The sequence below is a fragment of the Oryctolagus cuniculus genome, chromosome 4 (assembly GCF_051225735.1).
Source record: "Oryctolagus cuniculus isolate XC-2025 breed Fujian yellow rabbit chromosome 4, ASM5122573v1, whole genome shotgun sequence".
NCBI lineage: Eukaryota > Metazoa > Chordata > Mammalia > Lagomorpha > Leporidae > Oryctolagus > Oryctolagus cuniculus.
The window spans coordinates 11,651,506-11,722,129 of NC_142870.1; the positions used below are offsets into that span (position 1 = coordinate 11,651,506).

General features: G+C 50.1%; 1 protein-coding gene and 1 long non-coding RNA gene across 4 annotated transcripts in view; one reads left to right on the forward strand and one right to left on the reverse strand.

The window, feature by feature from the left end:
- The window catches only part of LOC138849237 (uncharacterized), a 21,992-nt gene extending 5,304 nt beyond the window's left edge, over positions 1 to 16,688 (forward strand). The window contains exons 2-3 of the long non-coding RNA XR_016233043.1: positions 7,787 to 7,928; positions 15,683 to 16,688. This is a non-coding gene — a long non-coding RNA (uncharacterized LOC138849237). The remainder of the gene's footprint in view (positions 1 to 7,786; positions 7,929 to 15,682) is intronic.
- A 6,437-nt stretch (positions 16,689 to 23,125) lies between these two features.
- Positions 23,126 to 52,716, reverse strand: IFNAR1 (interferon alpha and beta receptor subunit 1). Of its 3 annotated transcripts, none has more exons than XM_089331487.1 (11): positions 52,637 to 52,716; positions 41,881 to 42,004; positions 38,210 to 38,388; positions 35,239 to 35,387; positions 35,011 to 35,152; positions 34,029 to 34,143; positions 30,706 to 30,905; positions 30,481 to 30,623; positions 28,319 to 28,469; positions 27,292 to 27,437; positions 23,126 to 25,860 (listed from the first exon to the last, which is right to left on the reverse strand). In XM_089331487.1, the coding sequence occupies exons 2-11, from the start codon at positions 41,958 to 41,960 to the stop codon at positions 25,621 to 25,623; spliced, it is 1,545 nt and encodes a 514-aa protein (XP_089187613.1). In that variant the 5' UTR covers positions 41,961 to 42,004; positions 52,637 to 52,716; the 3' UTR covers positions 23,126 to 25,620. The 3 variants fall into 3 exon arrangements, with proteins under 3 accessions (XP_089187613.1, XP_051689577.3, XP_051689578.3); XM_051833617.3 differs by lacking the exon at positions 52,637 to 52,716 and adding an exon at positions 51,732 to 52,044; XM_051833618.3 differs by lacking the exon at positions 52,637 to 52,716 and adding an exon at positions 51,755 to 51,980.
- Between the last annotated feature and the right edge of the window lie 17,908 nt (positions 52,717 to 70,624).

Sequence of the window (70,624 nt, forward strand, 5' to 3'; positions counted from 1 at the left end):
GTGACCTCCACCCCGCCCCCGCCCCCGCCCCGGTCAGTTGAAAGCAGTGTATGTGAGGGCCGGCGCTGTGGCTCACTAGGCTAATCCTCTGCTTGTGGCGCCGGCACACCAGGTTCTAGTCCCGGTCGGGGTGCCGGATTCTGTCCCGGTTGCTCCCCTTCCAGGCTAGCTCTCTGCTGTGGCCCGGGAGTGCAGTGGAGGATGGCCCAAGTGCTTGGGCCCTGCACCCCATGGGAGACCAGGAGAAGCACCTGGCTCCTGCCTTCGGATCAGCACGGTGCGCTGGCCGCGGCGGCCATTCGAGGGTGAACCAACAGCAAAGGAAGACCTTTCTCTCTGTCTCTCTCTCTCTCACTGTCCACTCTGCCTGTAAAAAAAAAAAAAAAAAAAAGCAGTGTATGTGAGAGTGCACTGAACACCGTGACCTCCCCAACAGCACAGCCGAGCAGCCCGGGGCGCTGTAGGGGGCTGGTGCTTCTCCCTTGTGACCAGGGCTGTTGGGCGCTTCAGCTACTGCACTGCCCCGTGTCCACAGAGGGCCCTGTCGTATGTGCTAGCCTGGGAAAAATCAAAATCCCAGCACCAGAAGCGTTTCTCCTGGCTGGTGCTTGCTTTTGCACCATTGTAAGTTAAAAAAAATAATCGCGGTGAGCCCTTCCCAAGTCAGACCAAGTGGACCTCTCATTCACCAGTGATCGCTGGGGTGAGGTGGTGACAGCCCGATCTGTCCACGGCCAAGGTCAGTTTTCCCCGTTGGGAGTAGCAAGCAATTGGCGGAAAAGGATGTTGTCACTGTGCAAATCTGTCCCCAGCAATTTTCCCTGAGAGGTTAGGTTTTAGTATCCATTGATGAGCCTCTCCTGAACTTATGTGTCCACTCGGAGTTGCAAAAGGCGGATTGTATGATTCTGTCATTCATTTTGCCTCTATTGCTTGGAATGTCTCTGTGAGCATAGCAGTCCTTCATCACTTTCACAAGTGATCTTATTTTAAAGATTTAGTTGTTTGAAAGGCAGAGTTAGAGAGAGAGAGAGAGAGAGATCTTCCATTTGTGGGTTCACTCCCCACGTAGCTGCAATGGCCAGGGCTGGGCCAGGCTGAAGCCAGGAGCCAGGGGCTTCATCCAGGTCTCCCAGGTGCATTAGCAGGGAGCTGGATTGGGAGCAGAGCCGCTGGGACTCGAACCAACACTCACATGTGATGCCGGTATCGCAGGCCGAAGCTTAACTGGCTACGCCACAGTGCTGGCCCCCACAAGTGACCTCAGTGTCGCCTCATCACAGTTGATATGCACTGATGTGCTCCAACACAAATGAGAAAAAGTGAGGTGCAAATCAAGATTCGCTCAAAACTGCACCACCGCTAGAAATAAATGGCTATTTTTTTTTTGACAGGCAGAGTGGACAGAGAGAGACAGAGAGAAAGGTCTTCCTTTGACAGGCAGAGTGGACAGAGAGAGACAGAGAGAAAGGTCTTCCTTTGCCGTTAGTTCACCCTCCAATGGCTGCCACGGCCGGCGCACCGCGCTGATCCAAAGGCAGGAGCCAGGTGCTTTTCCTGGTCTCCCATGGGGTGCAGGGCCCAAGCACTTGGGCCATCCTCCACTGCCTTCCTGGGCCACAGCAGAGAGCTGGCCTAGAAGAGGGGCAACCAGGACAGAATCCGGCGCCCCGACCGGGACTAGAACCCGGTGTGCCGGCGCCGCAAGGTGGAGGATTAGCCTAGTGAGCTGCGGCACCGGCCAAATGGCTATTTTTTTAATACTAAAAGGGAAAAATCTTGCCGTTGGAGCAACTCTGAAAGACCAGAGCAGCGCACCCCAGGGCAGTCGCTGCAGAAGATTTTGTGGAAGAAAACAGTCTGGGAGACACCGCCGGCCTTTGGAAGCGTTGGAAGCCTTCAGCTCCAGCCAGGAGCTAAACTGGGCCCCGCTCTCTCGCTGTGAGGCGTCGCCAGGGCGCGGGAAGTCCCTGCTAACAGATGAAGTGAGGGGAGAACGCGACCCACCAGGGGCAGGCTCCAGAACACCAAATTAGCATGGCGCGCGTGCAGTTCTGATGGTCTTTCCGGAAGAGCAGTTCTCAAGCCTTTTGGTCTCAGGACCCCATGAGCCTATTCACACTGGCCAAGAACGCTGAAGGGTCATTGTCGGGAAGATGGCCCAAGTTCTCAGGCCCCTGCCACCCACGAAGGAGGCCCTGATGAAGTTCCAGGCTCCTGGCTTTGGCCTGGCCCGGCCCTAACCATTGTGGCCAACTGGGAAGTGAACCAGCAGATGGAAGACCTCTGTCTGTTTGTCTCTCCCTCTCTGTCACTCTGCCTTTCAAAGAAGTCTTTTTTAAAAAAGAAGAGGGGCTGGCGCTGTGGCGCAGTGGGTTAAAGCCCTGGCCTGAAGCGCCGGCATCCCATATGGACGCTGGTTCGAGTCCCGGCTGCTCCTCTTCCAACCCAGCTCTCTGCTATGGCCTGGGAAAGCAGTGGAAGATGGCCCAAGTCCTTGGGCCCCTGCACCCGCATGGGAGACCTGGAAGGAACTCCTGGCTCCTGGCCTCGGATCTGCACAGCTCCAGCCATTGTGGCCATCTGGAGAGTGAACCAAGAGTTGGAAGACCTTTCTCTCTGTCTCTATCTCTCTCTGTAACTCTGTCTTTCAAATAAAAAAAAAATGAAATAAATCTTTAAAAAAAAAGTTAAGAGTAAGAAAAATGTAAATATTTACTTATGGATTCATGCAAAAGTAATAAATCTATTTTTATAAGATCTCTGTCTCTCCCTCTCTGTCACTCTGCCTTTCAACAAATAAGTTTTTTTTTAAAAAAAAAAAAAGAAATTAAGACTAAGAAAAAAATGTAAGGCCGGCGCTGTAGCTCACTAGGTTAATCCTCTTCCAGTCCAGCTCTCTGCTGTGGCCCGGGAGTGCAGTGGAGGATGGCCCAAGTGCTGGGGCTCTGCACCCACATGGGAGACCAGGAGAAGCACCTGGCTCCTGGCTTCGGATTGGCGCAGTGCCGGCCATGGCAGTTATTTGGGGGGTGAACCAACGGAAGGAAGACCTTTCTCTCTGTCTCTCTCTCTCACTGTCTAACTCTGCCTGTCAAAAAGAAAAAAAGAAAAAGAAAAAATATAAATATTTACTTATGCATTCATGCAAAAGTAATAAATCTGTTTTTATGAGAAATAATTATACTTTAGCAAACAAAACATTTTAGTGATAAAACTGTTCTTGTTTTATAGACATTTTATAAATCTCTTTCCCTTCTGGGCTAGGGGAGGCTGGATTCTTTATCGCCCTGCTGTGAGCAGGTTCAATACCACACACAGCGAAGGCTCTGGAAACCTCACTGCACGTCGCGCTTTGAGCATGAGAGCGCAAAGGACAGGAAGCTCTTGGTGTGACTACGATCTTGCAGATCCCCTGCACGGGGTTCTGGGACCACACTTTAGGAACTGTGTTCTGGAACATTCCAGGGACTCAGGCGTGTTTCACCAGCATTGGGCGGCTTGGTGAAGTGGCTGGGGACATGATACATATATGAGAATGCATTGCTTTCCCATACAACAGCATCTCTGGAACGCCTCAGGCTGTACTCGTGTGTGTGTGTGTGTGTGTGTGTGTGTGTGTGAGAGAGAGAGAGAGAGAGAGAGAGAGACTCCTCATCAAATCCCAGTAATACAGGTGTCCTTTTTTTTTTTTTTTTTTTTTAAGATTTATTTATCTATTTGAAAGGCAGAGTTACAGAGAGGCAGAGGCAGAGAAAGGTCTTCCTTCCGCTGGTTCACTCCCCAAATGGCTGCAATGGCTGGAGCTGTGCTGAACTGAAGCCAGGAACCAGGAGCCAGGAGCCAGGAGCCAGGAGCCAGGAGCCAGGAGCCAGGAGCCAGGAGCCAGGGGCCTCTTCTGGGTCTCCCATGCAGGTGCAGGGGCCCAAGGATTTGGGCCATCTTCTACTGCTTTCCCAGGACCTGTAGGAAGGGAGCCACACTCACGGGGATGGAGTGAGCCTCATCTCACACCTGTCAAAATCCTTGCTGTTGGCAGTCACTGCGGTGAGGGTGGGAAGATTCGGATAGGATGGGAAAAGACTACACCGACCCTAGAAACCATAAGGGAAATTGGCAACGTGGGGAAAGGTAGACACAGGTGGCTGTGCCAGATCAAAGGAGGAGAATAAATAAGGAACAGGGCAGCTTAAGAGTGAAATGATGGGGCCGACGTCGTGGCGTAGCAGGTTAAGCCGCCACCTGCAGTGCCAGCATCTCTCATGGGCGCCGGTTCAAGTCCCAGCTGCTCCACTTCTCATCCAGCTCTGTGCTAATGGCATGGGAAAAGCAGTGGAGGATGGCCCAGGTCTTAAGGCCTCTGAGCCCACATGGGAGACCTAGAGGAAGCTCCTGGCTCCTGGCATCCTTGTGGCCATCTGGGGAGTGAACCAGCAGGTGAAAGATCTCTTTTTCTGTAACTTTGACTTTTAAAATAAATAAATAAATCTTTAAAAAAGAGAAAAGAGTGAAGTGATTTGAGGGCGGGCATTTGGTGCTTGAGATGTCCATATCTCATAATAGAGTGCATTTTTTAAAAAAAAGATCTTATTTATTTATTTGTGAGGTAGGGTAACAGACAGAGAGAGGGGGAGACAGAGAGAGAGGTCTTCCATCCACTGGTTCACTCACCAAATGGCTGCAACAGCTGGAGCTGTGCAAATCTGAAACCTGGAGCCAGGAGCTTCTTCCAGTCTCCCACATGGGTGCAGGGGCCCAAGGACTTGGGCCATCTTCCACTGCTTTCCCAGGCCATAGCAGAGAGCTGGGTTGGAAAAGGAGCAGCCGGGACTCAAACCAGCGCCCGTATGAGATGCCGGTACTGCAAGAGGCGGCTTTATCTGCTACACCACAGCGCTGGCCCTGAAAGTAGTATTTTTTTTTTTAAATTCATTGATAACAGCGTAACTTAAGCATTTGAATTCTGATCTCAGTGGTTCGGTGAACGAGTCAGTCATTTTCTGAGCATCTTGTGATGGCTAATTTATGTGTCAACTTGGTCAAAACTCTCCTGGATGTGTGTTTCCAAGTGCGTCCTGGTTCTCCAGCTGGTGGCTTGAACCAGGGCAGCAGCAGCGGAGGGCAGTAAAGGGATTCAAGGTATTTGGAGGCAGCACTGGAAGATCTGACAGAGAGAAGGTGGGGCATGAGAGAGGAAGGACTCAGAGGTGACAGGCGGTTGTGACCTCAGCAGCCAGATGGGATGGGGTTGTGTGATGGGGAAGGACCGAGGAGGGGGGAGTTTGATTTGGTTTCAAATCAGCATTAGCATCTGTGTTTTCTTAAAACAAAACAAAACAAAAAAACAACGAAGCAAATGTGTCTGCAGTGTGTGTGATTCTAGAATCTTTTAGATAATAATGCAGTTATGACTTGTGCTAGAGGCTGTGTGTCCATCACTACTTATCTCTGGAATAGCCCGGTGACCCGGGGGTGAGCATGCCCGTTTAAAAGATTTGTTTATTTATTTAAAAGGCAGAGAGAGAGAGAGAGAGAGAGAGAGTCCGTCCATCCGCCGGTTCACTCTCCAAATGACTGTAACAACCAGGGCTGAGCCAGGCAGAAGCCGGAGCCAGGAGCTGTTTCCAGGTCTCCCACGTGGGTGCATCTGCTGCTGCTTTCCCAGGCCACACCAGCAGGAAACTGGATCAGAGGTGGAGCAGCTGGGATTCAAACCGGCACTCATTCAGGATGCCAGCATTGCAGGCGGCAGCTTGACCTGCTGAGCTGCGACACATACAACACTCACTTCCTAGATTTTAAGCACACAAGTGAAATTCTTTGCCCAAGCTTAGCCAACCAGTAGGTGGCAGAGCTGACATCTGAGTTGGGTTCAATCCTCGTGAGCCCTATCCCTTAAGTCTCTGCTTCATGTCGGTGTGCCAACTCAGAAAGAAATGCCTGACAATTATTCTGCGTTATCTGTTTCCATACTTTTGGGTGGTGAGCGTGGTAATTTTTTTTCTTATGGTAGTCAATTGTTTGTTTTTTAAGTTTCATGCATGAAACAAATAAGCTCTCTGGGGGCCAGTGTTGTGGTGAAGTGGGTTAACCTGCCACCAGCAATGCCAGCAATCCCATATGGGCACCAGTTCGTGTCCCAGCTCCCAGCTAACGTGCTTGGGAAGGCAATAGAAGATGGCCCAAGTTTTCAGGCCCCTGCCACCCACATCAGAGACCCGGATGAAGCTACTGGCTCCTGGCTTTGGCCTGGCCCAGTTCTGGCCATTGCGGCCATCTGGGGAAGTGAACCAGTGGTTGGAAGATTCTCTCTATCTCTCTGTCTGTCTCTCCTCTCTCTGTATCTCTGAGTTCAAGTAAATAAATAAACCTTAAAAAAATATAAAGATTTCCTGCAGAGAAGAGGAAGTGTGCGTAGGCACTGTGTGCTTAGTCATGGGCAAAGTTTGAACTCTGCATTTGAGGAAGAAGGTCTATTGGCTCAGGGGCCAACACCGAATCAGAGAAATGCGCTTCTTGACAATAAGTGCTTCGGAGTGAAGGAACCAAGCGTGACTATGTGGTCTATGTTTGTAAGCGGTCTGTGCTGATGAGACGGGCACAGGGTGGGGTGTGCAGGGCACGCCCAGCGTTTCTGGGGACAGGTGCCTGCGCTTGATCTCCTTTCAACTTCCGTTCCCTGAAGCAAATGGCAACAGAAGTAGGAGGATCCCGGCTTTGGTTCAATTATTTGTTCTTGATGGCTATCATCGCCGTGATGTGAGTTACAGGAATCAGCCACCACACAGAGCTGGTGCAAGGCCAGCGACAGGGGACGCTTAGGGCACAGCTCAAGTTCCCTATTAGAGGAAAACAAACATACAAGACAGATGCCTTGTTTTTTTATTTTTTTTAAACCAATTTCTCTATGACACCAGAATCAAAATTTATTTATTGTTTTCCAAACGGTCATGATTCTTAGTGATATTAAACCCTGCTCAGGGAAATACATATGCGAACACTCCAGAATTGCTGATGAATCCTCCCAATTTCTAAGCCAGCCACCTGGCCACAGCATCTGTTCTCCCTCCTGGGCTCTGCGCTCCACGTTGGCACCTTCTGGTCTTTGCTCTCTGCTCTGTGGGGCCAGTCGAGAACAAGAATGGACCCATCCCTTCACTTTCCAGAGAACAGATAAGACTGCCGTGCCCCGAAGGGTCAAGGGCAAAGGGAGGGAATTCCAGCCCAGGCAGTCGCACGCCAACACCGGGAGCTGGAGCACTCATGGGGCCCACGGGAAAGGGTTCAAGGCCTTGAAGAACTGCCTGCCTGCTGGTGGCCTCGCGCCGTCTCGGAAGGACTGGTCAAGCTCCTTGGAACCACAGTGATCTTGGCAAATGTTCTCCCCTGGAGGCAGTGCGCACAGACCTGGACGTCGGAGGTAGCGAGAAGGAACTCCCTGAATAGGTTCATTGTCCCTTAGGGAGCCAGGCGCTCCTTCTCATTCCTTTCAGGGGCTCCACTTCCAGGGGCCCCCCTAGACAACCCTGCCACACCCACTTACCGGCTGGTGCCTTCTGGAACTATTCCAAGCTCGGCTGGCATGGGTGGGGAACCTTTTGTTCTGCCGAGGGCCATTTGGAAATTCATGATATTGTTCACGGGCCGTACAAAATCATCAACTTAAGCATTAGCCTGCTGTAGGTTTGTGAAGTTCAAGTGCCACCTCTGGTTGCTTGGCAGGGCCAGACCAGATGATTTCGCTCGCCTTCTTTTTTCTTTTTTTTTTCTTTTTTTCTTTTTTAAGATTTATTTACTTATTTGAAAGTCAGAGTTACAAAGAGAGAGGAGAAGCAGAGAGAGGTCTTCCATCCGATGGTTCACCACCTGCACTGCCTCCTTCAGCACGAGCCAGGGCCAGGCCTGTACTCCCCGTACAGTGGCCAAAGGTAAGACCACACCCTTGTTTTACTTCCCCAAGAATAAAGCAGTGATTTTACTAACAGAAAAACCCAAATGCTTATCAAGAAACATTTCTTCCAAAGAAGGAACGAAGTCAGGATATGGAAAAATGTGTGGGTTCCCGGTGGCTGTCCAAGAAGTGCCATCCACAGAAGATTTTAAGGTGCGGTTTCTCCACCTGGGCACTCTTGGTGTTTTGGGCTGGACTGATGCAGGCAGGTCGCTGGTGAGCGAGGAGGAGCCGCGGCTGAATGCACCCCCCACCCACAAAGCCCATCCCCTTCTGTGCAAACTGCAGGTGCCAGGTGTCGCTACTTAACAGCTGGCTCCAGCTAGAAATATCCAACACCATTGCAGGCTCGGCACTCCCACTGCCCGTCATGCACCCGATCCTCCTTCCTCTGTGCTCAAAGGTCGTGACCCTTGCTTCATCCCCGATGAAAGGACATGGATGGGGGCCGGCACTGCGGCATAGTAGGCTTCTGCCTGCGGTGCCCATATGGATGCTGGTTCTTGTCCCAGCTGCTCCTCTTCCCAACCAGCTCCCTGCTGAGGCCTGGGAAAGCAGTGGAAGATGGCCCAAGTCCTCAGGCCTCTGCACCCACGTGGGAGAAGAAGCTCCTGGCTTCGGCCTGGCCCAGTTCTGACCACTGTGGCCATTTGGGGAGTGAACCATTGAATGGAAGACCTTTATCTCTGTCTCACCCTCTGTCTGTAACTCTACATCGCAAATAAATAAATAAATAAATAAAATCTTAAAAAGATAAAAATTTAGAAAGAAGGGGGGCACAGAAATGGGCACTATGCAAGCTCTGCCCGAACTCCACACTTAATTGAATAGTCAATTAAGCATCATCCCAGAAACCACCCCATCCCATAAAAAGACTACCTGGCTTTTTAAAAGCAATTTAAAAAAGATTTAGTTATTTATTTGATAGGCAGAGTTTGAGAGAGAAATTTCATAAGTACAACTTTTGGATTACAGCAGTTTTTCCCCCATAGCTGCCCTCCCACCCCAAAACATTCCACCTCCTACTCCCTCTCACATCTCATTCTTCATTAAGATTTTTTTTTGACAGGCAGAGTGGACAGTGAGAGAGAGAGACAGAGAGAAAGGTCTTCCTTTGCCGTTGGTTCACCCTCCAATGGCCACTGCAGCCGGCACACCACGCTGATCCGAAGGCAGGAGTCAGGCGCTTCTCCTGGTCTCCCATGGGGTGCAGGGCCCAAGCACTTGGGCCATCCTCCATTGCACTCCCAGGCCACAGCAGAGAGCTGGCCTGGAAGAGGGGCAACCGGGACAGAATCCAGCGCCCTGACCGGGACTAGAACCCGGTGTGCCAGCGCCGCTAGGCGGAGGATTAGCCTAGTGAGCTGCGGTGCTGGCCAAGATTTATTTTTAATTATATTTATATACAGAAGACCAACTCTGTACTAAGTAAAGATTTCAACAGTTTTTACACCCACACAGACACACCAAGTACTGTTTTAAGACAAGTTTTACCGTTAATTCACATAGTACAACACATTAAGGATAGAGGTCCTACAGGGGCAGCAAGTGCACAGTGACTCCTGTTGTTGATTTAACAACTGAAACTCTTATTTATGATGTCAGTAATCACCTGAGGCTCTTGTCATGAGCTGCCAAGGCTATGGAAGCCTTCTGAATCCACAAAATCCATCAGTATCTAGACAGGGCCATAAGCAAAGTGGAAGCTCTCTCCTCCCTTCAGAGAAAAGTACATCCTTCTTTGACGGCCCCTTCTTTCCACTGGGAACACACTAACAGAGATCTTTCATGTGAATCATTTTTTGCCACAGTGTCTTGGCTTTCCATGCCTGAAATTCTCTCATGCATTTTTCAGCCTGATCCGGATGCCTTAAGGGCTGATTCTGAGGTCAGAGTGATATGTAGGGCATTTGTCATTCTATGAGTCTGCTGTGTGCTCTGCTTCCCATGTTGGATCATCAGAGAGCTCTTAAATCCACTGATTCATTCCCCAAATGACTGCAATAGCCAGGGATGGGCCAGGCTGAAGCCAGGAGCCAGGAGCTTCTTCCAGCTCTCCCAAGTGGTTGCAGGGGACCAAGCACTTGGGCCATCTTTTACTGCTTTCCCAGACCACAGCAGAGAGCTGGATCAGAAGTGGAGCGTCTGGGACCTGAACCTGTGCCCATATGGGATGCTGGTGTGGCTTTACCTGTTATGCCACAACATCCAATTTTGTTCATTGAAGCTTTCTCTTTCTCTCTCGCTCACTCTCTCTCTCATTCTCTCTCTCATAAGGTTGCTCCTACTCCCAAGTGTGTACTTTGCCTTATTTTAAATTTACTTTTTAAAAAGATTTTATTTATTTATTTGAAAGGTAGAGTTACAAAGAGAGAGAGAGAGAGAGAGAGAAAGAGAGAGAGGTCTTCCTTCTGCTGGTTCACTCCCTAAATGGCTGCAATGGTCAGAGCTGTGCCAATCCGAAGCCAGGGGCCAGGAGCTTCTTCTGGGTCTCCCACATGGGTATAGGGGCCAAAGGACTTGGACCATCTTCTACTGCTTTCCCAGGCCACAGCAGAGAGCTGGATGGGAAGTGGAGCAGCCGGGACTAGAACTGGTGCCCATATGGGATGCCGGCGCCACAGATGGGGAGGATTAACCTACTGCGCCACAGTGCCGGGCCCACCTTTGCCTTTAATTAAGTGTTGCTTTCCTGCGCACCTCCATCCACACCTCCTTGACATTTTTCACCCATGGAGAGGAGAACTTGGAGAACCCCACTGTCATGTCTCTGGACTCCTCCTGGGATAGCCCTGAGAGTGACAGTCTCTGGGGGCACCAGGCTAAGTTGCCCTTCAAGTTGCTGTAGGTCATGGCAGTACAGGAGAGAAACAATGAATTCCGGTGACGGATTGTTTAAGAAGAGGTAGAGACGGATCCTGTTGGTTGTTTGCTTACAAAGCAAGAACTGCAACAAAAACAGCAAGAGATGTGTAACCTGGAACCACCCAGATTGCCTGCTGCTCAGCCGTTCAGCGTCATGAAGTGTTTCATGATGGAAACCTCTGATGTCCCCAGCACTGGAGGGAATAAGGTGATGCATCCCCAGTGTTCATCATGCAGCTTCGATTTGCAGCATTCAGGTCACTATTTTAAACTTTTCTGGTGACTATGGAGAAATCCTAAAGTTGGACGGAAAGAGAGCACCTAGGGTAATGGACCTCTGTATGCCGTCACCCAGTGCGTGTGGTTCCTACTACTGTGGAACAAACGCCCCTCAGGAGGAGCTTCCCAAGGATACTGATAACATCATACCTGCTTCCTCCCCCTCTCTCAGGAGAGACAGAGAGAGATCTTCCATCCACTGGCTCACTCCCCAAATGGCCGCAATGGCACTGGCTGGGACAGTGTGAAGCCAGGAGCCAGGAGCCAGGAGCTTCTTCCAGGTCTCCCACAAGAGTGCATAGGCCCAAGCACTTAAGGCATCTTCTACTGCTTTCCCAGGCACATTACCAGGGAGCTGGATGGGAAGTGGGGCAGCCAGAACTCAGACCAGCGCCCATATGGGATGTTGGCACTGCAGGCAGTGGCTTTACCTGCTATGCCACAGCACCAGCCCCAGACTGTCTCTTAGCAACATGGCAGCAGTGGGAGGAGAAGACCTTGACTTCCAATCTGCCCACTGCAGCCACACATTGCGCTGTGTGTCCGTGCTCACACTCCCTCCCCTTCCATACAACTTCAAAGTCAATCCCAGATGTTGTGTCAATATATCCACACACCTTTCAGCAATGCAACTTTAAAAACATTTAAAACTTTTTAAAAATATGTATTCATTTGAAAGGGCAGAGTTACAGAGAGGCAGAGAAAGAGAGAGAGAGGGAGAGAGAGAGAGAGAGAGATCTTCCATCTGCTGGTTCACTTCCCAAATGGCCGCAATGGCTAGAGCTACGCCGATCTGAAGCCAGGAGCCAAGAGCTTCTTCTGGGTCTCTTATGCAGGTGCAGGGGCCCAAGGACTTGGACCATCTTCTGTTGCTTTCCCAGGCCATAGCAGAGAGTGGGATTGGAAGTGGAGCAGCTAGGACTAGAACCGGCGGCCATATGGGATGCTGGCACTGCAGGTGGCAGTTTTACCCATCCACATTTAAAAATTTTTATGTATGCAGTTTGCTTCTTTGTTTTCAGTTGACAGAAAATTTGTACATATTTATGGTACTATAAATTATATTTATAGTATTATAATTTGATAAGGGTCTACAACATGCAATAATCAGTCGGGATAATTAGCATTTCCACCTCCTCACACATTTGTCATTTCTATTTTTTTTTTTCTGGTTATTTTGGAACATGAGTCATTTTAGACTATAATTCACTCCTCAAATGGCCGCAAAGGCCAGAGTTGGGCCAATCCAAAGCCGGGAGCTAGGAGCTTCTTCCGGGTCTCCCACACAGGTGCAGGGGCCCAAGCACTTGGGCCATCTTCTGCTGCTTTCCCAGGCCACAGCAGAGAGCCGGATGGGAAGTGGAGCAGCCGGGACTAGAACCAGCACTGCAGGCGGCAGCTTTACCTGGTATGCCACAGTACCGGCCCGTAATACATTTTGAAATCAGGAAGTGTGAGTCTTGTAATTTTGTTCTTTTCCAAGATTGTTTGGTTATTTAGGGTTCCTTGATATTTTATATCCATTTTAAAAAAATTTCTGCAAACCGTGCCATTGGGATTTTGGTAAGATTGCATTAAATCTGTAGATTACTCTGTGTGGTATGGACAGTCAGCAATATTAAGTATTCCAGGCCGGTGCCGCGGCTCAATAGGGTAATCCCCCGTCTGCTGAGCCGGGACACCAGGTTCTAGTCCTGGTCGGGGTGCCGGATTCTGTCCCGGTTGCCCCTCTTCCAGGCCAGCTCTCTGCTGTGGCCCGGGAGTGCAGTGGAGGATGGCCCAAGTGCTTGGGCCCTGCACCCCATGGGAGACCAGGAGAAGCACCTGGCTCCTGGCTTCAGCTCAGCGCGGTGCGCCGGCCCCGGCGGCCATTGGAGGGTGAACCAACAGCAAAGAGAAGACCTTTCTCTCTGTCTCTCTCTCTCTCACTGTCCACTCTGCTTGTCAAAAAAAAAAAAAAAAAATTAAGTATTCCAATCCATGAATAGGGATGTTATTCCATTTGTTTGAGTTTTCTTTAATGTCTTTCATTAATGTTTTTGTAGTTTTCAATGTACAAGTCTTTTATCACCTTGGTTAATTTATGCCCAAGTATTCTATTATTTTCAATGCTGTTGTAGGTAGGATTATTTTTTCAAATTTTCTTTTCAGATTCATTGTTAATGAGAGAAACGCAACTGAGTTTTGGGTGTTGATTTGTATTCTGCCACTCTGCTGAACTTATTCACTTTCCCTAAACTTAGCACTCTGGAAATACAAGATTTTTTGTGGAGAATTTTATATCATAAATCCTTGTTGAACCATCCCTGGGCAAAATAATTGAAGGCATCAGCCATGACTCCCATCTCATGGTTCCTTGAGAAGAGATTAGGGAGAGAAGGATAGCGCATGTCTCACAAATTAATTTGCCTACCATTGTAGGCATTTTTCCTTCTCGCATCTTCTATAAGGGGTTAACTGGTGGTTAAGTGGTCCTCGGGTGAATTTGTTGGGTCACAATGCAAGGCAAGTGTTCCATCCCAGTCCTGGCCAAAACCTTCCCATGGGTGTTAATTATGCAATGCTGTGCACCGAGAGGCACGGGCTATTTATAGTCATCTGTTTATTGAGTACAGCAGACAGGGAAGTGGTGATACCAAATGCCTTGCCCAGCTCCGCCTGGGCGTGCCCTCCCGCGAGTGGCCTGCATGGTCTGACCCCTCCCTGAGGACAGGGCGATAGATACTCCAGTATCAGTCACCTCTTTCGGGTCATGGCCCTGACTGTTCTGTTCTCCTGCAGCTTGTTCCGTGGGTGACAGTAAGGATGGGAGTCAGGGCAGGGAGTGCAGGGCCCTGGTCGGAACTCGGGGCCAAGGCCAAGTTAGCTCAGCTCTGAAGCCAGGGCTGCTTCCTCCCTGCTTCTCAGCAACCCGCTCACCGCCTGGTCCTGCTCCTCACGCACCACGGTGGCAGGGCCCACGGCCTGATCGATGCCTATTTGCCCAGCTGGTGGGTGGAGTAAACCCAGCCACCAGCCCGCTTCCGGGTCAAGTCATGGCGACCCGCTCGAGATCGTCACTGATAGAACTGAAGGAAACGCCCTGCATAAGCGTAATTTACCAATAAACAAGGGCCTGGACCGCGGCGCAGCAGGTTAAGCCCACACTGTGATGTTTGCATCCCAAATTGGAGCGCTGGTTCGAGTCCCAGCTGCTCTACTTCCAACCCAGCTCCCTGCTAATGCACTTGGCAAGGACTGGAAGATGGCCCAGGTACTTGGGCACCTGCCACTCATGTGGGAGACCCAGATAAGGTTCCAGGCTTTTGGCTTAGGCCTGGACTGCCCTGGGCCATTGCAGCCATTTGGAGAGTAAACCAGTGGATGGAAGATCTCTCTCTCTCTCTCTTTCTCACTGTCTTTCTGTCTCTCCATCACTTGACCTGTCAAATAGTCTGTTAAAAAATTAAAGCAGATTTTAACTGACACATAACAATTATACATATTTACAGTGTTCAGTGTAATGTTTCAATATATGTCTACAACAGTCATGTATCACGTCTCTGTGTTGAGAACATTCAACCTCCTCTCTACGCGCTATTTTGCAATATATAATTAGTGGCTGTCAGCCAGAGTCGTCCTCCTGCGCCATACATCACGAGAAGTTATTCCTGCAGTCCGAGTGCACCTCTGTGACGGTCCCCCTCCTCTCTGCCTCCATCTCTGGGCGACTGGTTACGACTGTTCCACTCTCTACCATGGCAGACTTCACACCCTTAAAGACAAGCTCCATGCCAATGTCTTTCAAATTCTAGACTTACTAGCTCTCTTCCATGAATTAAAAAATTGTGTCTTCACTTTGATGGCAGTCTTTAAAAAAAAATCAATCTAAGAATATTCTAGAAGCATCAGATGGAACCCATTATGTGTTTGGGTTACGGATCTTCTTGGGTGGGGCCAGGAAGGGGACCATAAAGAGACGAGCTTAACGTGCTCTGTCCCAGACAGTCGTAGCTTGACAAAAAAATCAGTAATGGTTGAGTTGGTTTATTTGGGACGTGAGGTAAATGAGACATTTCACTTTATTCTGCCAGTGGCAGGAGAATCCCAACAAAACATGATTTCTGAACGTGGAGCTACTGGGTTTGTTCTTCCATTTTATTGCTTTGCAGTTTGTTTATAATTCATTTATAAATTGGGCTTGGTTTTGTGGTTGTAAAAACCCTACAAGCCGGAGCTTGGTTTTAAAAGCGCACCTACCTAATTAATAAAAGGAAACCTATTTGCCGACACTAGGAGGTGCCAAAGGCATTTTTTTTTCTTTAAGGAGGCTCCAGCATTTCTCAAGCTGGAGAAACACTGCACTACATAAACAAACCGAAGGCAGAACATCGTCCTTTCCTACGCACGCCCCGTTGAACAGGCAGCAGGGGCAATTATTCTGTCTAAGACTGTGGTGGCCTCTATGCAAAGCTGTGGTTCTGGCGGAATCGTTTGTGAGGGTTACCGTCAGGCGATCGTGTGAGAACCCCTCTTCACAACCTCCCAGCTCTATCTCTTTCTTGTTTGGGTTGGCACATTCTGATTCTAACCATCTCCACCCTCCAGTGACGACATTTTATAATGATGGCAAAGTCACTTGGTTAAGAGAGATAAAAATTAGAAACACGTACATCATCCAACGGAGCCACCAAATCCTGGCAGCAAAACTGACAGAATTGGTAGACAAGTAGACGATTCAACAGCCGTGGATGGAGACGTCAATATCTCACTCTCGGTGAGGCACAGACCAACAGAGCAGAGGCCCAACAAGGGAACAGGAGATGCCAAGGAGATGTGACAGTCGTGTATAGGACGCTCTACCTGTAACAGCAGAACACACGTTGTTCTCACGTGCACATGGAACATTCTCCAGAATGGACCGTGCAGAGAGTATCCATTGACTTTCAAAACTGAGAGTTCCTGACCACAATGTAATAAAATAATAAATCAGTAACAGAAGGGAGCATGGGACATTCACAAATATAAGAGTACTTCAAAAATCCATGGAAAATAGAATTAAAAAATTATTATGGGACAGAATTTTTGGAACGATATGTATAGTGTTTTCATGTTCATTTTCTGTGAACTTTTTGAAGATGCCTTAGATGTGAAAATTGAACAACACACTCTCTAACAACCAGCGGGTTGAAGAAGAAATCACAGTGGAAACTAGAAAATACTTAACAAGGAAGGAAATGAAATACAACATATGAAAACCCATGAGGGGGCCGGTGCTGTGACATAGCAGGTTAAGCCACTGCCTGCAGTGCCGGCATCCCATATGGGCACCAGTTCGAGTCCTGGCTGCTCCACTTCCGATCCCACTCTCTGCTGTAGCCTGGGAAAGCAGTGGAAGATGGCCCAAGTGCTTGGGCCCCTGCACCTGTGTGGGAGACCCGGAAGAAGCTCCAGGCTCCTGGCTTCGGATCGGTGCAGCTCTGGCCATTGAGGCCATCTGGACAATGAACTAGTGTGTGGAAGACCTTTCTTTCTCTCTCTTTCTTTCTGCCTCTGCCTCTCTGTAACTCTATCTTTCAAATAAATAAAGACACATTTAAATCTTTTTAAAAAATAACCTAAATTTCTATGTTGAGAAGCTAGAAAAAGCGCGAACTCAGCTCGGAGAAAAGCTGCTGACTACTGGCCTGAGGACTCCCAATAACCAGGTGGGGGCCACAGCATTAGAGTTGGCCGGAGTTCTTACCCTGTCCTTTGGCAAAGCGTCCCTGGGTCCCTGCCAAGCCAGGAGCAAGCCGGGAGCTCTGGTCCAGCCAAACCTGAAGTTGTGGGACCGGAAGTGTGAATCCCCCAGGGGAACCCGGGGAGGGATGTGAGGGGCCCTTGAACTTGCATTTGGTGTCCCACCTGTCATGGCTCAGCCCCTCAGCCCTCACCGGCCAGCCAATGCTCTAGCTGCGGTGGGACCATCCCCACGCTTTATCAGGCCAGTGGCTTCTACACGGGACACACAGTAGGACCCCTGACTGTCACGGCCGGGAGCCACTGCTGCACCTCCCTTGACGTAAATCAGGCCTCTTGGCTCTGAGGCAGTGCATCCATGAGGGTTTGCGTGGAGAAGCAAACACTTTGGGTGACGCAGAACCAGGTCTTGGGGTCAGCACAATGGTGTCCCCTGAGTGATGTGGACCTGCTGTTGATGGGGTTGAAGATGGAGCCAGGATGTGTGTGTGTGTGGGGGGGCTCCCTGTCCACCTGGGGCCCAGCACCTGCTGTGGCTCACGATGGGAACCCAGAAATTCAGCACCGGCCCGGGACCAGGAGACCTGCACACCGCGTGCGTGTCCCGTGGTCGGCTCACATACCTCTTCCCCGGAAGTCTTTGTCTCTGATTGTCCACTGTCCCTCATTCCACTCTATTTCCCTCATCCCAGCTTATTTGCAGGTGGCTTCATGGGAATAAGGAAAGGCAGGCAATTCATTCATTCATTCATTCATTCAGACAGGTATCATGCACCTGCCTTGTGCCATGCACGGTGCCAGATGCTGAGTCCTGGGCCCCCCGTACTGCCCGAGGCCGCCCCAGTCCAGTAGAGGCAGATCACTGGACAGGGATGCTAGGGGGACAAGGAAGGGTAGGGTGCTGTGCAGCCGACAGCAGGGGGCCTGACCTAGTCAGAGGGAGGAGGCTTTTCTGAAGAACAGTTCCTGAAGCTGAGAATGTGGCTAGGAGGTAGGGAAGGGGGAGTCTTCCAGCAGAAAGACCCCCAAAGCGTCTGGGTGGAGGGTGGGGGGAGGTTGGGCTGGATTAGTGGCGGGGATTTGGGACTTGAGCTGAAGGCAACGCGCAAGCACCTGGCGTGCTGACAGCATGCTCTTTATGGACCCGTTAGTCTGCGAGAACAAAGGGCAGTGGGGGAGGCGGGCCCTGGGGAGGAAGTGGGGTGTGGGAGCTCCCCAGAAGGCAGAGTGAGCAGCTCTTGGGGAAGGATTGGGTGGGGAGGAGGTTCTGGAGTTTGGAGGGCCAGATGGTACTTTTATTTTCATTTTTAATTAATTGATTAATTGGAAAGGCAGAGTTACAGAGAGAGAGGGACACACACACACACACAGAGACAGAGAGAGAGAGAGAGAGAGAGAGAGTATGTTACATTAGCTGTTTCACTCCCCAAATGGCTGCATCAATCTGGGCCAAGCCAGGTTGAAGCCAGGAGCCAGGAGCTTCTCCCAGGTCTCCCATGTGGGTGCAGGGTCCCAAGGACTTGGGCCATCTTCCGCTGCTTTCCCAGGCCACAGCAGAGAGCTGGATTGGAAATGGAGCAGCCGGGACTCGAACGGGCTCCCATTTGGGATGCCGGCATCACAGGCCACAGCTTAGCCTGCCGTGCCACAGTGTCAGTCTCTCATTTTAATTTATTTGAAAGGCAGAGCAAGAAAGAGATCTTCCATCAACTGGTTCACTCCCAAAATGCCCTCATCAGCCACAGCTGGACTAAGCAGGAGCCCAGAGCTCGATCCTGGTCTCCCGGACCCAAATATTTGTCCGTCATCTGTCTCCCCAGAGTGCACATTAGCAGGTAGCCGCAGCGGAAGCAGAGGAGTTAGACTTGAACCCAGCACTCTGATCTGGCATGCAGGCGTCCACTGTGCCACATGCCCACGTCCAGCAGTGCCTTTGAAGCTCACTGTTGCTAGGGTTGCCAGAAAAAATACAGGGCACCCACTGCAATGCGAGTTTCAGATAAGCTAATAATGTTTTAAGATAAATATGTACCAATTATTGCAAGGGATGTACTTATACCAAAACACTGCTGTTTATCTGAAATTAGAGGTGTGGCATAAAGAAGACTTCTGGGGCTGACGCTGTGGTGTAGCAGGTAAAGCTGCCACCTGCAGCGCTGGCATCCCACATGGGTACCAGTTCATGTCCTGGCTTCTGGTCCAGCTCTCTGCTATGGCCTGGGAAAGCAGTAGAAGATGGCCCAAGTCCTTGGGCCCCTGCACCCGCATGGGAGGCCTGGAACAAGCTCCTGGCTCCTGGCTTCGGATCAGCCCAGCTCCTCCCATTGTGGCCATTTGGGGAGTGAACTAATGGATGGAAAACTCCTCTCTCCCTCTCTCTCTCTCTGCCTCTCTGTAACTCTGCCTTTCAAATAAGTAAGTAAGTAAGTAAGTAAGTAAGTAAATCTTAAAAAAAGATGACTTCTATGTAGTAGAAGTAATTTAGATTTCAAAGAGGGAATGATGGCTGGCGCCGCGGCTCACCAGGCTAATCCTCCGCCTTGCGGTGCCGGCACACCGGGTTCTAGTCCCGGTCGGGGCACCGGATTCTGTCTCGGTTGCCCCTCTTCCAGGCCAGCTCTCTGCTGTGGCCCAGGAGTGCAGTGGAGGATGGCCCAAGTGCTTGGGCCCTGCACCCCATGGGAGACCAGGAGAAGTACCTGGCTCCTGCCATCGGATCAGCGCGGTACACCGGCCACAGCGCGCTGGCCGCGGCGGCCATTGGAGGGTGAACCAACAGCAAAGGAAGACCTTTCTCTCTGTCTCTCTCTCTCTGTCCACTCTGCCTGTCACAAAAAAAAAAAAAAAAAAAAAAAAAAAGAGGGAATGATAACACTTTTTTACTAGATATATATTTTTAAATTGTGGTAAAACGTGCATAATGCAAAATTTATAATTTTAACAAATTTTTAAAAAGATTTATTTATTTGAAAGTCAGAATTACACAGAGAAAAGGAAAGGCAGAGACAGAGAGATCTTCCATTGCTGGTTCACTCCCTAGATGGCTGCAGTGGCAGGAACTGGGTTGATCTGAAGCCAGGAGCCAGGAGCTTCTTCCAGGTCTCCCACGTGGGTGCAAGGACCCAAGGACCCAAGGACTTGGGCCATCTTCTACCGCCTTCCCAGGCCATAGCTGAGAGCTGGACAGGAAGTGGAGCAGCCGGGTCTCGAACCTGCGCCCATATGGGAAGCCCACACTGCAGGCGGCAGCTTAACCCACTAGCCACAGCACTGGCCCCAATTTTAACAAATTTTAAGTGTAGAATTCAGTGGCATTAAGTATACTTAGACTGTTGTGTAACTTTTATATAAAAAATTCACAAGTACCTATAAAATGCCCATGTATTGAAAGCATCCAACAAAAAAATTTGTAGTAAGTATGTCTTATGTGACATTTGGGACATAAATATATATATACAAGGCCACTCCACAAAGTTCATGGAAAAATGAAATTGAAAGCTTATTTTGCTTTAAAATTTATTTTTATTTTATTTGAAAGGCGGACAGGGAGAAAGAGGAGAAAGGAGGAGGAGTGTCTTCCATTCCCTGGCTCACTCCCCAAATGCCCAAAACTTCCATGCCTAGGACAGGCCAGAGTCAGGAACCTGGAACTCAGTCTGGGTCTCCCATGTGGGCGGCAGGGACCCCAGTACTTGAACCATCACCTGCTGCCTCCCAGGGTGCGAATTAGCAGGAAGCTGGATTGCAAGTGGGGCCAGAACTTGAGGCCAGGGCTCCAATACAGATGGGAGCATCCCAGAGGGGTGTCTTAACAGCTATGGCAAACACACACCCTCGAGATAGGTTTTGGTGCAAACAATTTTTGAATTCATAGTTTATACATAATACACATATTACATAACTTTTAAGAGACCCTTTGTAATATTTCAGAAAGTTCACAGGAAATGTCTATTATGAGCAGTCATTCATATTATGAGAAAACTATGCATGGGTTTCATAATTTCATTCTTTCCATGAACTTTTCAGTACACTCCTACAAAAACGTAGAATTTCAGACTGGGTGTTCTGTGTTTCTATTTGCTACATCTAATGCTCTCAGACGACACACAGTGTCTTCTTCATGTTTCCTCCTGATGTCATTTAAGAAATCTTAAATGTCAGCCACTTGTGAGCCTAAACAGGCTCTGCTGCCCTTCGGAGGTGAACCTGGTCAGTTCATGCGCCTTCAACGCTCCCTCCTAACCACATGTCAACCCTTAGCGACGGTCGGCTACACAGTTAAAAACAGGCTCCGAGCTTTCACGGAGCTTGTCACATAACAGGTTACCTGGTATAAAATACCATGAAGGGGGTGGGCGTTTGGTGCAGGAGTTAAGAGAATGCTTGAGATGCCTGTAGCATATTTCAGACTTATTCATTTACTTGAAAGAGTTAGAGAGAAGGAGAGGCAGAGAGAGAGAGAGGTCTTCCAATCACTGGTTCACTCCCCAGTTGGCTGCAATGGCTGGAGCTGCGCCAATCTGAAGCTAGGAGCCAAGAGGTTCTTCCACGTCTCCCATGCTGGTAAGAGCTGGATCAGAAGTGGAGTAGCGGGGACTTGAACCGGCACCCATATGGTTGCAGGCAGCGGCATTATCTGCTTACGCCACAGTGCCAGCCCCAAATGCTTATTTTCATCTACTTGAAAGGCAGATAGATCGAGCGAGAAAGAAAAAGAGATGATCAGTCTTCCAGGCTGCTGGCTAACTCTCTGAACACCCACAAGAGCCACCCAGGTCCTCCATGTGGGTGCCAGGAACCCAGCATGTGCTGCCTCCCGTGATTTCAGGGTCAGGAAGCGGGGTGGGAAGTGGAGCAGCTAGGACTCAGGTGCACACTCTGACATGGGTTGTTTGTCCCAAGCCACTGTGCCACAGTACCCATCCCCACAAAGGTGACTTCTTCACACGCCTGTGGCGGCAGAATCCTAGAGTGAATGACGTATTATAACGATACAATCCATAATCATCTCTTCCTGCAAGCTTCCAGACTATGAAAAGTATTATGAAATTTAGGAACAAAGAGAATTAAGTATGTAAAAAGACACCGTGGGGGCTGGCGGGTAGGGCTACTGCCTGAGGTGCTGGCATCCCATATGGGCACCAGTTCAAGTCCTGGTTGCTCCTCTTCCAGTCCAGCTCTCTGCTGTGGCCTGGGAGTGCAGTGGAGGATGGCCCAAGTCCTTGGGCCCTGCACCTGCATGGGAGAGCAGGAGGAAGCTCCTGGTTCCTGGCTTTGGATCAGCACAGCTCCAGCCATTGCAGCCATTTGCAGAGTGAACCAGCAGATGGAAGATTTCGCTTTCTCTCTGCCTCTGCCTCTGTGTGTAACTCTGCTTTTCCAATAAAATAAAAATAGATCTTAAAAAAATCTTAAAAAAAGATACTTTGCTATTTGTTGTATATTTAAGGGCTGATTTTGGGAAGAACTTTCTTCACACTCTTCTTCCCCTTAGCCTCTCCTGAATGATGGATCCAGAAGCTTGGTGGTGGGGGCAGAGGCAGTTTAATTAAAAATCGGAGGTGAGCAGTTTAGCTTGACCCGCAGATTGAGTGGGGTGTTCTGACTTCCTCTTGCCAAGACGGTTTCCTTCTAAGCTGGAATGTCTACCACGCCCACTTGTTCCCACCTCCTCCTCTGTACTTCATCCACAAGGCACCTCTGCTGGCACTGGAGCTCCAAGGCGGGCAGCTCCCAGGACGGGGGGTGGGGCACACTGCTTCCTTCCGGTCGCAGACTTTATCCAGTCCTCTCTGCCTGTGTGCCTCCCCTCAGGGCTGGAAGAGGCCACGTCTCCCCACCGATAAAATATCCCACATGTATTTATGCTGCCCTAAAGACCTGTCCTCCTGCGACCACCCAACGCCCAAGAATAAAGGGAGTGAGGACAGCGCCTGTCCCTTCTCAGGCATCAGAGATGAACTCAGGATTTGCTTCCCCATCCACATGGAAACAAATCTGAGGACACTCAGGAAGGTTCCCAGCCGGCACACACACGGCATCTCACTTTGAGTCACGCGTGGCTAGACGTCACACGTGGGGTGGGGGAGTCTCTCCAGGGAGAGGTCTGTGTAGCAGCAGCGGGTTCAAGGCAGCCAGGAGGGCGCGGTGCCGCTGCAAACGGTTCCTGCCGGGCCCCACAGGGCAGCCGGTCACGGCACTGGGGTGTCTGGAACAGGCGCCAGGCTCCCCACCGTGAACACCCTGGGCAGGCGTTGGCAGCGGCACCTTTAGCACACAACAGTTTATTAAGTTCAAGTACAAAGACTGTTTGACTTCAGTGTTTATTACATATAAGACTGTTTTCAGTAGGGTTAAGATAAAAATATAACGAACAAAAGATACATATTTGTTGTACAGAAACATTAAAAACACTGTTGTTTCCTTCTACAACCCAATAAAACGAAACACACACTTGAGTTGCACCTTACACTTCATCCATTTCACGAGTATGTTTTCAGCACCTTCTGTGCACTGTGGTAGGTGCTGGGGACACAGTGATGAGTGAAACCCAGGCCGCGCTCCCACAGAGCTTCTGTTCTAGTGGCGACAGACTTCACACTCACACACGCGCGCGCGCACACACACACATACACACCCCTACCCTCAGCAGTCAGGAGCCATAGGGTTACCAGGGGCACTGGAAGTGGGCTTTTGCACACCACTAACTTTTTAAAAAGAGGAATCTGAGGTTGTCTTAAATGCCACAACTTCTTTTTTGGGGAAAGATACAAACGCTCCAGTAACATTTTAATAGGCTGCAAAGTTCTGGTCAGACTCAGGGTCCCGAGCAGCATGGGTAAGTTTTAATCAGACTCTGCACTACTAAGTTCTTTATGGTCATACTCACGGACTGAGGCCCAGGGTGGGGGGGGGGCACCTAGGCATGGGTTTACACACACGCGCACACACACACATGTAATGCTAACATGTATTACACATGAATGCAACAGTTCTGACATCTACTGATACAATGTATCCGCTGACACAATCCTTCACATACATTCATGGACCACATCCGGCATCTCCAAGAACTGTCAGTGCTGTGTACTGGAGCTCCAAGTGCATACTGTCCACGAAGACCACTCAGCCAGCTCTCAGCCGAGCCCACGCCCTACGGGGCGACAGGAGGACCACGGCGGAGCAGGTGGAGCCGCCTTCCCACGTCTAGGAGACGAGGGCAGAACAAGCCCCCGTTCTACACCCGAGCAGGTGCTCCCCAGACGGTCTCAAAACGTGCAGGCCCGCGTTTCTACATCTCGGGGGCCCAGAAGTTTCCTAAGAGTCTGCGTCTCCCCTTCTCCACATCCGACAAAAGTGCTGCTTTCTGGGACCGTGGGTCGGAGGTGGCTTTTCCCCCGTGGAAACGCAAGGCTGGACACGCTGGATGGGATCACTGACCGGGCGCAGCCGGGAAGGTGATGGAGGAGGGGCCAGGACGTGGGTCAGTGTCCTCTTTGAGAGAGGCTCCCTCCCAGACAGCACTCAGGATGCCACGGGCGGTGCAGAGGACACGCCTTGAAACGTATGCCGCTGGCAAGGAAGGCGAGGACGTGCGTGTTGGCGGCCATCAGAGCGACTCTGGGTCCGTAGGGGTCCCGGGCCCCCTCCGCGGCCTGCTGTGCCGGTAGGACTCGGGAAGTCGGGGCTGCAGTGCCAGGGACATGTCCATGGATGACCCCATTAAAAGCAGCCACAGGTGTCCTTGGAGAGCAACACGCGCTGTTTGCAATGAGGTTTTTCTTCCTGGATGCACTGCCCCCTCCTCACCCTGATACTGAGGGCTCCGCATTTCCTTGCGAGCAGATGGAGTGGAAGGGAAGCCGAGTGCTGCCAGGAGCGGGAGGAGCTGGCCGGGCCTGCGCACCCGCACGGGGGCCACCCGCACAGCAGCCGCTCCCACGCGCCCTGCACACCCCCGGGCTTCTCTCCTCCGCAATCGCTCTGTCTCGCTCTCTTCCCGCTCTCTGGCGTTTTGGTCCAAGGCTACTCGTGCCCCCGTAGCTAACCTGAATCCACTTCCAGATCTTACACTGTAACAACCGCTTCTCTAATCCGACAATCGTTTCTCTAGGACTTCCGGGGCTACAGCTTCTGATCAGAAGCTGCCGTTCTAGTGCGTTCCGAATCAGGAGGTCTGAGTGCATAGCTGACGATGACCTGGTTGTAATCCTAAACCACGTAAGGAAGAGTGTGGTGGGACAGAAGTCGACGTCATCAGGATACAGGGACTGAGTTCCCCACGTTAAGGGTCACCTTTCTGGCGACCACTGCTGTGGTTTGGGGTGAGTGACATTGTGGAACACAGGGTGATGATGGTATTGATGGCATTAAAATGTCAACATAAATCTCTGTGGGCACACATCCCTCAGTGTTGAAAGACCAAATGTTCTGTCTCAAAACACAAAAACAAGACCGACCTGGGGCGCTGGGGTGAGCAGCAGCGTGCCGGGCACGTGGAGGCGCCCTCAGTCACGGCCGCAGCGAGCCAGGCGGGCGTGAGGGCTCCCTGGAGAGCTGGGCACCTTCTCCCCGAAATCGTCAGAGGCAGGTCCAGCACGTCCCTCCGTGTTCACACGTGCAGAGGAATGCAGAAGGCGGCCCAGATCCCTGCGAGCTGCAGGTCCTGCCCGCACTTGGGACTCGGAGATGCTCTGCTTTCTGCCCAGGAAGCGAGCAGCCTCCCGCGCGGGTCCGGAGAGGCGTGCGGTGCGGGGCTTCCCGGGCGCTCACACAGCAGGCCTGCTTCCAGGCCGCGTGCCCGCTCAGCCACTCTCCTCCTGCACAGAGCCCTCGCTCGTTTTACCTCCACTGCTCTCGTCTTCGTTGGAATAGTGTCCCGAATCGCGACTAGCTTGGGAGTGGTAGGCTCTGAGATCTCCGCCGGTTCCCTTAGCTTCTTCCAGGACAGTCATGCTACGCACGTCTTCGATGATGAAACACCTTTCAGTCCGCTCCTCAGAAGGCGAAAGCAGAAGATTCTTTAATGGCTGTTCTGAGAAATACTAATTTAAAAAGGGGGAAGAAGAGAAAGGCACCGCTGAAAATAGTGGAAATACCGTGTGAGTCTGACAGTTTCGTTTCTTACAGCCATTGTGTAGAAACCCTACTTTTTGGCCTGTAAGTAACAGGTCGGGTAAGGGCATAGCAAACTGTCACCAGCGAGCTCACTTTATCTTATACCTTTCTGGTGTCTATGGAGTATCCGTGGGCAGGGTGCTCTCGGCTAGGCTGGGAGGGGGAAAATACGGGCATGGAGATTTTATTCAAAAAAAAAAAAAAAAAAGACACCCCCAGAAGAATTTTGTATCCAGAAGCACAAGTGAGGCGCTCATTTTCTCCTGTTCAGTTAAGAATAATTGGGTGGCAGTGTGTGGCGAAACGGGTCAAGCTGCCACCCGAATGCCAGCGCCCCTTACGGACACTGGTTCAAGTTGCAGCTGCTCCACTTCCGACCCGGTGCCCTGCTGATGCACCTGGGACGCAGTGAAGATGCCCCATGGGAGAGACCGGACGGAGTTCCAGGCTCGGGGCTCGGACGCGGCCCAGCCCCGGGAGGATGGAATCTCTCTCTCTCTCTAACTCTGCCTTTCAAATTAATAAATAAATCATTTTTTAAGAAAAATAATTATCAGTTATAATGAGGCAATCTTCAGTCTGTTTTACACAACAGCTACGACTCTCAGGCATGCAGGAAGGGTATCTAAAAGCTCCGAGGAATCTGAGTAGAACAGCTAGCATTCACCGAGCAGGGCGCCGGCTGTTCGTCCCCTGGCTCAGCTCGCAGCCTGTGGGTGCCTGCCCGCGTGCTGTCAGGTGCTGGGCTCACAGCGGCACAGCTGGGCGCGACCGACTGCAGCTTGTTCGCCCTTCACAATGGCTGAGCTCAGAACCCCCGAATGACTGCCTCTCAAGGCGAGTCTGAAGCCTGCCCGGACCCATCCCTGCCTCCACTCAAACCTTCCCATCTGCCTCTGACATTACAGCGCCAGCCTCACACGGGGCTGCCAGACGGGCAGCTGATGGCCGTGAAAGCAAACTGACGGTTCCTTTTCACGCTCTGTGATTTCTCCCACAAAACTCACCTTCTACACCGACAGAACTTTTTTTTTTTTGCTCTATGGTGAAGATCCACAGAGATTTTAAATAGTAAACCAAATGCCACAGAAGCCAAACAGCCAGAAAATTATGAGACTAAGGACAGACCTTACTACTCCATGCTATGCATCACATAAGTTAAATAAATATGATAGTTACATTATATATCATATCAGTAAATGAAACTTTATGTACCTATGTACTTGATTTACAGAAACCAAGGGAAACACACATATCAGTTTGTATTTTTTTCTACGTATCAAGACAACGTATATATTCTGTTGAAGTCAAACATACAGCCTGTTCACTTCCCAGCCTGACAAAGGACGGTGACCTACCTCATCAATACTGGAAGGCGGTTTCGGGGATGGAAAGAACACGTAGTTGAGACATCTCAAGAGGCCCTTCACGATGTAGACAGCAACGGGGACAGAAACTACTAAGACGCAAATCCCAGCGACCAGCCAGGTTCTGGAAGTAGCTCCTGAAACACACAGATGGCGTTCAGCATCAGTGCTCGTGGGACACACACGCAGCGCCCAGTCACAGGAGAGGAAGCACGACACCCTTCAGCGTGCTTCTGGCAGACCGAGGACACAGGACTGCGGGCGGCTGCGGTCCACGTGGAGGTCTGCCTGGAGCCGAGACGGAGCAGGCCAGCGCATCGCAGCACTTCCACACCACGCGACGGGTGCCGCTGAGAAACCATGCTGCGCCCGAGCCCCCGCCATCAATACCAGAGACTGGAAACAGAGACAGCCAGTTCCACACAAGCAAGTTCCCACTAGGGCGGGCTCTGGCCTCCTGGCGAGGTGCCTGTAGCCCATCCTGGAGGACCGGGGTTTGCTGCTCCGCTCCAGCCTCCTGAAGACGTGGTCCCTGGGAGGCAGTGAGGACGTCCTCAACAGTCGGGCCTACCACCCACATGGGAAACCCAGACCGGGCTCCCGGCTCCTGGCTCCAATCCTGACTGTTGCAGGCATCGGAGAGTGAACCAACGGGTGGGAGCTCGCTCTGTCTCCCTCATAAGCAAATCTTAACACTGAAGCCACAATTGAACCAATTAAGTGATTTCCACAGGATACTTGAGGATTATGTGAAAAATGATAAAACTAACAGTCGTACATATGCCAAGGAGCAATAATCAAAGAATTAGGTAGATACTGGTTAAAAAAAACCACTGGACATTAAAAATATTTTCTAAAATGGAAACACCTGGCTTGAAAGCCTATTTTTGACTTATATGGTTCATGAAAAAACAGTTTACTTTTTGCAGAAGGAACCGTTTTACAATTTTTAATATACTGATTTGAGTCATTACTTTATATATATATTTTTAAAAAAGACAAAATAAAAGATTCCGACCTGGTGTTGTTTTCTCACAGACAACGTCACTGAAATCACTGCTTTGATTCCACTTTTCACCCAAAAGGTGCGCTCTGGCCTTGAAGCAATACACAGTCAGCGGTTTCAAGTTGGGAAAAGTAAAATCAGTTTGTTCCTGTAGAATTCTGCTCTGTAAAAAATAAATCATTGATAAAATGAAATCAAAGAATATCTGTAAGTATTTTCTGAATTATGTTATGCTCATTCTAAGATTGGTCTCTCCCAAACACTTACTTGGTATGTGTTTAGGAGATACAAACTAGTTTTGCACAACCCATTATAACCAAATCATGTAAAGTTACCAGTGATGTTTGTTGTCAGAAAGGGTATGACATATTAAGACAACTTTGTCTTTTAAACACAGGCTGGCTTGGTTTAACTGCAGTTGTATTATCTCTCACTAGTGACGAAACAGGTAAAAGCAGGGGTTTGGACCTCAAACCAACTGCCAGTCTCCAGAAAAATGGGCTGAAAAGGTAAGTTTATTTTAGTTCAAAACAATTTCGAGATCCATGCAGAGCTTTTTCATAATATGCATTTCAATGAATTTCTGAAGACCCCTCGCATTAATGTATCACTACCTTACAGCCATGTGGCTTTGCTCAAATGACTTAATTTCTCAGTGCCTCATTTCCTGATCTACAGAATGCCTCTATCTGTACGGATCAGCTACTGCCAGAGTGTAGGGTGGCAGAGCTATCTCGACAGTTGGTAGCTCAAGTAGAACGACCTGTTTCCTCACCCCCAAGTCTATGGGCTCCCTGGACCAGAGACCACGGGGCAGGTGCCTTCCTCCTGCTGACAGGGGAGCACGGGAGCCAAGCCAGCACCTGAGGCCAGCACTGGTGCGGCAGGGGGGACAGTCCACCCCGAGTACTTGCTGAACAGCCACTCAGTCCCTCCTACTACCGGGCAGGGTGTTCTGGAAAGTGATTCAAATGAGACACTTACATAATACCTGAGGAACTCTCAGAAGGTGAGTCCTATAATAATCAGAGCTACATATTACAATGATTAGTGAGGCAGATGATTACTATAACAACCACAGCTTTATATAATAATTATGGATGGATTACCTAGCATAGGATAACACGGCAACTAAAATGTATTCGATCTATTTGTCAAGCAATGCGCTAAATAAATATTAAGTACATAAATCTTACACATAGCCCTCTGAAGAATTTAGCTGCTGCAATGACCACTTTAGACAAGAGGAAGCCTGGCTGGGGCTCCAGGACTTGTCCGCGTGAGGTCACAGGTTGAGGTCGGTGAGATTCAGCAACAACTGAACCCGACCGTCATTCTCAGTGGCTCCATTATGCTGTGGATCCTGTGCAGTCAGCAATCATAGGAGGCAGCCCAGCCATTAGAATTCGCTTGTATTTCCAACGCAAAACAGAATCAATCAGACTTTACCGCGAGGCGACTCCGGATCGCTGTGGGGCAGGCGTGGTCCTAGGAGTTGCGTGGGGCGTCGATGTTGGGGATTATCCCTGTCTATGGTTTGTGAATTCACTGTTTCTCACCTCTTTTTTCACTGCTACCCCATGACAGAGACTTTTGGGACGGTTCTCCCCTGATCTCTGTCCTGCTTTGAGTCCGATCTTGCTGGGCAAAGCTGAACTTTGGAGGCAGCCCTGTGCAGCTGGGAGAGTGAAGAGCTTTTCTGCCCCATAAGAGCCCGGTGCTGTGCCCTGGAGGTACCGCCAGAGGACATCGGACGTCGCCTGGAGATGTTAGAACTGGGAGCGGGCGCAGGGCGCGGGCCGCAGGTGCTGCTGGGTGCCCTACAATCCTCCAACAGCCTCGCCAGGAGGAGCCGTCTGTCCCCAGATCTCAGCAGTGACGGGAAACCTGGTTTCGATGGAACACCTGGGAATCACGCTGGAAAAGTGCAGCTCCCTGAGCCCCACCCTCAGCGACTCTGACTCAGTGGAGCTGGGCTCCGGTGGGGCCCGGATGGCGGTGACCGGTGAGCACGCGAGACGGGGGAGAGGCTAATACTCTTCACCTGGTGGACACCTGAGCTCATCATGCAGCATTCACGTCTAGAGATGTCTCCCAAATCGTAAGCTGAAGTTTTGCTTGCCCACGTCATATTACAGCTCCAAGTTACAAAATCACGTCTACAGTCATTTTACCTCGGCACTCGAGGTGTTCTCCCAAAAACGGATTTCATATATGAGCGGCCGGTGCAGGTCCACAGGCTCCCGGGAGGCTCCCACGTAGGCGTGCAGCGCGTGGCTTGTGGTCTTCACGTTAAGGACCGGAGGGAGGATGACAGCTGCAGGCCAAGACATAGGAACGGTCAGGGAACAGGGGTAGGAACCCGGCCCGAGTCAGAGGAGGCACACGGTCACCCTTACTTTGCGCTTCACTCCTGAACTCTTTCTCTTCAGACCAGAGGGATGTGCTATTCCCGTCAGACGCTTGTACACGGAGGAAGTACACTCTGTCTGGGAAGACTCTCTGCGGAAAGACACACTGGGTGGTTCTGACGTGGACGCAGCCGGGTATTTGCTTCCATTTATTGGAATGGTCCTCAGGGAACTGTTTTAGATAGCCACTTTGAAGAAAAAAAATTTTTTTAATTCGAAGAATATTTATTGAGTAAACAATGCGCCAGACACTCTGTTAGGAGCTCAGGTGAGAGACCCCCTCACAGCACAGTGGGAGAGACAAACACAAGACACAAAAGACGACCGAAGGTTGCTCCAGAGCGAGATACAGCACAACCACCGTCGAGTGTGCAGAAACAGCTGTCCAGCCTCCAGGAGCGGCACAAGCTGGCTTTCCAACACAGCCGATATTAATAATTCAAATCATAAACACAAATAAAGTCGCACTAAAGACAAAGGTAATGGCTACTCAAACCTAATCATTTTACGCTCCGTGCCCTTAAGAGAGGCGCGGCTGCCTTCCCTGCAGGGTGAGGCTATACTACAGGTCGTATACAGTGCTGGGCGCAGCTGCCCAACTCCACGTCGGGGACACGATGCTGGCCGCTCGAAGGCGGCAAGACCCGGATCGTAGAAGTCGGTGGACACCACCAACGGCTGATAAACGCGGGCCAGCTCACCAAAGGGTCAGTGTGCTGACGGACACACCACCACGCTGCCACAGGATGCACCACTGAGAGTGGGCGGGCGGAGCTGCCTGCTCGGAACCACACCCCCCGGCTGATTCCTCGTCTCAGCGTCACTGTCGGTGTCAGGGCTCCACACACAATGCAGCCATATACCCCTTCTGCAAACACAGACCCCAGGGTCTGTGTCGCCCAGGCACAGAGTGCCCAGTGGTTCTCAGACGCCCACAGGACAGTCGGAGGCTCGCAATCTCCCCCTGCCTTGCTGACCAACTTTCTTCCTCGTCGCTCGCCTGTGCCCAGGCGCTCTGCTACTCCGGGTCACCCTCGGCACAGCAGCAGGCAAAATCACAACTCTAAGATGGCCTCAAGACTCCTGTCCCTGTTTTGGAGAGACTTGCACGAGACTGGAGTCCTCCTGAGCCCTGCCTGGACTCTGGACTCACAGAAACTTCGAGACAGTGAACAGCCGTGGGGTTTTGCTTTGTTTTTTTTTTTTTTTGGTCTTTTAAAAGATTTATTTATTTATTTGCAAGGCAGAGTATTAAAGAGAGAAGAGAGGGAAGAGAGAGGGGAGAGGGGAGAGGGAGGGGGGAGAGAGAGAGAGAGAGAGAGAGAGAGAGAGATCTTCCGTCTGCTCTGGTTCACTCCCCAAATGGTGGCAAAGGCCAGGTTGAGCCAGGCGGAAGCCAGGAGCCTGGAACTCCATCTGGGTCTCCCACAGGGGTGGCCGGGGCACAAGCACTTGGACCATTTGCTGCTGCTTTCTCAGGCTCATTAGCAGGGAGCTGGGTGGGAAGCGGAGCAGTTGGGACTGCTCATATGGGATGCCGGTGCCACAGGCTGTGGCATGCAACAATGCCAGCCCCTAAATCGTTTTTTTTTTTTTTTTTTAAGATGCTAAGTCTGTGGTGATTTGCTGCTGAGAAGGAGAAAACTTGTTAGCCGCCTCCCTCCCTGACCGAAGTCCCTCCATGGCCCCCGTTTCCCTCACGCTGTCGCCTCCTTCCAGGATGCCTCCTCTTGTCCCCCTACAAAGTCCGAATCACGCCTTCCTACAGACCTCAGCTCTCTCCAGAGGGCTCCGGGGGTTTCTCCAGGCCCCGTGAGCTTTTGCCTTTTTGACTTTCTGCAACCCTTTCAATGTGAATTCCACTCTTCGGTCCTAAACCACAGTGTGCGCAGCGCCAGCACGTTGCTCTGGTTTCTAGAAGCTTGGGTTCTACCACCACACCACACCGCCGCCCCCACCCCAACCGTGGGTTTTATTCTGCTGCATCTTTAAATATGGAATGTCAGGTACCCACAAGAAACCAGACGAGTCATTAGAAATACCTATCTTTCTCTAGTCTGTGTGCCCGTTGTTTAACATCGTTCTGAAAGTGCAGTATTACGAAAGATTACGGGACAGTTCCTGACCAGTGTGTGAGCTTGTAGAAGGAGCACGTGTACATGCGAATGCTTTTCCTTCCACACGCCATCCTTGGCTCAAAACCAAAACTGATCACAGCCGCCCTGGCTTCTCCTTCATCTTTTTTTATTTAAAAAAGATTTATTTATTCATGATTTTTGAAAGGCAGAGTGACAGAGAGAGAGAGAGAAGGAGGGACAGAGGCCTTCCATCCACTGGCTCACTTTCCAAATGGCTGTAGGAGCCAGGACCAGGCCGGGCTGGTCTCCCACATGGGTGGCAGGGGCTCAAGCACTTGGCCTGCCACCTGCCGTCTTCCCAGATGGGTCAGCAGGAAGCTGGATCTGAAGCAGAGCGGCAAGGCTTCAAACTGGTGCTGCGATATGGGACGGCAGCACCGTCAGGCCGCGGCTTCACCAGCTCACCACAGCCGGCCCCTGCCCTCACCTTCTCCGCCTCCTTCCCTGCCTCCGCTGTGTTTCCTTTGGCCCCTTCACCCCTCTGCCCTCAATATGCACCCGCCTTTCCTCCTCTTTCCCCCACAGCCCACTTTTCCTGCCACTTGATTTCCCTCTACTCTTCTGCCTCTCAGTTTATCCTCTACAATTCCCAGTCAATACGAACATGAATTACATGGGATTCTCTTCCACATACGAGGCGCCTGGACTACAGCAGTATCTGGCTAGTCTCTACTCAACCACACAGAATACAGTTCTCTCCAACTTTTTAAATTTCCCACTAAAGCAATCACTTAAAAATTGGTCAAAACCATTAAAACAACAAAGAAAGCAGGAACATTCATTTTTTCCACTGAACAAGTCAGAATGACTGGAATGAGGTCATTTCAAGGACTCAAGGAAGGCTGAAGACAAGACCAGCGTCAAGCATTCCAGACTCGGGCGCCACACATGCAGCTAGAGCCACACTTCTTCGAAGCAAGAGCCAGGAGAACCTCTTATCTTACAACACACTCACTGTCCGATAAATGAAGGAACCAAGGCCCACAAAGGGGTCAGCTCATGTGTCCAGCTAGTTACTGGCAGAGTTGGGTCTAGAGTTAAATGTCCAAGTTTCCAGTACAAAATGCCCAACTCTCGGTCACCCTGTGTGCAGCGAGTTGCAGGCGGCTGCAGCAGAGTGAAAGAATAATCAAGACAAACAGGGCAAGAGGAAATTCATGAAGGCGAACTTACTAGAGCCACTGAGCTTGAAACGTCACGTTTGCATACGCGTAATCCCATTTAAGAACATAGTTCTGATTGGCAGCATCAACTTCTATATTTTCCGGTGGGGGCAGTTTATTTTCAGCTAGAAGTCAAAAGAATGTGTTCAAAAAGTATACACTGTTACCCTTGTGAGATGGTATATGGTAACAATTCTACAGTAGGGGATGCTATATGGCAACCATTCCTAACTGCGCCGGCAAGAAGGTTAAAGGCAAGTGTACACTTAATCACTATGGTAACCATGTTCACACAGTGTAATGCGAAGGAGCTCCATGGGTACTGATTCAGAAATATACCCTCGACAGACTGGATTAAACAAACAAGTCATAAGTATATCTAGCAGGATCCTCTTTTTTTAATTTAAACACCAAAATTCTGTGTGTCTGTGTATGTTTATATAAGCCCTGGGAAAAAAGTATGAAAGCTGATATACAAACTGCTAGCAATGTTTACTTCTGTCTGCTGAAGAGAAGTGGAGAAGAAACTGCATTTTAAAGCCTCTGTATATTCGATTTTTAAAGTAAAACACTGAACTCACAGTTAACATAATAAATCCCATTCCTACTCCTGGCCTTAATTACTGGAAAGTGGGCACTGACATCATGATGCTTGCATATTTTAACACTGCACTTATAAAGGCAAGCTCTCTGGAAGACGCTCCATTCTACGAGCAAGTATCTCCCCCCTTTGTGGGTCCTGTACAAATAAAACCAACTTCTGCCATTACAAAACCTCGGACCTTTAAGTAGAATTAACTTTCACTGCTATTTATTTGAGACCAAAAAAAAACTCATAACTTTTTTGCTTATGTAAATGATAAATAATTACCTTGTTTTAATATCTGTTAACCCATCATATACATTTCAGCAATTAGGAGGAAAATGCCAAAACTCCAATACGGCCCCTGTAACACGCACAGTCATGAACCTGACCCGAGGCCCCTCCTCACCTGTGGTATTTACACAGTGCACGGCACTGTAGACGCCGACCTTCTTCTGCAGAGGGAGTTCCGCTCTGACTTTCAGACAGTAAGTAGTCTCCGGCGAGAGCTTATAAATCATATCTCTGGGATAAACTGTTTCTGTCCTTTCCTAGAATTAAAAAAAGAGAAGTCCAATGTCAGAGGTAAATTACCTCATTTTCCTTTCATACCAACAAAGGTGAAGATAATGCTTACTTCTGTCCTTGCAGAGTTTTCCCAGATAACTACGCTGTATATAAACCTTGATCTATCCATGGACCACATCTGTTTTCCAGGAGGAGAAATGTTTATTTTGACTGCTTTATCTTCAGCTTCCAAGTGCACTTCTGGAGGACCAATTTGAGCTGTAAAAGTGCACACAATTCCAGTGTAACTCTGTTACTGCAATGCCGACACATCCGCTCAACAAGTACATCTGAGTGCTTCCTAAGTGCCCGGCCTAATCAAACAGAACAATGCTCAGGAAGCTGACCAAAAGCCAGCCCCCACCCTCACACAGATACATACAATCACGTGTGCTGTCAAGAAAAATGCAGACCTCTGTGGGAACGCACTCACCATTGTTAAGAGATAATGTAAAAAGAGAGGCAGGCAGGCAGGCGGGCAGTAACAGGATGGGAACGGCTGGGAGTGGCTGGAAACGGGAGCAGAGGTGCAGCTGAGACCTGCTGGCGGGAGGACCTCTGCAGCTACAGCAGAGCCTGGCAAGTCGCTGCAGGGGGGCCCAGAGGAGAGCCAGGGTACGGCTTACACTGTGGAAGCATCTCCCTGGCAAACGCAGGAGGAAGCACGAACACGGAAAAAAACAAGTGAAAGATGGGAGTGGCTTGGTGTGAGGTTGGTAGCGGAGTGCCTGAGAAAGAATCAGATACTCTGAAAGGGAAATGGACAGAATTTGACGGGAGACAGGACGTAGGACGCAGAAGAAGAGGTGGCCTGACCGAAAAACCAAGCAGTGTCCGTACTGAGCCCAAAACAATTGCAGGAAGAGCAGGACTAAAGGAGGAAAATCAAAAGCTTTATCTGATCTTTCAAAATCTGGAATGAGTTTTATCAGCTAAGCTGAGATGTGGAAGGGAAATAGTGATGTATGTCTATAGTTCAGGGGCCGGAACTAGGGTTTTTAGGGTCAAGGGCAAAGTGATGGCTGGGAAAGGCTCAAGACCACCAGAGGAGTGGGAACAGAGTTCCAACATCTAAAAGTTTGGGAGGTGAGGAGAAACTGCATGGAAGCAACTGAAGAACAGGGAAAGAACCAGGAGACGCAGGGCCTTCGGGACACGGGGCAGGAAGTGCTTCCACCAGTCGGAGCCAGAGGCAGGCAGGCTGGGGAGTCCCGGGGCACAGAGACGCTGACCCCGAGAAGAGCAGTTCTACCGCAGGGATGAGGAATGAAGCTGGGGAGGGCAGAGGAGGAAACGGGTGGGGTGGGGGAGCAGCACAGGAAGGGAGAATTCTTTTCTGAATCTTGGTAAAAGTTCAGTGCTTCTCAAACTTTTTAGTCTCAGAATCCCATTATGCTTTTTTTTTAAAAAAATTTGTTTATTTGAAAGATACAGTTAGTGAGTAGGAAGGGAGGAAAAGAGGGGGAAAAAAAGAGAGGGAGAGAAAAGGAGAGAGGTAGAGGGGGAGGGAGACACAGACACTCACACCAAGACACACACTCACACACACAAAGGAGAGAGAGAGATTCATCTTCCACCTGCTGGTTCACTTTTTTTTTTTTTTTTTTGGACAGGCAGAGTTAGACAGTGAGAGAGAGAGAGAGACAGAGAGAAAGGTCTTCCTTCTGTTGGTTCACCCCCCAGATGGCTGCTACGGCCGGCGCACTGCGCTGATCAGATGGCAGGAGCCAGGTGCTTCTCCTGGTCTCCCATGGGGTGCAAGGCCCAAGCACTTGGGCCATCCTCCACTGCACTCCCTGGCCACAGCAGAGAGCTGGCCTGGAAGAGGGGCAACCGGGACAGAATCCGGCGCCCCGACCAGGACTAGCACCCGGTGTGCCAGCACCGCAGGCGGAGGATTAGCCTAGTGAGCCGCGGCGCCGGCCTGGTTCACTTTTCAAATGGCTACAACAGCCACGTCTGGGTAAGGCTGAAGCCAAGAACCAAGAATTCCATCCAGTGCTCCCATGTGGGTGACAGGGGCCCAAGCACTTGGGTCACCTTCTGTTGCCTTCTCAGGACATTAGCAGGGAGCTGCATCTGAAGCAGAGCAGCCAGGCCTCGAACCGGCACACAGAGAGGATGCCGGGCTTTGCAGGCAATGGATTGACCCACTGCTCCATGTGCCAGTCTCCGCTTCACACTTTAAAAAAATTACTGAGGCTCCCAAAGAACTTTTGTTCACATGGGTGTGTTTTCTGATATTTAGCATGTTAAACATTAAAATTCAGAATATTTATGAATTCATTAAAAATACCAATGATAAACCCATTACAACACAGCAAACGTTTGTTATTGAAAATGTAGTTTCCAAAGCAACAAAAAATCTAGTGAGACAAGTGGTACTGTTTTGTATTTTTTAAAAATCTATTTGGGGGGGTGGTGCTGTGGCATAGCGGGTAAAGCCTCTGTCTGCAGTGCCGGCATCCCACATGCATGCCAGTTCAATTCCCGACTGTTCCACTTCCAATCCAGTTCTCTGCTATGGCCTGGGAAGACAGCATAAGATCAGGCAAGTCTTGGGCCCCTGCACCTGCGTGGGAGACCTGGAAGAAGCTCCTGATTCCTGGTTTTGGATCAGCCTAACTCTGACTGTTGTGGCCATTTGGGGAGTGAAACAGTGGATGGAAGATTTCTCTCTCTCTCTCTCTCTCTCTCTCTCTGTCTCTCTGTAACCCTGCCTTTCAATCAACTGCCCATCACACATTAAACAGCCACCTTTCAACAACACCACTGCAGATGCAAGAGGGAATAAAACTAAAACAAACAACTATTAAAATAATCATGGAAACACTTTTGACACCCTGAAAGGGTCTTGGGGACCATGCTTTGAGAACCACTACTATAGAGAAGGCATCTAAATGGCACCACAGCTGGAGGGAGCTACAGATTTAAGGAAATCTTTGCTCATGTATTATGCGATGAACAGGCTTAGAAGGGGAATTGGTCCGGCGACAGTCACTAAAGAATATCATGTAATTCAGCCAGCAATTTTTTCTTACCTTTTAGAAATGGTATAAATGAGTCAACAATATACCACGCAGAAGTGCTGTTTCCTCTTTCTGCTCTTATCCGCAATGTAATTTCATCAAGAACATTTAACTTGAGAAAAGAAAAGGTGCATTCGGTATCAGCAACATACTGACACCCAGGTAACTGTATCCAGTTATTCATCTCAGACCTTTAATGTGAAAAAGGCAAATAACTGCATGAGCAAATGTATAAATGCACGACTGTCAAAGAAATTTATTTTCTAATATAAAGCTCATTTAAGCAGTTACCTCTTCTACTTGAGCTAATGTCCTGCTAACACTTAGTTTACATGCTTCCATACTCTTTCAGTTATTCGTAAAATGGAATGATTCAGACACACAGTATCCCTACCCCCTCAAAATTTATTATTTATTTGAAACGAAGAGCTATGAAGAGAGAAAGATCTTCCATCTGCTGGCTACCAGGGCCAGGCCAAAGCCAGGAGCCAGGAGCCAGGAGCTTCATCCAGATCTCCCATGTGGATGGCAGGGGCCCAAGCACGTGGGCCATTTTCCACTGCTTTCCTAGGCCATTAGCAGTGAGCTGGACTGGAAGTGGAGCAGGTGGGACTGGACCTGGTGCCCACATGGGATGCAGTGTCACAGGCCACAGCTTAACCCACTACACTACAATGGCAGCCCCACAGAGTTAAGTTTTTAATATAGCTCTGCCAATAATTTTGTAGATGGCTCCAAGAGAATTTCAAAGAAGCAGATGACCCATAAGGCAAAGGTAACTTTAGCGTTGGCTTTGTTAAAATAGTTGTGTGACTTCCAGCAAACTGTTTTTGTGTTTCTGGGGCTTGCCTTCCTTACTGAAATTCTGAATACTGTACCTGATGATCCCCTTTTGACCTCCTCCTGGAAAAGCCCACCTGTCCTAACCAACCTCAGATTTACAGTGGTCTCAGGGTTTCCAAACCAAACCACCCCAGCTGCTTCCCGGGCTCTGTGATTCCGTCACTCACACCACCAGAAAAAACAAACCGAAACTGAAAATCATAATACATTCCTCAATGTGGAAATGGTTAAATCAAAAAAGTCTAAGTGGCTGATATCAGATTCCTCTTTTTTGAAAAGGGGTAAGCAGATGAGAATTCAAGGCTGGCGCGGAACATTCAAGCAGGCAGCACCTGAGGAGAAGCGGAGGTCTGAGCCAGGGACAGGGGACAGAACTGCATCTTGCAGATTTCAACTTGTCTGGGTTAAGCCCACCGACCTTAAGCCAGCCACAGACGCCATCCTCTAAGAAGGGCTTTTTTTCTTTAAATCTAGTTCTATCACTAGCTGCATTAAAACAAATATTGTTAAGCACTAGAAGCCAGGGACAAGATCTAAATAAACTTTGTGCCGATCCAAGTCTACAATATCTTTCAAAAAGGAAACATTAAAAAATATTACTATGTTGGGGCCGGCACCATGGCGCACTAGGTTAATCCTCCGCCTGTGGCGCCAGCATCCCATATGGGCGCCAGGTTCTAGTCCCCGTTGCTCCTCTTCCAGTCCAGCTCTCTGCTGTGGCCTGGGAGGGCAGTGGAGGATGGCCCAAGTGCTTGAGCCCTGCACCTGCATCGGAGACCAGGAGGAAGCACCTGGCTCCTGGCTCTGGAGCGCCGGCCATAGCAGCCACTTGGGGAGTGAGCCAACGGAAGGAAGACCTTTCTCTCTGTCTCACTGTCTGTAACTGTACCTGTCAAATAAAAAAAAAAAAAAAGAAAACAAGTATTACTATAAATAGACATAGCACATGGAATACTTCATTCCTGGTCAGTTTCCCCTGCTCTTTACCTGCCTGAGGTCTAAGATTCTACCTGGCACTGAAAATACTTTAACTTCCTCCCTTTCCCTCTAGTTTCTTAAAAAAAAAAAACAAACAAACAAACAAAAAAAACCCTAACTCTGATCATGGACAATAATTAAGATCAGAACAAGATATACTTTGAAATACAATGTAGTATTCATTTTGTAAAACCAGTTTTACATGATGAGCTCATGTCATTTAAGCACTCGGAGGAGGGTCAGGCGTGACAGGACTCACCAATGGTCAATGGTTGAATGGGAGAGTGAATGCTACTTAGGTGTGATGATAGCTCTTAGATACAAGTTATAAACACTCATGTTTTACATGGCCTATGTTCTTTAGGCACTGCAATTATAATTGCTAATTTATTCATCTGTGTATCCCTACCAGTGATGTATGTCCTAAGTTCTGAGAGATAGTGTATTAAAAAAGATATTAAGGGGCTGGCCCTGTCTGCGGTGCTGGCACCCCATATGGGCACCAGTTTGAGTCCTGGCTGCTCCACTTCCGATCCAGCTCTCTGCTATAGCCTGGGAAAGCAGTAGGAGATGGTCCAAGTGCTTGGGCCCCTGTACCCACATGGGAGACACGGAGGAAGCTCCTGGCTCCTGGCTTCAGCCTGGCCCAGTCCTGGCTGGCTCTTTGTTTTTATTATAAGGATAATTCTTAAGAGTATCTGAAATAATCCCCATATAGGTATATGTTTACAGTTGTTTAAGAAGATAATAGAAGGTGGGTGTTTGGCCCAGTAGTTAAGACACTGGACGGCCGGCGCCGCGGCTCACTAGGCTAATCCTCTGCCTTGCGGCGCCGGCACACCGGGTTCTAGTCCCGGTCGGGGCGCCAGATTCTGTCCCGGTGGCCCCTCTTCCAGGCCAGCTCTCTGCTGTGGCCAGGGAGTGCAGTGGAGGATGGCCCGAGTGCTTGGGCCCTGCACCCCATGGGAGACCAGGAGAAGCACCTGGCTCCTGCATCGGATCAGTGCGGTGCGCCGACCATGGCAGCCATTGGAGGGTGAACCAACGGCAAAGGAAGACCTTTCTCTCTGTCTCTCTCACTGTCCACTCTGCCTGTCAAAAAACAAAACAAAACAAAACAAAACAAAAAAAAAACACACTGGTTGGGAGGCCTGCATCCCATATTGGGGTGTCTGGGTTTGGGTCCTGCCTCCCCTCCTGACTCCAGCTTTCCACTAACGCAGACCCTGGGAGACAACAGTGGTGGCTCAAGCAATTGGTTTCCTGCTGCCTACCCAGGCGGGAGACCTGGATGGTGTTCTTGGCTCCTGGTTCGGCTCTCAGGCCAGCCCCACTGTCAGCCCCAGCTGCTGATGGCCTTTGGAGGAGGGAACCAGTGGACAGGAGCTCTGTCTGTCTCTTTGTGCCTCACAAATAAACAACAAAAATTATTTAAGAGTATCCTAAAACAAAAGAAAGAAAGAAAAAACAACAGTGGAAGATGGCCCAAGTGTTTGGGTCCCTGCCACCCATGTGGGAGATCTGGATGACGCTCCAGCTCCTGGCCTCAGCCTGGCTCAGCCCTGGCCGTTTTGGCCATCTGAGAAGTGAGCCAGCAGGTAGAAGCTTATTCTCTCGTTCTCTGCCTCTCTTTCCCTCTCTGTAACTTTGCCTTTCAGATAAATAAATCTTTTTTTTTATAAAAGATGAATTTGACTAAGTCTCTATTTGTAGAAATGAAGTTATAAATACCATGTAAAGTAGACATAAAATTTCTCACAAAGAGAGAAACCAAATGCTTCCCAAATCTGAAAAGCAATTATAGTGACAAAACCACAAACATTATTCAGATCATTGTGGCAAATCAATGAGTAGCTACATACATCTGATAATCTGCTGAAAAAGTCACATTTGGCACAGACTCATTGCTCCTGTTCCACTTCAGGGTAAAGTTGTCATCCATGATAGAGACTTCCACATTTTGCGGAGATTCTAGGTTGTTTTCATCTGTAAAGACAGAAGGAAGATTATTACATATTTACTGCAGAAATATTTTCTAAAATTTTACTATTAATGGATACATTTAATTACAACAAAACCTTTTTTAAAGATTTATTTATTTGTGAGGCAGAAAGAGAGAGATCCTCCATCCGCTGGTTCATTCCCCAAATGGCTGTAATGGCTGGAGCAGGGCCAGTCTGAAGCCAGGAGCCAGCAGCTTCTTCAGGGTCTTCCATAAGGGTGCAGGGGCCCAAGGACTTGGGCCACCTTCTACTGCTTTCCCAGGCCATAGCAGAGAGCTGGATCAGAAGTGGAACAGCCAGGACTCGAACCGGTGCCCATATGGGCTTTACCTGCTATGCCATAGCTCCGGTCCCCCCAGCAAAGTGTATTTTTAAAGACCTTAAAAAGCCTAACAATTTCCTCTCAGTCAAGGGAGCCTAATTATATCTCTGCATCTGACAGAACTGATTAAAAGTTAAGTTTTATCATCTACAAAAAAGGCTGTCTTTCAATTGAAAAAAAAAGTCTTTGCATAAAACCAGAATTTAGGGCTGGTGCTGTGGCTCAGCAGGTTAACACCCTGGCCTGAAGTGCTGACATCCCATATGGGTGTTGGTTCCACACCTGGCTGCTCCTCTTCCGATCCAGCTCTCTGCTGTGGCCTGGGAAAGCAGTGGAGGATGGCTTAAGTCCTTGGGCCCCTGTACCCACGTGGGAGACCTGGGGGAGGCTCCTGGCTCCTGCCTTCAGATTGGCACAGCTCTGCAACGGCCAATTGGGGAGTGAACCAGCAGATGGAAGACCTCTCTCTCTCTGCCTCTCCTCTCTCTGTGTAACTCTGACTTTCAAATAAATAAATAAAATCTAAAAAAAAGAACAAAAACAAAAACAAAAACAACAAAAAAACCAACCAGACTTTTCCTTTGGCCTCAGCATGTTACTGACATACAACTGTTCAACATCCCCAGTTTGGTCTCACGGTCTGTCTGGAGAAGAGGTGGTTCCTATGCCCTGACACACAGCTGGCCAGATGTGACTTCAAAGTTGACAGCTGCTCGTAGAACTAACGGGAGCATGAACCTCATGTCAGCCACACCCTTCACAAGCACGGAAAAGGCCTGGACTGCGGGGCAGGTCAAGTTTGAGCTGCTTATGTTTACGAAGTTCCATCTAGGGGTCTCCCTGCATCGTTACTCCCCCTACACAAATCTCCCAGCAGCTGGGTCGCCTCCCTCCTGGGTTTTCCTCTGTGGCCCTCTGGGCTGCAATGCGCTTCCCTCTGACCACTCAGATCCTCCCAAGAGCCGCTCAAACCTGAGCCCCCGGAGAAAACTGTCCAAGCACCAGACTCATGCTGACTTACTGTTCTCTTACACTTGGCACACTTTAATCTGTATCACTCAATTTCACACTCAGTAGACGCACTAAGTTCTCAAATCCTTTTTAATGTTTGAAAACTTGGCAAATACATCTAATACTTACATTTTAACCATTTTTGAGCATCTGGAGCCCTGTCACTACCTACATACACTCACAGCAATGGTGTAGCCATCACATTACCCATCTCTACAACTCCTTTCACCTTGTAAAAGTGAAACTCTACATGAGTGGCACTCACACAGTGTTAGTCTTCTTGTGACTGACTGAAGTTGCTTGTCCCACTCGCACTGTTTACCACATTACGGCCAATGCCTCCCTCTCTAAGGCGGAGCAGTACCCCAGTATGTATCCGTCCCACTGCTGGTCAATGAACACCAGCTATTGCCACCCAGGGACTTCTATCATTTGCTTCTACATTTCAGCTATTGTGGAAAATGCTGCCATGGATACGGGTGTACAAATATCTCTCTGAGACAGTTTTTGTCCTTTTGGGTACATACGCAAAAGCGGAGTTGCTGGATCACATGGGACCTAAATTTCCTGAGGAATAGCCACGCTGCTTTCTACGGCGTCTATGCCATCCTCTGCTCCCTACACCAGGGCACAAGGATTCCTATTTGTCCACGTCCTTGCCAACACTTGTTATTGTTTTACAGTCGCCATCCAGTGGGTGTGTGGTGGCATCTCACTGTAGCTTTGATTTCTGGTTCTATAATGATTAGTGACCTCAAGCATCTTTTCATGTGTTTCTTGGTCATCCGTGAATCTTCTGTAAAGAAATGTCTATTCAAATTCTTTGTCCGTTTTTGAATCTGGCTGTTTTGTTTCTGCTGGGTTTTAAAAGTTCTCTGTGTATTCTGGAGATGAATTCAAATATTCCCCCCTCTGGTGGAGATAAGGGTTTCCTCTTCTATCTAGTTGTTCCATTCATTTTTGAGAGGGAGTATTGAGTCTCCACCTATAATTGTAGAACCATTTTCCCCATTAATTTTGTCAGCTTTTGTTGCATATATTATGAAGGTCTGTCATGAGGTGCATAGATGTTTATGATTGTTATATGTTCTTGGTGAATTGAAGCTTTTGTTAATAATGTAACCTTATAAAATCTAAGTCTGTTTTGTCTGATATTAATATAGCCACCCCTGTTGTTTTTTGGCTACTAGTTGCAGAGTATCTTTTTCAATCTTTTACTTACTTCAGATCCAATCTCTCGTGGACAGAAAATAGTTAGGTCAGGTGTTTTTATCCACTCTGCCATTCTCTGTCTTTTGACTGGCAAGTTTATTTCAATTTAATTATTGATGAGGGCTTTACTTCTGTCAGTTTGTTTTGTTTTCTATATGCTTTACAGCTTTGTCCCTAAGCTCCTGCATTACTGTCTTGTATTTTGTTGACTTTCTTTTGGCAGTGAAATGTTTGAATGTCTTTCCCAATTCTGCTGTGTACATCCTAGTTATCTCCTTTGTGGGATTACATTTAACACCTAAAGTTATGATGCTCCGATCCAGTTACATCAGCGTAATGTCAACAACACTCACAGGCTCTGCTCCTCCACAACCATCCGCTTCTTTCCATTGTTACTGTCACAGTATTTTATCTTTATACATTGTGTGCCTCTAAGCATAATTAAATGCACTAGTCTTTTAAATTACATAGAAAACAGAATGTGGAGTTACAAACTGTTGTCACAGTACCAGTTTTTATACTTCTCCCTGCACTCACGCTTACTGAGATCTTCATTTCGTCCCAGAGCTCCCAGTGGCCTTTCACTTCCAGGACTCCTTGCAGCATCCCTGCAGGGCAGGTGCGGTGCTGTGGAACTTCTTCTTTAATCTGGGAATACTTTCCTTTCTCCCTCATTTTTGAAGAACATGTTGCTAGACACAGGACTCTTGGCTAATTTTTTTTTTAAACACTTTGAATATCTAGGCTTATGACTTTTGGGCTCGAAAGTTTTGAATAAAAAAACCTGTTGATGACCTCATTAAGGATTCTTTGTATGTAACAAGTTGCTTCTCTCCCTGTTTTTGGGATTCTTTTTACTTCAAAATCAAGTTTGATGAGAATGTGTCTTGGTGTGTGACTCTAAGTCCATGTACCTGGAGCTCCTTGAGCTCGGATGTTTCTATTCATGTCTGTCTTCAAATCGGCAAAGTTTTCAGCCAGTATTTTTCAGGTATTCTCTTGTCCCTCTTTTTCTCTTTCACAGCACGTCGGTCTGTGCAATGGTATCTTTCCTGGTCCTTTAGACTGTCACTTTTCTTCAGTCTTTTTTGTTTCTCAGGCTGGATAATTTTCATTGTCAGAAAAATTCTGAATCCCTCTTGTGAATTTTTCATTTCAGTTGTAACTTTTCAGCTCCAGAATTTTTCTGTTTCCTATCTTTACTGATAATTCATTTTTTGTTTATATACTGTTTTCCTGATTTTTCTCTGCTTTCTTTAGTTCTCTGGGTATCTTTTTTTTTTTTTTTTTAAAGATTTATTTATTTACTTGGAAGTCAGAGAGTTAGAGAGAGAGGCAGAGGCAGAGATAGAGAGAGGTCTTCCATCTGCTGGTTCCTTCCCCAGATGGCCACAACAAGCTGTGCCAATCCTAACCCAAGAGCCAGGAGCTTCCTCTGGGTCTCCCACGCGGGTGCAGGGGCCCAAACACTTGGGCCATCTCCTACTGCTTTCCCAGGCCATAGCAGAGAGCTGGATTGGAAGTGGAACTGTTGGAACTTGAACTGGCACCCATATGGGATGCTGGCACTGCAGGCAGTGGCTTCATTCACTACCCCACAGCACGCGCGCGCACGCGCACACACACACACACACACACACTCCCTTTAAATTTTGCTTATTTATGTGAAAAGCAGAATGACAGAGGAGGAGAGACAGAGAAAGCTCTTCCATCCACCGGTTCACTCCCTGGTTGCCTACAAGAGCTGGGGCCGGGCAGGGCCAGGCCACAGCTAGGAGCCAGGGACTGCATCTGGGTCTCCCACGTGGGTGGCAGGAACTTGGCTACGTGAGCCATCGTCTTGCTGTCTCCAAGGTGTGTTAGCCGGAAGCTAGGACAGAGAGCAGAGCAGCCAGGGCTTGGACAAGGCACTCTTATATGGGACGTGGAAGTCCCCAGCGGCAGCTCAACGTCCTGTATCACCACGCTCGCCCCTGCCAGGCGTCTTTAAGACAATTGCTCTGAAGTCTCTCTAGTAGATGAGTCACCAGGTCTTTTTCAGGGTGATTTTTTTTCTTTCAGTGGGCCTTACTTCCTGTTTTCTTTGTGTGCCTTATGATGTTTTGCTGAAAACTGACAATTTGACTCTAACAATGCAGTACTCTAGAAATCAGTTTCTCCCTCTTCCCCAGAGTTTGCTGGATTTTTGTTATTATTATTTAAAAACAAATCACTGTCTCGATGCCAAGTATAAACTTTAAGTCTTTCCTGAGCCGTGCCCTGAGTATGCACAATTACCTTCTAAGGTTCCCCATATAAGCAGCGGCTTTTGGACGTCCTAGTCTGAACCTTCTCTGGCTCCCGAAAACGAAAAAGGAGAAAAATGAAGGGACAGGGCAGAGGGGGCAGAAAGGCTGCCAGCCCTTTTAACCTCCTAGAAGACACCTGGTAGGTGGGGAGAGCTTGAACAGCGGGAGAGGGGGCACCAACGACGGCCACTCATCTCCTTGTGTCCCTGTGGTCACACGCAGCAGCAACTACCAGAGCGCAGAGCCCAGACACTCCGATGGCACTACTCTCTGTCTCATGTCTGAATTCCTTCTTGCGCTAAGAACCTCTATTCCACACCTCTCCACAAAGACGGGCAAAAGAGGGACATTTGAGAAAACGTTTTCTGGGAAAAAAAATAAAATAAAATTAAGGAGGCACTGATTAGGTCTCCCTACCCCTGGTGTTTTGTTTCCCACTCCAATTCATTGAATCTTCATCCCTGAACAGACTACACATCCTTATCCCTCTTTTCTAACGTGACTTCCACCCTGCAGGGATGCTGTTGGTCACAACCTGCACCACCTTAGACACAACCATGAGAGCTAAAGCAGCTGGCATTGCTGTCCTTGGTACACATACAGGAACTACCTGATAAGCAGAGCCATGAAGAGGTCTGTGCAGGAGTGTTTAATACTTGGAATGTGTTCACAGCCCTTCACGCTCCTTGGGGAAAATGAAGCCCACTCTGGCTGGCAGAGAGCCGAGCGTCTGAGTGCGCACATCCGTCCCCTCCCTGCGGCTGCACGGGGCGCCCTCAACCACACTTCCCCACCAGGCTGCACTTCCTCCAGTGTTGGATCTGTCTACTTCTTTCTTCTGTCTTTGGCCACCCCTCACCTTTGGTGGTCAATTGTCTTATTTCTGACTGGATTTTCCTGGAACACATCCTGGTTGTTGGAATTCATAGATTCTATGCAGCCAAAGGGCAGGAGTTGGGCTCAGAGAGATGAATCAAGATCTGATGGCCTGAGGCCAGTGCTGTGGCACAATAGGTTAATCCTCCGCCTGTGGCACTAGCATCCCACGTAGAGGCCAGTTCGAGTCTGGGTTGCTCCACTTCCAATTCAGCTCTCTGCTATGGCCTGGGAAAGCAGCAAAAGATGGCCCAAGTTCTTTTAAAAATCTTTTTAAAAGATTTATTTATTTATTTGAAAGGCAGAGTTAGAGAGAGGCAGATAGAGACAGAAAGAAGTCGTCTATCCGCTGGTTCACTCCCCAGATGGCCACAAAGGCCGGAGCTGCTCCGATCTGAACCCAGGAGCTTTTTCCTGGTCTCCCACGTGAGTGCAGGGACCCAAGGACTTGGGCCATCTTTTACTGCTTTCCCAGGCCATAGCAGAGAGCTGGATGGGAAGTGGAGCTGCTGGGACTCGAACCAGTGCCCATACCCACTAAGCCACAGCGCCAGCCCCAATAAATAAATCTTTAAAACACACACACACACATACCCAATCTGGCTGTGAGTTTGTGCACTGCCTCCTCTTGTCCTTCTCCCCTTTCCTTACTCACATGGGACCCAGCAGATGCTTAAAGTGTCTGTGGGGGGAAGAGTTTATGGCCAACTCCAAGGGGAGACTCCCAGCATGTAGTGAAGTTCTGGGTCAGCTGAGCACTGGCAGCACGTGGCCACAGCCCACCTGCACAACAACTGATGGACTGAACAGGGCCCTGGTAGTGACAGGGCCTCCGGAAGTGGGACACTTGGGTGACTGAGCTGCCCAACAGTGACCACCGTGACAAGTGCGACTAAGAGGGCTCAGGTACTGGTACAAGACCTGCCGATGTGTTCGATAATTAAGTCTTGGAGGGTCCTCACACATGATCTGCCCAAGAGCAGGAATGACTGCAAGAGATTCTACCAAAACACGACCTTCTACCAGGACCTAGAACTACAGCCTTGCCCAAAGGCCACCTCTGTGAGACCTGCCCACAACCGTGTGTTCAGCCCGGGACTGCTGCTACCCAATCATCGAATCCATGTATTCTTTCACAACAACTTATGTAACCCTCTTCATTTTGTCTTTAAAAATCTCTCACTGGGGCCAGTGCTTGGTGCAGTAGGCTAAGCTTCTGTCTGCAGTGCCGGACTCCCATGTGGGCGACGGTTCACATTCCGGCTGCTCCACTTCCGATCTAGCTCTCTGCTGTGGCCTGGGAAAGCAGGAGAGGATGGCCCAAGTGCTTGAGCACTTTACCCATGTGGGAGACCTGGAAGAAGCTCCTGGCTCCTGGCTTGGATCGGCCCAGCTCCAGCCATTGCAGCCATCTGGGGAGTGAACCAGCAGATGGAAGACCTTTCTCTGTCTCTCCCTCTCACTGTCTGTAACTCTACCTCTCAAATAAATAAATAAAAATCCTTGATAAAAAATCTGATGGCCTGTGAAACAGTTATAAGCATACTGTCCAGAATGTTCCAATTCTAGTAATTCTGTGCAAGATAAAGGAAATCTGATGAGGCAGAGCCCGGAATCTCCAAAGGGATGCAACCCTTCTATTGCTAAAGAATGGAGACCTGGGAGTGAGAGACATCTGGTAATTGGGAAATCAACAAATAATTGATAGCCAGGCACTTGGAAATAGTTGTTAAACTCTACTTAGTTTCCACAGATTTTTTTTTTAAAGATTTATTTATTTTTATTTGAAAGTCAGAGTTACACAGAGAGAGGAGAGGCAGAGAGAGAGGGAGAGAGAGAGAGAGACAGAGGTCTTCCATCTGATGGTTCACTCCCCAAATGGCTGCAACAGTTGAGCTGCACCAATTCGAAGCCAGGAGCCAGGAGCTTCTTCCAGATCTCCCACGAGGGTGCAGGAACCCAAGGACTTGGGCCATAATCTTCTACTGCTTTCCCAGGCCATAGCAGAGAGCTGGATCGAAAGTGGAGCAGCTGGGACTAGAACCAGTGCCCACATGGGATGCTGGCGCTTCAGGCCAGGGCGTTAACCCAGTGCGCCACAGCACTGGCCCCAGTTTCCACAGATTTTACTACATTACTATTAGCAATATCCTTCTAATATTTGATTTCAACTCTTCAGCACATAAAAATGTACTAATGGGCATTTAATTCAACACAAACTCTTCTGGCTGCTTCCAGCCTTCCAGAATGACCTTGACTGAACACAGAGTTTACTAGCTTTTTACGTCTGATGTAAATCCAAAACACACATATCCATAGCAACATGAATCAAAATCTCCTCCCCTGATTGACAGTTTTCTTAGTCTAGGGTCCAAAAGTGCATTTCCCAGGTTAACAAATATGACTATGTCGTGACTTTCAATAGGCGGGGCAACGTTACAACCTGAACTTTGAATTCGTGCTTTGTTTAGATATGATTATTACTTTTTTGGGGAAAAATAATAAATTAAAAGAGATAAAAGATAGCGAGGCCCTTAACACACAAGTGGAAAATGAAGAACTCAGATTCTTAGGAAAAGTTTAGTCTGGGTGAGCCCCAAGGCTCGGAGGCCGGATTCTCAGGGTTTGATTTAGACTGGCTGTACGGCTGCTGGCACATCAGTCTCTAAGGGCGCTGGTCCACACCCGGAGGATGGCAGTGTCTACAGCGGCGTGGCAGCTCCGTGCACGAACGCCCTTACAATGCGTGGGTTAACGCCCGGCGTGAGCCCAATAAATGCTCACTGCCTACAAGTTACGCCCGAGTTCTCTAGACGAGTCCCAAATTAGCTTCTCACGGCACACACATGAAAACCCTGGGCAGCTGTTACGGCAAATGTTCCGTGCACGGAAGACCTCAAAGCTGTGACCGCGCGAGCCCTCAGACTCACGCAGGGCCGCGGCCTGGACCCAGCCCACAGGGATTCACGCAGGGCCGCGCACGGACCGAGCCCACAGGGATTCACGCAGGGCCGCGCACGGACCCAGCCCACAGACTCACGCAGGGCCGCGCACGGACCCAGCCCACAGACTCATGCAGGGCCGCGCACGGACCCAGCCCACAGGGATTCACGCAGGGCCGCGCACGGACCCAGCCCACAGGGATTCACGCAGGGCCGCGCACGGACCGCGCCCACAGGGATTCACGCAGGGCCGCGCACGGACCCAGCCCACAGACTCACGCAGGGCCGCGCACGGACCCAGCCCACAGGGATTCACGTAGGGCCGCACACGGACCCAGCCCACAGGGATTCACGCAGGGCCGCGCACGGACCCAGCCCACAGGGATTCACGCAGGGCCGCGCACGGACCCAGCCCACAGGGATTCACGCAGGGCCGCGCACGGACCCAGCCCAGAGGGATTCACGCAGGGCCGCGCACGGACCGAGCCCACAGACTCACGCAGGGCCGCGCACGGACCGCGCCCACAGGGATTCACGCCGGGCCGCGCACGGACCCAGCCCACAGGGATTCACGCAGGGCCGCGCACGGACCCAGCCCACAGGGATTCACGCAGGGCCGCGCACGGACCCAGCCCACAGGGATTCACGCAGGGCCGCGCACGGACCGCGCCCACAGGGATTCACGCAGGGCCGCGCACGGACCCAGCCCACAGACTCACGCAGGGCCGCGCACGGACCCAGCCCACAGGGATTCACGTAGGGCCGCACACGGACCCAGCCCACAGGGATTCACGCAGGGCCGCGCACGGACCCAGCCCACAGGGATTCACGCAGGGCCGCGCACGGACCCAGCCCAGAGGGATTCACGCAGGGCCGCGCACGGACCGAGCCCACAGACTCACGCAGGGCCGCGCACGGACCGCGCCCACAGGGATTCACGCCGGGCCGCGCACGGACCCAGCCCACAGATTCACGCAGGGCCACGGCGCGGGCCCGCACAGCTCCCTCTGCCGTCACCGCGGAGCCCCCGGACCACACCGAAACCCCCTCGCTTCTCACCAGCGGCTGCGGGCGACACCCACCAGGCCCCGGCGGCCAGCACCAGGGTCGTCGCGCCCAGGAGGGCGAGCATCGTCCGCCAGCCGCCGCCGCCCCAGTCACATCCTCAGTCACTTCCAGCAGCGCCGCGGACGGGGCGGGCGGAGAGGTCCCGTAGGAAACCCGGGCGCGCGCTCCCGCTTCAGCGACCCGGGGACCGCTCCTCCGAGCGCATCGGCCCGGCAGGGAGCGCGCCCCGCCCCTCCGCGCAGGCCCCGCCCCTCCGCCAAAGCACCGCCACACGCGCAGGCCGCGTCTCTCCCCAGCGACCGCCCCGCCCCTCCGCGCAGGCCCCGCCCCTCCCGCCAAAGCACCGCCGCGCGCGCAGGCCGTGTCTCTCCCCAGCGACCGCCCCGCCCCTCCGCGCAGGCCCCGCCCCTCCCGCCAAAGCACGGCCGCGCGCGCAGGCCGCGTCTCTCCCCAGCGACCGCCCCGCCCCTCCGCGCAGGCCCCGCCCCTCCCGCCAAAGCACCGCCGCGCGCGCAGGCCGTGTCTCTCCCCAGCGACCGCCCCGCCCCTCCGCGCAGGCCCCGCCCCTCCCGCCAAAGCACCGCCACACGCGCAGGCCGCGTCTCTCCCCAGCGACCGCCCCGCCCCTCCGCGCAGGCCCCGCCCCTCCCGCCAAAGCACCGCCGCGCGCGCAGGCCGTGTCTCTCCCCAGCGACCGCCCCGCCCCTCCGCGCAGGCCCCGCCCCTCCCGCCAAAGCACCGCCGCGCGCGCAGGCCGCGTCTCTCCCCAGCGACCGCCCCGCCCCTTCGCGCAGGCCCCGCCCTCTTCTGCGAGGCCGCGGCTTCTCCCCCCCGCCCCCCTCTCCCGGCCCGGCGCTCGCGCGCGCGCGTTGCAAAGCGGCGGGCGGCGCGGTTACCCGTCAGCCCTGTTACTCCGGTTCCAGGAAATCCACGCCCCCAGGAGGCCTTGACCCTAACGGGAACTCCGCGCCTTGCTAGTGCGCCTGCGTGGACTTGGCGGCCGCCCACGGCTTCCCGCTGTGGGCGCCCCGAGGGCAGGGGCGGGGAGCCGGGCCGTGTGCTCGTGGGCCGTGCTCGCTGTCCGCGGCCAGGCTCGCCCAGTCGGCTGGGGTTGCAAATCCCGGGCGATCAAAGGAGCCAGGGGTGAGGGGTCGCTGGTCGTCGCCCGGCGGCCGGGCTCTGGGCCGACGCGGACCCGTCGGGGCCTGGGGGAGAACGGCGGCGGGCTGGCCCCGGGCCGCGGTCTCTCCAAGGTGCGCTTGACCGCCAGCCGCTGTCCGGAAACAAATAAGAGCCCTGACCCCGGCGGTTAACTTCCGGAAGTGCCTTAGCCGCGGGCCGTGCACATCATGCCCAGGGCCCCGTCCCAGAGCTGCGCCCTCGGCCTGCTGGTCGCCCCCTCGCGTGTGACACAGGCCGGGGGGCCTCCTGAGCCCGCCCTGGCTTCTGCCTGGCGAACTGAGCATTGAAGAAGGCGCTTTTTTGCGGGAAGACCCTCCACGCCCACCCCCTCAGTGAGGGCCAGAGCAGCTTCCGGACAGCGGGGGACCTTCCGCGACACCCTGCCGCCCGCAGGACACGGGAAAGCCTTTTACAGTACGGGCAGAGCTGAAGCCAAGAGCCGGGAACTCAACCCAGGTTTCCCGCATGGATGGCAAGGACCCACGTACTGGAGGCGTTAGCGCTGCCTCCCACGGTGTGCATTAGCAACCAGCCGCGTGTAGAGCTGGGACTCGAACCCACGCACTCAGATAGCCCGTGTCTCAGCTACTAGGTCAAACACTCCTAGAAGTTATTTTTTATTTCTAATCAATAGGTATGGGGTACAGGATGATAATGTGTTTAACGTAGACACAATGTGAACTGATGGAATCAGGGTAATTAGCGTGTCCATTGCTCCAAACATGTATCATTCAGAGTCCTCTCCCAGCTATTTTGAAATACACAATAAATTACTGTTATCTGTCCTTGCCCTGCTGTGCTGGGTTGTGTTTCAGTAGAGTTTACTGCAAGTGTGACACCCTGTAGCAAACAGTTTATGTGCATCGCTTCACATTTTGTTTTTGAAATTATTTCAAATTTACAGAAAAGTATCAAAGATCTATGCATATTGTTAATATTTTGCCTCATTTCGCTCTAAATATCTATACAAACTCATTATCTACTAAGTGTTTAATCAGAGGCAGAGAGACAGGGAGAGAGACGGTGAGAGAGAGAGAGCTTCCACTCGCTGGTTCAGTCTCCAAACACCCGCAATTAGCTGGTGCTGGGCCAGGTGGAAGCCAGGAGCCGGAAACTCAATCCAGGTCTCCCACGGGGGCGGCAGGGACCCAAGGACTCGAGCCAGCATCACCTGCTGCCTCCCCCGGGGTGCACAGCAGCAGGAAGCTGGAACCGAGGCCGAGCAGGAACTCAAACCCGGGCACTCCAGTGGGGGATGTGGGCGTCTTCAGCGCTGGTACCAAAGGCCCACCTCATGTCAGTAAGTTATTCTCCAGAATTTGTTCAGCTTTTTAATCTGGGGCAGTCCCCTGGCCTTTGTCTTTTATGTCACATAGGATTTTTGTTGTTGTTGGAGAAGACAGGGCAACCGTTTGATGGAATGCTAACCAGTTTGGGCTCATCTGATGGTTCCTCCTGATTAAATTCAGAGTGTGCATCCCAGGCTGGACCATTGCATACATTGTGTGCAGTGCAAGGATAGCTCACCCACCCGGAAGTGCCTGTTTTTTGGGATGGTCATTTTTTTTTTTTTTTTTTTTTGGACAGGCAGAGTTAGACAGTGAGAGAGAGAGAGAGAGAGACAGAGAGAAAGGTCTTCCTTCCATTGGTTCACCACCCAAATGGCAGCACGCCAGCCCGAAGCCAGGAGCCAGGTGCTTCCTCCTGGTCTCCCATGAGGGTGCAGGGCCCAAGCACTTGGGCCGTCCTCCCCTGCCTTTCCGGGCCATAGCAGAGAGCTGGCCTGGAAGAGGAGCAACTGGGACAGAACCGGTGCCCCAACAGGGACTAGAACCCGGGGTACCGGTGCCGCAGGCAGAGGATTAGCCTAGTGAGCCGCGATGCCGGCCTGGGATAGTCATTTTGATCACATGTCATCACATGTCAAGGTGTTACTGATTGTCTGCTGCACAGTCACTGCTTTATCCTTTACGGAATCCGTGGGAAGACGCTCAAATCCTGCAGATACCCTGCTCTTCAACAAGCAGTTTCTTCTAGAGTAAATATCCATTGAGGATCCTTGCCTGAAACATGTTACTGTGATGGTTTTAAGTTGGTAACTTTTCAGCCGGCGCCGCGGCTCACTAGGCTACTCCTCCGCCTAGCGGCGCCGGCACACCGGGTTCTAGTCCCGGTCGGGGCGCCGGATTCTGTCCCGGTTGCCCCTCTTCCAGGCCAGCTCTCTGCTATGGCCCGGGAGTGCAGTGGAGGATGGCCCGAGTGCTTGGGCCCTGCACCCCATGGGAGACCAGGATAAACCTGGCTCCTGCCTTTGGATCAGCGCGGCGCGCCGGCCGCAGCGGCCATTGCAGGGTGAACCAACGGCAAAGGAAGACCTTTCTCTCTGTCTCTCTCACTGTCCACTCTGCCTGTCAAAAAAAAAAAAAAAAAAGTTGGTAACTTTTCAACCTTTTCTCCCCCATTACAAGTATCAGTTGTCCTTGTAAGAAGGAGCTTTTCTTTCCCTTTATTATCAACATGGACTCAGTCTTAGTTCATTGGTATCTTTATTTATTGAAAACATTTTTAGGGGTTGGCGCTGTGGCCTAGTAGGCTAAGCCTCTGCCTGTGTCACCAGCATCCCATACGGGCTCCAGTACTAGTTTTTTTTTTTTTTTTTTTTTTTTTTTTTTGACAGGCAGAGTGGACAGTGAGAGAGAGAGACAGAGAGAAAGGTCTTCCTTTTTGCCGTTGGTTCACCCTCCAATGGCCGCCGCAGCCGGCGTGCTGCGGCCGGCGCACCGCGCTGATCCGATGGCAGGAGCCAGGAGCCAGGTGCTTTTCCTGGTCTCCCATGGGGTGCAGGGCCCAAGCACCTGGGCCATCCTCCACTGCACTCCCTGGCCACAGCAGAGGGCTGGCCTGGAAGAGGGGCAACCGGGACAGAATCCGGCGCCCCGACCGGGACTAGAACCCGGTGTGCCGGCGCCGCTAGGCGGAGGATTAGCCTAGTGAGCCGCAGCGCCAGCCTCAGTACTAGTTCTTGCTGCTCTTTTTCCGATCCAGCTCTCTGCTGTGGCCTGGGAAGGCAGTAGAAGATGGCCCAAGTGCTTGGGCCCCTGCACCCACGTGGGAGACCTGGAAGAAGCTCCTGGCTCCTGGATTCAGATCAGCCCAGCTCTGGCTACTGCGGCTATTTGGGAATCAGCGGATGGAAGACCTTTTTCGCTGTCTCTCCCTGTCTCTGTAACTCTACCTCTTGAATAAATAAAGAAATAATTTAAAAATCATTTTTAAACAAGAGACTTCATTTTCACAGCAGTTTTATTTATAGAAAAGGGGAACAGGAAATACAGAGTTCTCTTATACTCTCTCATCTCAATCCTCTCAGTTTTTTTGTTTGTTTGTTTGTTTTGTTTTTTGACAGGTAGAGTTAGACAGTGAGAGAGAGAGAGACAGAGAGAAAGGTCTTCTTTCCATTGGTTCACCTCCTGAATGGCCACTACGGCCGGCGATGCGCCAATCCGAAGCCAGGAGCCAGGTGCTTCTCCTGGTCTCCCATGGGGCGCAGGGCCCAAGCACTTGGGCTGTCCTCCACTGCACTCCTGGGCCACAGCAGAGAGCTGGCCTGGAAGAGGGGCAACCGGGACAGAATCCGGCGCCCCGACCGGGACTAGAACCCGGGGTACCGGCGCTGCAGGCGGAGGATGAGCCTAGTGAGCCACGGTGCTGGCAATCCTCTCAGTTTTTGTAAACATCTTGCATTGGGGCCTACGATAGATGAACTTCTCTTGTTAAATGATCACTAACTAAAGTGCATAGTTTACACTCGAGTCATTTCTTGTGTTGTAGGGTTTAAGGATTTTCCAAATCCTTGAGGCCTGCGTCCCCTCCCCTGTACTGTGATACAGAATAGAGTCCCTGTCCGCAGCATCCCCCAGGCTCCACCCCTTTCCCTTCTTATTTATCTTAATAAATACACAACATCCCAGTTTGGTCAGTGGGAGCTAGTTCCAGCCGGCTTCTGTTCCTTTTAAAGTGCCCGCTTCGCTTTGGGGAGCCCTTCTTTGTTTTCTAACACAAAATATTCCAAGTTCATCTTACGCTTTTCTCCCCCGCCTCGAAATCAGCCATTTCTCCAAAGGGACCTGGCTTCTTTTAGTAGGGAAGATTGTTTAGAAACCAAGATCTGGGCACTACAACGTTGGAGAAACAAATTACAGTTGAGTGTTCATTTTGTCTGTCCCTTTATAGGTCACCATTAGTACGCTATTGACAAGGACCTGTTAGAAACGGCTGCGCCTTGTTGCATGCCGTATATAATTCTGTGGCAGACTTCCCACGCGGTGAAATTTAGCCCTTGTTTCTTCAAGTCTTCAGCTGTATTTCCTGCTTAATCTTCCAATAGGGTAGCTGACTAAGGAGAAGGTTTTAGCCTGCCATCCTGTTGTGGCAAGAATCACAAGTGGCATGTGACTTTTTGCCTTTCCCTATTAATAAAGAGCCTCAAAAGCAACTTCTAAATATCGACACCGATTGTTGTGAAATTTGGTGAAGAACTGTGTATCACATGATGTAAAGCACTTCTGAAAAAAAATTGCAGAGGTTTGCTTTTTTTGGAGAATGTCTTCCTCAAGCTGTTGCTTGGCACCTCCTCCTTTTAGGGGGAGGTGAGTGGTTACTGACATGGGTGTGAATACATTTCACAGTTGGTGATGGTTTTATTTTTTATTGACTTCTTGAGTTCCGATCGGTTTGCCATTTTTTACAATTGTAATGTATTCAAGTCAGCAATAGGAGAGCCAGTTCTGCCATTCTTTTATTTATGCATTAATAGTATTACCTTCAATTTCCAATTTATTTGCAGAAATCTTGTCAGATCCGTCTTGTGAGCAATTAGATGAGTTAAAAATAGCTACTATATCAGGGTTCTAGTCCCGGTCGGGGCGCCGGTTCTGTCCCGGTCGCTCCTCTTCCAGGCCAGCTCTCTGCTGTGGCCCAGGAGTGCAGTGGAGGATGGCCCAAGTGCTTGGGCCCTGCAACTGCATAGGAGACCAGGAGGAAGCACCTGGCTCCTGGCTTCAGATCAGCAGAGCACCGGCCGTGGCGGCCATTTGGGGGGTGAACCAACGGAAGGAAGACCTTTCTCTCTGCCTCTCTCTCTCTCACTGTCTAACTCTGCCTGCCAAATAAATAAATAAATAAAAATAAAAAAATAGCTACTATAATCCATGAAAACACTGAACCAGGCCAGGTAGAGGGCTAGACCTAGCAACCAACTCCCACAGTGAACAAGCAGAAGGGATGCTGCACATCTCCCCTGTGGCTTCCCCCTCTGCTGTCAGGTGTGGCACACAGGACACGTGAAGCTGCTGTTGCGATACCCAGTATTGGTTCACTGGCTCAGAACAGGGTCAGAAGTGGACGAGGAACAAAGCTGGGAACTGGAAACGCAATCGGGTTTCCCTCAGGGGTGGTGTGTACCCAAGGACTTGAGCCATCATCACTGCCTCCCAGAGTCTGTGTTAGAAGGAAGCTGGAGGGGTCGGCGCTATGGCGCAGTGGGTTCACACCCTGGCTTGAAGCACCGGCATCCCATATGGGCACTGGTTCGAGACCCGGCTGCTCCACTTCCCATCCAGCTCTCTGCTATGGCCTGGGAAAACAGTAGAAGATGGCCCAAGTCCTTGGGCCCCTGCACCCACATGGGAGACCTGGAAGAAGCTCCTGGCTCCTGGCTTCAGATTGGTGCAGCTCCAGCCATTGGGGCCATTTGGGGAGTAAACCAGCGGATGGAAGACCTTTCTCTCTCTCCTTCTCCTCTCTCTGTGTAACTCTGACTTTCAAATAAATAAATAAGTCTTAGAAAAAAAAGAAGAAAGAAGCTGGAGTCAGGATTTGGAGCTGGGTATCAAACCCAGGCACTTGGATATGATATGAGGCATCTTTGAAGATTGATTTATTTATTTGAAAGGCAGAGTGACAAAGAAAGTGGGGCAGGGCAGGAGGAATGGAGAGATCTTCCATTTGGTAGTTTATTCTCCAAATGGCTGCAATAGCCAGGTTATAGCAAGGCTGAAGGCAGGAACCAGGAACTCAAGTCTGAGTCTCCTACCTGGGTGGCAGGGGCCCAAGGACTTGGGCCACCTTCCATTGCTTTCCCAGGTGCATTAGCAGAGAACTGGATCTGAGGCAGGAGCGGCTGAGACACGAACCAGCACTCTAATGCAGGATGCTGGTATTGCAAGTGGCGGCTTAGCCTGCCGCACCACGACCCTGAGTCAAGACGTGGGTATCCTAACTGGTCTGTTGGCTGCTGGGCCAAATGCCCACCCCAAAGATGCCTATTTTTCAGTGATGGCATGGAGGATAGCCAGGTTGCTCCAAGTACCTCCGAAGCAGACAGTGGGCCTCCTGATGGAAACTATGAGTTCCGATGTTGGTACCCCAGCTCCAGCACTCTGGGACCTCGGGCAAGTTACTCAATATTCTTTCCTTGTGGGGACTGTATGAGCATGCGTCGTGGTGGTTGGCTGAGGTTAAATTAACTGATTATGCAAAGCGCTTAGTGCAGTACCTGGCACTCAGTAATACTGCTGATTTTTTTCCCTCTGATTTTGTGGTTATTGCTTTTTATGCTCTAAGAAGTCTCAAGGGAGATTTGACTCAGGCAGAGAAAAACCCGCGGGATCACACAGTGCCCATGATCGAAACTTGAGCTTCCTACCTCAACTGGGTTACAATTTAAAACCTGCACTTTTTCAAATCTCTGCCCCGACACGTCCCTGCTCGCTTTCGACAGCTGTTTCTCCCACCAGACTTCTACTTTCTTGAAATGACAAGAAAAAGCAACAAGTCAGGTGTCAGCTGCCCACCGCCAATGCCTCACACTCCCTGCACCTGCATCCGTTCTTGTCCTCGGTTACTGGGAAGACACCTTCCTTCAGTCAAGGGATGTACTCTCTCTCTCTCTCTCTCTCTCTTTTTTTTTTTACAGGCAGAGTGGACAGTGAGAGAGAGAGCAGAGAGAAAGGTCTTCCTTTTGCCATTGGTTCACCCTCCAATGGCTGCCGCGGTCGGTGCACCGCACTGATCCGATGGCAGGAGCCAGGTGCTTCTCCTGGTCTCCCATGGGGTGCAGGGACCAAGCACTTGGGCCATCCTCCACTGCACTCCCGGGCCACAGCAGAGAGCTGGCCTGGAAGAGGGGCAACCGGGACAGAATCCGGCACCCCGACCGGGACTAGAACCTGGTGTGCTAGCGCCGCAAGGCAGAGGATTAGCCTGTTGAGTCACAGCACCGGCCAAGGGATGTACTCTCCATCTGGTTCCCCGTCTCCCGGGCTGGCTTCCCTGTGATTACACTTCCCTCCTCTCCCACCACTTCGTCCTCTCTAGTTTCACCAGTGCTTGGATATTCTTGGTCCTCTCCCAGCTCGAAAGGTCACATGGCCCACTCCCTCCAGAAGCTGTCCCTTCTGCCGTTCACAGCCAAATACAGCTACGCTTGTCCCCACCCTCCTGAGGTTCCTCACTCCCGCTTGGTCCTCTGCTCACTTGGCCTGGCTTTCTGTCTTTGCCTTTTGGCTTACCCAGGTCTCACCACACTCACAGACTAATTTCTAGGTGTCTTGGGAGGCTTTTATCTTTTATGACTTCCTTACGGCACTTGGTATCTGTCATTCCCTGGAGTCCTCTTCTCCGGGGTCCATGATTCCACACTCACCTGCCGTTCTATCTTTCACCTCCATCCCCAGTGCAGACTTGCCCCACTGCTTGTCACTGAAGAATTTTATGTCCCTCACTGCTTTGTCCTGACTACCCTTCTGTCCTCATTTCAAGGGAATCTCCCCTCGTGGTCTCTCCTCCTCCTATGAGTTCATTGTTATATTTGCAGGTGGCTTCCAAACTGGTCTCCAGCCTAGCACTGCCTTCTGAGACCCACGTCTGTCTTGGTCACAGTAGCGCATTGCTGTTTTCTAGAGGGATCCATAGTCAAGGACTGGGCGCCCCCCTCCAGGCCAGCTTTGCTCATGAACATACCCGCTTTGCTAGCCCTTGGCTCAGCAACTGAGGCACTTCTCTCCAATTCAATACCTACCTAGCCTTTCTTTAGGTATAAGGGGGCAGTGAGGCAATTCTCCCCCACCGATATGCCCTATACCAATCCTTGACCTTGGATCCTTGAGCCGTTCTGTGGGGGAAAGGGGAACGCTGGGGATACCCAGTGCCTCTTTTTGCTTCTCACTTGCATTGGTGCAGTGCGTGGATCAAGGCTTCATCATTGCTGTCAGTTTGGCTCCTTGTCCTAAGTACAACTGGGACATCTGATTGCTTGATGCTGTTTCGTGGACACTTTCTGTTTGAAGGGTTGTGTGTGTCTCTCTTTGGCAGAAGATAGTTATCTGATATTATTTTTGTGCTTGGGATTCATTGGGTTTCTTGGATCAGTAGGTTTATAGTTTCTAATATGTTTGGAAACCTTTTTGCTATTTTTTCAATTTTAGTTCTTGTCCTCTCTACTTTCATTCTACATACACATATCTTAAACTCTTTCCCGTTGTGCTTAGTGATATTTCATTTTTTCAAAAATTTTTTTTATTTATTTGAAAGCCAGAGTTCCAGAGAGAGAGGTAGAGACAAAGAGAGAGGTTTTCCATCTACTGGTTCACTCCCCAGATGGCCGCAATGGCTGGAGCTGCGCCAATCTGAAGCCAGGAGCCAGGAGTCTCGTCCAGGTCTTCCACGTGGGTGCAGGGACCCAAGGACTTGGGCCATCTTCTACTGCTTTCCCAAGCCACAGCAGAGAGCTGGATAGGAAGAGGAGCAGTTGGGACTAGAACTGGCACCCATATGGGATGCTGGCGCTTCAGGCCAGGGCTTTAACCCACTGCACCACAGCGCCAGCCCCAATATTTTCATTTTTTTACTTCAGTCTCTTTCCTCCTTTGTCTTTCATTTTGGATATTTTCTATTGCTGTGTTTTCAAATTCACTGCTCTTTTCTTCTTCAATATCTAGTCAGTTTTTAATCCTAGTTCAGTGTATTTTTCACTTTAGATATTGTACTTTTTATCTCTAGAAGTTTATTTTCCCTTTAAGATTTATTTATTTATTTACAGAGAGAGGGAGAGACAGAGAGCAAGAACCTCCATCCTTTGCTTTACTCCCCAAATGGCCACAACAGCCAGGGCTTGGCCAGGCTGAAGCCAGGAGCCAGGCACTTCCCCCAGGTTTGCCAAGCCCTTGTGCCATCTTCTGCCGCCTTCCCTGGCACATTACCAGGGAGCTGGATTGAAAATAGAGCAGCCAGGTCTTGAACCAGTGTCCACACGGGAAGCCGACACTGCAGGTTTTACCATCTATGCCACAACACGAGCCTCATCATCTCTAGAAGTTTTATGTGGTCTTTTAAAAATGTAAGTTTCATGTCTCTCCTTAACACGCTCTTACATTGCTTGTACTTCGTGAACATATGAAATTGTGACAGGTGACTCAAAAGTTTAAACTGTCTACAAGGTATAGCACACCTGGGCGGTTATAGACTATAGGTTATTTTGCTTGGTTGTTTTAAAAACAGGGCCTGTTCATCATAAAAATAAATATTAGTTTGTAACTGGCCCATTTCTGACTTCTGTACCTCTGTTTGCTTGATAATGGCCAAGGCCACCAGACTATGGTTTCTCCTGTCTTCTCCTGGCCGCGGCCACAGGATAACACAGGTGGCGCCAAGGTCAGTGACTCCATGCTTGACCCCAACCCGGAACAGCTGAATAATTGAATTGTTATATTTTTCAATAATGTTATGAAGAAACTGGCTGATCGGTTAACTGCTTCTTGCTTCTGTATGCCTGCTTTCTGCTCGCACAAGCCTGTACGGATAATTAAATGACTGATAAAAAGTAGATTTTGCCTTTAACACCACCCCCCCAACCCCCCGCCACTGAAACTTGGGCTGTCTTCTCCGGATTCGCTCTGTGAGAGGACAGTTGCCAGCTGACTAATTAATAAGACTCCTAATTTGACCTCAAAAGTCTCACTGTGTTTTTAATCTGGGTGCCCCACAACAAAATGGTGATTTTAGTAATGATTTTGTAGTCCCACTCTACTAATTCTATCTACTGTTTCTGTTGGCTTACTTTTCTTTCTATGATTTGTATTTTCTTGCCTCTTTGCATGCCTCGTAATTTTTGATTGGCTGCCAGATACTGCAAATTTTACCTTGTTGAGTGCTGATATTTCCATATTCCTATTGATATGCTTGTGTTTCATGCTCAGATTCAGGTACTTGGAAATGGTGTGGTCCTTTCCAGCCTGCTGTTTGTTTGTTTGTTTGTTTGTTTTTTAGGTGAGACCAGAGCGATGTTTAATGTAGGGATAAATTCACCCCATTATTTAAAAAAAAACTCACTTTTTAATTTTAAAAGTTTGAGAGGCAGAGAGAGAGAGAAAGAGAGAGAGAGAGAGGACTCCTATGTACTGGTTCACTCGCCTGCATGCTTACAAGGGCTGGGGCTGGGCTGGACTGAGGCCAGGAGCTGAGTTTGCAATCTATGTCTCCTAGGTCAGCAGCAGGAACCCGAGTACTTGAGCCACAGTGCTGCTCCCAGGGTCTGCACTGACAGGAAGCTGGAGTCAGGAGCTGGAGCTGGGGGTCCAACCCAAGCACCCCCGTGTGAGACTTAGGTATCTTAACCAGTTTGTTAACTCCTACCCCAGGCCCCGACTGCAGCCCCGTGCCCGAGGCATTATCTTCCTGAGTGCTGTGCCCGGTGCTGTATGAACTAGGAGGTTCTCTTCTAGTCCTGTCTGGGCCTGAGGGTCTGATTGGTCACTTTGCTCTTTCTGGGTGCCGCTGTGTCTGGCCTTCTACCACACGCTCTGGCCAGTGGCCAGCTGAGTGCTCCAGGCTTTCTCTCTGTGTGTAACTCTCTCCTCTCTGGGATTCCTGGCCATCTCCTCCGCCCACAGGGAACTGGGTTCCCCCTTTGTATGCTGATGCCTCAAAATTCTCTCCAGAAAGTCAGAAACTATAGAGCTCATTACATTGGGTTCCTTTCTTTAGGGATCACTATTCTGAGCTGCCTATTTAATAGCTAAAATATGTTTAAAATATTTGGATTTTTTGTTTGTTTATTAATACTTTAAGGTAGGAGGGTAAATCTGATTGGGGTTACCCGATCATAGACAGAAGTAGTTCCATCCTTGTATTGTGTATGTGTGTGTGTGTTTTAAGATTTATTTATTTACTTGAAAATCAGAGTTACACAGAGAGAGGAGAAGGAGAGAGAGAGAGAGAGAGACAGAGAGAGAGACAGAGAGAAGTCTTCCATCCGATGATTCACTCCTCAAATGGCCGCAATGGCTGGAGCTGCGCCAATCTGAAGCCAGGAGCCAGTAGCTTCCTCCGGGTCTCCCACGTGGGTGCAGGGGCCCAAGGACCTGGGCCATCCTCCACTGCTTTCCCAGGCCACAGCAGAGAGCTGGATGGGAAGTGGAGCAGCCGGGACTCGAACCGGCACCCATATGGGATGCTGGTGCTTCAGGCCAGGGCGTTAACCTGTTGTGTTTTAAATACTTTCTCCCCTCTCTTTCCTTTGTCTTACATCCTGGATTGATCCTTAATGTGTTCTCTCTAGTTTTTGTCTCTGCATTTCCCCCGACCTTGGTTCTGGGAGATCCATTCGACTTCTAAGAACATTTTTATTTCTGCACACAATGATTGTACTTCAAAAAGTGTATGCAAAAAATGGAATCAAAAGATAAGTCTATTTTGGTGTAAAACTTTGGAAACATGCAGTTTCTAAAAATGATATGCATTTTCTGTGAACCTTTGGGAAATTCCTTGTATTTATAAGTCAAAAACACAAACTGTTGCATTATTTTATGCGCATCACAAATCACACACAAAATAAAGTTTTGAAAAGGATGTCTTTTATAGACATTTTAAAAGGCACGTTAAAAAATTCGAAAATCACAAGTCTTAATATCTGTTCCCACTCTATGTTGGTGGCTACTGGAGCCGGGTGTGGTCCCGGTCTGCTGGTCACCCTTCGACTCCCCTGAAGCCCACCCATTCCCCATGCTCCGACTTGCTGCTTTCTCTCCCTCCCTCCCTCCCTCTCTCTTTCTCTCTCTCTCTCTCTCTTTAGTTTACCATGTTTCTACAACCTGGGCTGTATACCACAAGGTGGGTAAATGGCATTATCTCCCTCATAGGTCAGGAAGAATTTTAAGGTTAAATCTTACAGCTTAACGCTTAAATGTGAAGCTTAAAGTGCGTGGATGGATGACAGCGTTTTTGCAGTGCTACTGGGGGTTGTACAGGCCCTGTAACGCACCTCTCAGGAGGACAGTGACAGCCCTAGTTTCTTCTAAGTGAAATTTCTTCGTAGAGTTTGTCAAAGATAGAAAAATATATCCTGGGAATGAAAAACAATTCAACAGTCCTTTACCTCCCAAATCAATGCTTTCTAACTAGGGCGCATCTTACTAAATATATATTTGAGAGATTGTGATATGATAGACCCAGAAGATAGATCGGTGAACAAGATAGACAAGGTGTCTGTATTAACCTGCTCAGGCTACCATAACAAAATATCACCGACTGTGTGGCTTAAACACCAGAAATTTATTTTCCCTCAGTTCTGGGAGCTGATCTCTCCAAATTCAAGGTTATGGCTCATTTCAGATCCTGGTGAGGCCTCTCAGCTTGTAGGCGACCACTCTCTCACGGTGCCCACACAAGGGGGAGGAGGGAGCTCTCTGGTGTCTCTTACAAGGGCACTAATCACTGCAGATCAGGGTCCCAGCCTTATGATCGTTTAAGCTTAATTACCTCTTACGTGTGCGTGTGTGCGTGCGAGTGTGTATGCGTGTGTGTATGTGTGTGGAGGGGCAGGTGGCGGCACAGTTCAGTCAACCGCAGCATTCCCAGCCCCCATGAAGTCCCAGCTGTGAGCATAGACATTTACAAGGATATGGCAGGGGCGGCAGGTCATGGGAGGGAACTGGGCCACACGGTCATCTTGTATTTATATTTCCGGAGTGCGGGAAGCATGCATAAGCAATACACAAAAGCAATATTCGGGGAAGCTGAAGCAGTCAACCTGTGGGGTTGAAGTGTAGAAGATGCCTTACTTACGACCATGGCAGCTGTTTCCCCTTTAATTAAAAAAAAAAAAAACACTCAAAAATGATTCTTGGGCATCATAGCTGATGTCTCAGTGCAGTTGTTTCTACTTAGTTTAGCTGGTTCTGCGTTGGAGGTTCTGAAAGGTTAAAAGCTGACAATAATGGGCTTTTTGGACTTCTCGGTGCCTTTGCAAAGACCTTAGAACTGTGGGCGTGAGTCACGGGGAGGCGGTGGAAAGCCACATGTGCCCGCCTGTCTCGGATTCATTTTGATTGTTTCAAAACTGCTCTGCAGCTTCAGGAAGAAACCAAAATAATCTAAGCAGGGGCTGGGTCCTCATTGAGCCCTGGGACCTGGACCAGACATCGTCATCTGGACTTTCGTATGCTGATGCCATTGGTGACCAATCCATGATCCTTTGGGGGCTCCTTTAGATGTCTGTGCACTGTAGCCTCCATCCTCTAAAGGCAAACACCTGCACTTCTGTTGGATGCAGGCCAGCAGTTCTTGGGAATGAATGTTCCCCTTGTGCCAGCCCTTCAGCCATGAGAGATGGATGTAGGGGGACAAATACCTCAGCTCCCTCCCTCCTCAGCCCGGATAATTCCGACACACGTGCTCTATACCTCCTTGAGATTTTCCGTAGGGTTAGAATTTACTCACCAATCTTGAGAGTTGGCTTCCTTCTTCTTCCCTTTGTTGTATTGCATCCCCTCAATTCTGATGCTGTCCCCGCGCCTCCTCCCAAAAAAATGCATGCTCTTCATTTCATCTCAGCATCTCCTGTGGGGTGGATCCAATTAAGACAGATGGTGCTGGGGCTGGCGCTCTGCCGTGTTAGGTTAAGCCTCCACCTGCAGAGCGGGCATTCCATACGGGCAACAGTTTGAGTCCCGGCTGCTCCACTTCCGATCCAGCTTCCTGCTAATGCGCCTGGGACAAGCATCGGATGATGGCCCAAGTGCTTGGGCCTTTGCTCCCATGTGGGAGACCTGGAAGAAGCTCGTGGTTTTCGGCCATCTGGGGGAGTGAACCAGTGGCTAGAAGACCTATCTTCTTGGTCTCTCCCTCTCTCTGTAAAATAAATAAATCTTAAAAAAATTGATGGTGGTGCTATGGGCCATTCTTCCATTACTTCCTTACTCCAAAAGCCCCACTCTGCTCTCCCAGGAAGATTGTTAAGAGAGTCAAGAGTGGGCAGACCCCCGCTCCTGCACTTTCTGTAATGTGTTGCCTGATCCAGACGTGGGCAGGAGGTGGTAGGTTTAAGCCTAAGACTGTTAAACCACAAACCCAGCAGAGCAGTTGGGAGGCAAGGTCCAGCCATCACGAGCAACCTCTTGTGTTGATTCAGGGGTTTCATATCCGGATTCATACACCACAACAGTGCATTCTCCTCCTTCCGCAAAAATAAAGCCACACTAACACAGAAACCTGCACATCCGGGACTTACCCAACAACACAGCATCCTTTAAGGCTGTTGTTCTCCAACTTTAGTGTGTAACAGAATTCCCCACGGGCCTTCTGTAGCACCTGCAGTGCTACCAGTGGGTAGGTATAGGGTGGGGCTAGAGTGTCAGCATTTCTATTAAATGCCTGGTGATGTTGCTACAGCTGCTGGTCCAGGGGACACTCTGAGAATCACTGCTTTCAAGAATTTTCAGGTTCTTCTCACCCCTTGTTTAGTGGGTGTATCTCTCACAGGCTCTGTTCCTTTCGTCAGATCTTCTGAAACATCATCCATAGTGTTCGTGTGATGGTATTGCATCTAGTAGGCGGTCAGTTTCTTACTGGTGATGGCGGGGTGTTCAGAATTTTCTACTTACGTGGCATCCTCACCTGCAGTCGTCCACATGAGCAATTCTTTCACACAGTAATAAGATAAATATAATTTCCAAAACATTGAACCATCTTAATCTTACTCTTTTCAGATGTTAACACTGACTGTACCCAAATATATTGCAGATGGATCATTTCAATCAAACGTTGAAAAGCTTAGCGCCTTTCAGGACACATTTTTGCAAGCATAAATTGATTCACTTTGAAGGAAAAATTCCCACTTCTATTTTTGATGCACTGGTACAGTGTTTTCCAGAACAAAGAACAAGACTTCCCAAGTAACTCGTGCACTGCGGAAGTTGGTAGCTGGGACAGACTTCTGTAACAGTAGCTGGACTCGCACGAGGAAAATCAGTCTGTCGATCTGTGCATTGCACATCCCATAGGAGAAGCCTCGTGAAAAGTATCTGAAGTCGGTGGCTTGAAACTCAGGCTATGTTAGAGAGCCGACAGGACAGAGGAAAGCAGTCCCAGGTGGAGACTATGGGAAGATACATACGTGGACGGCACTTAGGGGGCAGTGCCTGCCCACAGCTTCCTCGACTCTAGGCTGACAGAGGCTTACCCCAGTAAAGGAGAATTTGTATCCTGTCTTTGGGTGGGAAAGTTGGAGGCAGGAGATGAGAAGATCTTTCGTCTTTGTAAATCTCTGTTTTACTTGGAAGCAAACACAGGGAAGGCAGAGAACTCCTTTTGCATGTTCATTCAAGTTTTGGGGAGGCCTTTTCTGGCCTCCTCTCCCCGATACCTGCCATGAAGAAGAAAGACCCCCGCACGCCCTAAGCAGGAGACATCAGAGCAGAAACACAATGACACCTGGAGGGAGTTCTGGGCAGGTGCAAAGGCTGTGAGTGTGGTGTCCCTGGGATGTCCCAGGCCTAGGAAGGAGGCTGAGGAGCTGGGGTGCAGGGAAGAAGGGGTACAGTGGCACAGAGCTGGGGAGCAGGAGGTAAGGCCTCCAGGCTATGGGAAGTGCTTGGGTTTTATTCTGGGCAAGATGGGAGGCGACTGTGGGGGCTGCAGCTGAGGCATGGCAAGATTGGATTTGTCTGGCGTCTGTAGGAAGACACAGGTGCGAATAGGGTGGAGGTGGGGACCTCGGAGGTGGGGACCTCGGAGGCAGGGAAGAGACCTGTTGGGAAGCATCAGGCCAGGTGCTAGGTGAGGGGGGCTGGGTGGGAGGGAAGCAATGACAGAACAGAGAAGTGGCACAAACTGGAGTAGATTCCGAAGGTAAGGTACAGTCTTCTTTTGGGGAGAAAGAAAAGTAGGGGGTCAAGGATGGTCCCAAGATTTTGGCCATGCCCTTGCCACTCGAAGGCTTTGCTTCTTCGTGAATTTGGTGGGGCGCTTGAACGAGACAGTGTCTAAGGCTCCCTCTAGCACCAAGGGTCTGAGGGTCTAAAAGTAGCCCTGAACAATACACAGAGATGGAAATGCCAGCGAGAAGGCCGCATCTCCAAGGCACGGGCAGTATAAGCCCAGGTTCTCCGGCCCATCCTACTCTGTCACCTTACCAAACCTCAATTTACCCATCTGTAAAATGGCACCCAATTGATGCTGGCGGCGAGAAGCAAATGAGGTCACACACAGCACTGTGCCGAGCGTTCAGTAATTGCCAACTTCCTCCTTTTGTTGGGTCAAAGAAGCATCCCTAGCTAGCACCAGCTCTGGAGGCCTCTAGAAAAGGGCTCCCCAGCTAGCAGCCTGGTGGGGCTTTGTACAATGAACCCAGGGTTTGGCATGAAGAGTTACTTAAAACTATGTCCACACACAGAATCTGCACATGAATGTGTGTATGGCAGCCTTACTCATAATTGCCACAATTTGGAGGTAACCAAGGTGTGCTTCATGGAGGTGGATGGATAAGGAAACTGTGCTAAAGGGAATGGTAGCGTGAAAAAAAAAAAAAAAAAACAAGCCCTCAAGACATGAAAAGACTTGGAGGAAGCTTCTGTGCATAAGTGAATAATTTTAAGTGCTCAATCTGAAGTGTAAGTATTACTAAGATTCCAACTCTGGGACAAGGAAGAGATAAGACTGTGGAGGCGGTAGAAAGATCCGTGGCTGCCAGGGATCCAGGGGCAGAGTGAGATTAATAGATAGAGAACTGGAGGGTGTTTTATTTTTTTTTTTTTATTTGACAGATAGAGTTAGACAGTGAGAGAGAGAGACAGAGAGAAAGGTCTTCCTTCTGTTGGTTCATCCCCCAAATGGCTGCTATAGCTGGCGCTGCACAGATCCAAAGCCAGGAGCCAGGTGCTTCTCCTGGTCTCCCATGAGGGTGCAGGGCCCAAGCACTTGGGCCATCCTCCACTGCACTCCTGGGCCACAGCAGAGAGCTGGCCTGGAAGAGGAGCAACCAGGACTAGAACCTGGTGCCCACGCAGGCAGAAGATTAACCAAGTGAGCCACAGCACTGGCCGAACTGGAAGGTTTTTTTTTTTTTTTGTATTCATTTGAGGCAGGGGAAGGGTATCAGAGAGAGAGAGCCCCCCCATAGAAGCTCATTCCCTAAATGTCCACAATGAAGCTGGGAGTGGGGAAGTCACCCCAGGCCCCCTCGTGCGTGGGTGGCAGGAGCCCAGTCGCTTGAGCCACCACTGTGCCCCCAGTACCATCAGGAAGCATGACTTATACATTTGTCCAAAGCCACAGAATAGAAACCATGAAGGGCCAACCCGGATATTAACCATGGACGCTGGGTCACAATGATCTGTCCATATAGCCCCATGAGTTGTTAATGACGG

Coding starts and splice junctions, on each gene's coding strand:
- IFNAR1 (XM_051833617.3), bottom strand. CDS start 51,804: ATGCTCGCCCTCCTGGGCGCGACGACCCTGGTGCTGGCCGCCGGGGCC. Junction 42,005..51,731: donor GGTGTCGCCCGCAGCCGCTG/GTGAGAAGCGAG, acceptor CTGTCTTTACAG/ATGAAAACAACCTAGAATCT. Junction 35,388..38,209: donor ATTTATACCATTTCTAAAAG/GTAAGAAAAAAT, acceptor GCACTTTTACAG/CTCAAATTGGTCCTCCAGAA.